Source organism: Mastigoproctus giganteus, chromosome 5, assembly GCF_048544385.1.
Source record: "Mastigoproctus giganteus isolate SK-2022 chromosome 5, ASM4854438v1, whole genome shotgun sequence".
Taxonomy (NCBI): Eukaryota; Metazoa; Arthropoda; class Arachnida; order Uropygi; family Thelyphonidae; genus Mastigoproctus; species Mastigoproctus giganteus.
In genome coordinates this window covers 223,693,320-223,743,811 of record NC_143579.1, presented here as the reverse complement: position 1 = coordinate 223,743,811, position 50,492 = coordinate 223,693,320, and the positions used below count along the sequence as shown (strand labels likewise).

At 37.6% G+C, this 50,492-nt stretch overlaps 1 protein-coding gene across 1 annotated transcript; it reads left to right on the top strand.

The window, feature by feature from the left end:
- The first annotated feature begins 891 nt into the window (after window positions 1-891).
- Window positions 892-46,164, top strand: LOC150086157 (WSCD family member AAEL009094-like). The gene is made up of 3 exons (XM_090373749.1): window positions 892-1,444; window positions 36,347-36,592; window positions 45,554-46,164. Exons 1-3 carry the CDS (start codon window positions 1,051-1,053, stop codon window positions 46,021-46,023), a joined length of 1,110 nt encoding a protein of 369 aa, XP_090229875.1. The 5' UTR covers window positions 892-1,050; the 3' UTR covers window positions 46,024-46,164.
- Window positions 46,165-50,492: the final 4,328 nt, after the last annotated feature.

Genomic DNA, 50,492 nt, shown 5'->3' with positions numbered 1-50,492 from the left:
TGAATCACCCAGTATAACACGCCTAAAAATGATCCGTGCTTTATCTCTTTCACACCCAGGGGTGGATTTATGCACAGGCGCATGAGGCGATTATTTGGGATCACCCATCAAAGGGGAACCACAAAGAAATGATTCGGAGAGGCTTTGCACAAGTAGCCAAAGTTCGATTACAAGTGAGTTCATTTGAAAGTAACTTAATCGCAAAAGGAACAGAACAGTTCCACTACCCTACATTAATTTAAAAGGGATAAAGCATAGCCATATGAAATTAGGGATTGTCTCCCACTTCAGTAGTTCAATCTCAGTAACTTAATATTGTTTATAGCTGGAATTGACTATTATGACAGCAAAGCTTTATCGATTTTTACTTAATGGAGAATAACTGAATTTCATCCTCTTCCCAATCTAAGAAATTCATATTTTTGAAATACAACAATTATGCATTTTCGTATCGAAAATATTATCATGAAAGAGAAAGAGAGAGATAAAAAAAAACCTTTAAGAGATAAATCATGTAGCAATCAGAGTTCCAATTTTCCTGGACAGCCGATTTGAGTGATTTCTTTTAAGTACAATCAAGTTCCTCCTTTATTCAAGTAGATTTAAACTTTGTGCGGTATTAAAGGGGGGGGGGGCAGAAAAAGTGCGTGAATTTTTAACTTCTCGCCTGAAACTTTAATTTGTTCTCCAGGTAGTTAATTCTCTACTCGAAAGAAGGGTGGAGCTGTCTCTTTAACCAAACGACCGCATTTTTCTGTTTCTTTCCTCATCACTCGATGGAACACAGGGAGAGCCAGCTAACGATCGTGTGTAGCAAATTGGCAAGTTGCCGAGACCGACATTAGCTCTGGCAGGCATCATGCGGCACTATCGCTGATACCGACTGTTGGCAGAGAGCGAGCTGTGGCCATTGCCATGACAACACCGTCTCCTTCTCGGCTACCGTGTTGTATCCGAAAATGCAGAGGTCAACTTTGGACATGGGTCGCTACGTGCACAGTGATCCAGATTTAACTTCATGAGCTGCGAACTGCTTCCATCCGCAGTGGGATGGCTGCCCAACGCCGTCAGCCGCGAACGCTAACCCGTAACTTCCGCCGATTCTTATATTGTGTGATCGGGACTGTTCTATTCTCCTATGGCATTCTCTTCACGATCATAGTTTCGCGCTACTTCGATGATACAGACGGAAACAGCAAGAAGAAGGAAGTATCATCGGGTTTTCAACCATCCCAGCAAACGTTTCTGGACTTTGTGGAAGGCGATCGACGTGCCGCAGTGGCCCGCCTTGTAGCCATGGGCGCTGTGCCGATATATCCGCGCAGAACTATACGTGTTTGCACAAGGCCAAGGTACCGCGTTCCTCCCGGACCCGTAGTTGCTCTGGCTTCGTTCCCAGGTTCAGGAAACACTTGGCTGAGGTTCCTCATACAACAAGTAACAGGTATGTGTGTCTGTCTGCCTACCTAATGTAGATCGCTCTCTTAAGCCATCTTTTCACCTTCTGTTATTTGTATTTAGGTTTCTTAATATCGATATGCAATTCTATAATTTGTTGTAACAGTGCATTACTATCTTTATTACATAATTGATTTACCTTTGTTCGTGGTTATACGTCGTCAGTAATCCCTAGTGATCCAAAAAGAAAATCACGTAATCGTGTATTGATTTCTTACTGGCACATAACCTCCAGTACTTATTCGCAGAGAGGAGAGAGAGAAAGAGGCAGAGAGAGAGAGGAATATGTATGTGGGTGTCAAGGGGAATTCTAGAAGAAACCTGAAAGAGCTATTCTGATGTTGGCAGATGTTGCAACTCTCCTACACACACACACACTAGTTTTCTAAGGTAAGTTCGAAACCTGTACATTCTAATCCATACTGCAAGCAGCAGATCTCTTGGGTGAACTTAACAATCCTGGTAAGCACTAACTTCGTAATAGAAAACAAAGAAGCGCATCGTGTTCAAGAAATTTCCCTCCTTATTTTGCACTTTAGAGCTCGAAAAAAAAAAAAGGATTTCGTTTTTAAAAGAGTAATTTGAAGAGAAATCTCCTTCAAGGATTTATAAGGTGCACTGTAATCATGCGGTCGCAATTTTACAGATTTTGTAAGCGTTTCAAGAGATTTTTCATTCTCTTCTTAAAGTACACGTTGTTATAGAAATGGTTATGGAAAGAACAGAAAAGACGACGTTATTCTTTCTATGAATGGAACATATTTATATATTTATTGTATTAGGCGGTCCCTGCCAAAGTTTTGCAATACAGCTGTCTAATATACAGATAATTTACATAACTCTAAAATACTCCCTTCCATTTTTTGCTTACAAGGTGGGAAAGAGCCTCTAAGATGATACAAAAACATACATATTAAAGCGATACAAAAACAGATACATTAATGAGACATAAAAATAAATACTTATAGAAAACAGTCCAAAATCCAGATTAAAGTTTCTATGAATGGGACAGTAGATGTATTGCTAAATTACCTTAAAGCAGCTTTTCCCAAACTTGAATTTCATATACTCCTAACTTAAATGGTATCTTCTACGCACCCCCTCCCGTTTATGGATATTATACATATGACGTTTTATACAAGTAAAAATAATTTCATAAAATTTAATTTATAATGGACATAATGGCTGAGATTTGATATCTCCGATCATAGCTTCATACCGACGTGAAACTATAAATTCTGAACCTACCCCCCTAGACTGCCGAATGGTTTCCACGTGATCTATAACAACCAGGCCAAAGCAGCTGTCGGGCTCCCCTGACTCATTGTACCCAGCCACGGTGGAAGACTTGACAGTATGGTAGATTCGCCTCTGGTTTAATATCACTGTCTCACAAAGGTACTAGTGCACATTCGACACCTATCGTGAATCTGTGAGGCTCCACGCGAGCTTGTATTAGGGCGAATGATGTAAATCTTTTAATAGGCAAAGGAAACAAAAAATGTTTACTTTACATCTGTAATAATACAAAACAAACAAGTTAGTTAATGTATGCAGTGCCTTACATTTTTTAAATTTCTTTTTTTTTCTCTAAATTATTCTTTTTCTGTGATTAACAGAAGTGACAAGTAAATATAGTTATTTCCCCATAAATTAATTACTAAGATTATAACTTTATAGAACACTTAATAAAATTGTAGTTTTACATTCTCCCTTCAGTTTAATTTCAACTGTATTATTTATTACCCTCCTCCCATATACTTTTTAAGTCTTTTTTCTCTCTACATATACATATAGCTGAATGCTGATGGGATTCTTCCACTTGCTCAGATTAAGAACCTGAGGGGGCATAGATTCAAACTGAGGAAAGACAGTTGTAGAATAGATGTGCGGAAATTTACTTTTAGCCAGCGGGTAGTTGATTGGTGGAACAGACTTCCATCTTCTTTTATTGTGGAAGTTGATAACCTAAATAAATTTAAGGCTGGGTTGGACAGGCATTTGAAACGAATGGAGGGATGAAATGGGAGGGTTTCTTTTTTTTTTTGGCTGATGCTGCATAAACTTGGTTTCTTGAATCGTATGCCTATGCTAATCTCTTCACAAGCGACAACTGATGAGTCTTACATAACAATAAACGCCAAGTGTGCACGGACTGTCTAAAGATAACATTACTGCATTAAAACTACATTTAATCTGAATGTTTTTGTTTTTTTTTCCATGCAGATTGTATGGGATTGTACCGGATTTCGATTTGTCCGATTTTAATACAACTGGGAGTGGCTCGACAAATCTTTTTAAAAGAACTAAATATAAAATTTAATGAAAATCCATCCACTGGTAGTAGAGTCGTTACGTGCGGACGGACGGACATGGCGAAGACAACGGGCGCTTATGCATATATATATATATATATATATATATATGCGAATGCCCCTAAAAAATATAAGTAATAATTTATTATTATTATTATTATTATTATTAGTCTGTTTTATTCTACAGTTTGCCTCATAAAGGGGATCTCCCAACAGTTTTGGAAACGCTATCTTAAAACATATATAAATAATAACGTTTTGTCTGTTATTACTATAACTAATATAATAACATCCAGCAGATACTAGAGTGAAGGCTACAGATATGCAGAATACCCAGGATGGTTCTATTAAATTAGAAGGAAGGAAGGACTGTAATTTTAATTTCCTGAGAGCTGTCTATCTGTAACTGAGGTCCTTTATAAAGCAGTGGTCGCGCCCTCAAGTGGTGATGTGAGAAGTTAAAATTGGAAGCAAAAAAGAAAAAAAAAAAAGGGAACATAATAAAAACCTGTGCTAGTACAGACTTATTTACATCTTAATTTTAAGGAACCGAATGTTAAAAATAATCGGCAATCTACATTACCTTAACCATGCAAAATTAATACTACACACCATTATTATGAATTCATTTAGGTACGCAGACAAGAGCTGACATTTCATAATAAACAGGAAATTGTGAATACGTCTTGGAGTAGAGAGGGCTGGAAAAGAACAGAGAGAGTAAATCGGAGTCGCTGTAAAAGTAATTTGAATTTTAACCAGTGGCGGATGCAGCAGGGGTATCACTGCCCCTCTCCCCTCCGTAGCCTGAGTAAATGGGAACAAATGCTCTGTTTCGCTTATTTATTTATTTATTTATTATTCTTTAATAAATATGCAAGGAACTTGCCTTACACGATGAAATTATAGGTAATACATGTTCTACAGATTTCCTCCTGGACAGGTTGCACTTGTTTGTTTGTTTTGTTTTTTGGAGCATTATCAACTAAGGCCATATTGCTCCGGGGATATGCGGTGGTTATTCCCTGACCTTTCCGCATCCTCCGTATTTGGTGGTCACGGGCTCGAACCCCGGTCTAATCAAGAAGCGTGTGCTACGCACTGCTGCTCCTGCCCACCTGGCTACGGAGGCGCCCCCTGGACAGGTTGCAAGTCAGCGGGTAATTTCATTACAATATCAAATATCTAGCAGTTAAACAACTCCATTTTATACGCTAATATTGCTATTAACAGACAGCGTGTTCATAGGTCAGGATGACATAAAATGAGTGCTATAGGCTTCATTAACAAAAGATAAATACAGTCGAACTTGGTTATTTCCGAGCACGGAAATAACGAGATCACGGCTGCAACGAGCAAAAATCCATAATGATTATAATTTACGCGTATTCCAATGCAATCGCGAACTGTTATAACGAGCGTATAACACGGATATACCGTTTTGGTAACTATGCAGGGGCTCACATCTAGTGAGTATGGGCTTGGCACACCCAGGATCCTGAGCTGGATATTATCATTCTTCTCTTTCTTGGTGGTTCCCTTCTACTTCTGAATCTTGTTTTCTCTCTCAGGGAGCAGCAAAAGCCTCAGGCTTCCTTGCACCATATGGATAATAATAATAATAATAATAATAATAATAATAACCGACAAGCTGTACTGGGACCGCGCCATAATAACGGATAGGACAATCCCGCACATCAGACCGGACATAACCCTTGTGGACAAGAAGGAAAAGGCTACCTATCTGATTTACATAGCAGTACTCAACACTGGCAACCTGAAGAAAACCCATGGGGAAAAAAATCAGGGAGTACACCAACCTAAAACAAGAGATCAAAGAGATGTGGCATATACAACAAGTTACGACCATCCCGATCATCGTGTCAACCACAGGTATGGTGCCAAAGACCCTACATAACAGCCTAGCAGCTATAGGTCTCCCAGCGAATATCTACAAGGAACTCCAGAAAGTCGCAATCCTGTAGGATAGTCAGAGAGTTCATGGACCAACAGTAACACCAGACACAACAACCAGCCCACCCTGTGTACTTAATAGCAATACCCGTCACGAGGTGGAACCCCCAATCAGGGAGAAAAAAAATAATAATAATAAACATTCTTAATTGCTCTAGTAGTCGAAAAAACCCAATCTTGGTATAGACAAAACTGAAAGGGGCGACTTAGCTTTTATGACCACCCGCATTGGATTAGATAATACATAGGGATAATATATAATATTTCTGCAAACTGCGTGTGTTCTATGGTATATTTACTATTTACTGGATGAAAATCCGAATTTCCCGGAGAAAAAACGATGCTACCCACGCCTGAGGAGCCGGTTTATGATCTTACCTTGTCCTTTAGTGCATTAGCGTATTTGCATTAGCGTTCTTGTAATTTCTATGGTTGCATTATGCTTACAGATTGTCTTGTATTCACTGAACGATAAATTTATTTCGGGACCTGAAGAATTTTGGAGATAATTGTTTGTATGCAGCTCACTTTACTGTCATTTTAAAGTAAAATCAGTTAGAAACGAACACTTCCTTCGGAAACATGTCTACTAACAAAAGAAAGTGTCTGGATTTGCGAAAAATTCGAAATTATTAGTGAGTTAGAACACGGTGCAAAAAACGTTTAAGTGTGTAAAACGTTTTCTTTGTTATCTTCAACGGTATCGACATTGTGGAAGAATAAACATGTTTACATATCGACACTGGAAAAGAACATAATCGAAAAAAAAAAAAAAATTTAGAAAGTGAGAGGTTACAAACGTCGAAGTTCAACAAAGACGATAAAGACGATGATTGTGATGATGATATGATGACAACTGAAAGTGAATCAAAATCAGTGCCGACAATGTCCCAAGCTCAAGGTGCAATGGATTTAGTCAATTTTTTTGAAGGAACTGAGGCAAATAATGAGACTTTTAACAAGTTGAGTGAAGAGACAGAGAGGGAGAACAACAGAAACCAATTCAGAACAGTGCCCATAAGTAGCTATAAGAAAGAGAGTGGAGAGACTTTGTAAAAGATAGGTCGATTGGTTTGTTGATTGTTGTAGGGTTTAGGTGCATCAGCAACTTAGGACATATTGCGCCGTATATAATATTTCTGCAGACTGCGTGTATTCTATGGTAGATTTACTATTTGCTGGATGAAAATCCGAATTTCCCGGATTAAAAACGATGCTACCCACGCTTGAGACCGACTAACTCAGCCAAGCAATGAAAAAGACCCATAGAAATTCCTCTCGTTATTGACGGGATTCGAACTTAGGTCTTTTCCACCCGGTGTGGAGAGGACAGCGATTATACCGACTGTGCTACCCATAAGAGATAAAAAAAAAGGGGTCATTAATTACTCTAACTGTCCTCTTTTGAATGGAGTCTAAGGTTATGGAGGCACTGCCCACATAACATCTCTAAGGACTGAGTTTTAGAAGGACTGAAATTAAGTTATCTTTGACTGACTGGAAAATTACACGGAGATCACCATTTAGTGCATATATTCGAGAAATAAATTGAAGCTGTTTGTGCAGGGCAAGGTTTCGTAAACTGGAAGGGTGGAATGGAATGTGATATCATTAGCAGAACTATGAATAGGATTTCCAGTCGATGGAAAATCTACAAATTTACAATTAATATGCAAGAGGAAAAGAGTGGGGAAAAAGAATTGAACCTTCGGGAACACCAGCATTAGTAAACATCAGCATAACGCTCCCATCCCTATGTTCAAATCTGTAATCATTGGAGCCATGCTGAATCATTGCCAAGTTGTATTCTGTTTTTCTGTATTTGTATTCAGCTCTGTATTTTTATGCTGTATTTGTATTTCTTTTTGCATTTGTACGCTGTATTTTGTAGCCTGTATTTGTATCTGTATTTTGTAGCCTGTATTTGTATCTGTATTTTGTAGCCTGTATTTGTATCTGTATTTTGTAACCTGTTTTTTATTTGTATGCCGTATTTTATTCTGTGTTTCCCAAGCCGCTACATGTGAACCTCTGGCGCTCGTCGCCGTGATGGGATATTGTGCTGTAACTCTGTACTTTACAATAAATATTTATTTATTTATTTATTTATTTATTTATATAGCGAAGATCAACAAAGGAACTTTTGAGTAATATTGTGGTGGAAGGATTTTCTATAACTTCTATCCGTACACAACAGTTCGTAGTCTATCCGAGATCCATTCAGAATATCCAATGTATTCGAAGAAAGCATTCTTCGCAGGCTGCAGAGGCTGGTGAGTTTGTATCGAAGGGTTCGTGGTTGACCATCGTCCCTGCTTTGAGTAGGACACAATACCAGAGATGTCTAGTTTGTCCATTTTATTCGACAATAATTTTGCAAGTGTTATTTTATTTCTCTTTCTAGAATTAGTCCAGTGGCTTCCAATATAATGCTTTATTAAGCCATCTTATATCCATATACAGAAAATTGCTAGGGGATAAGAAATCTCGTGATGTACTGCATGACTAGTTCTGTGTTATACAGTCGTTCCAGAATAAACATAAGCTCCATGTGGAAACTCACTTTATTGATAATGGCTCCATCAAGGAGATTGTTTAATCTGTTCTGTTCTTTCTTATTTATTTTACGATATTCAATTACTGTCAATCACACATATCTACATAGTTATATCACCCCACCCTAGAAAAATAGTCTGGATCCGATTCTGATTTTAACTAACAATGTCATTATTAGTATTAGTATCGGCAAAATTATGCTCGGAAACACGTTTCTGTAGAAAAAAAAATAATAATAAATAAATAAAAATAAGTAATATTAAATAAATCAAATATAAATTAAATAACCAACATCGCCTTCCCTCCTTTCATTTTACCCATTTCTTTCAAGTATTTATCCAGTCTCCCTTAAATTTAGATAAACTACCAACCTCCACAAGAGTGAGTAGGAGTTTATTTAAAGAGTAAATGACTCTTTGAGTAAAGGAAAATTTCGAGACATTCAGTCTGCAATTAATCCTTTCAATTTAAATTTACGTTCCCTTGTGTATGCCCCGTGACTAAGCGTAAAAATTTCTTCGGCATTTAGTTTACCCAAACCTTTCTTTGTCTTAACCACCTCGATCAGGTCATCTACAGATGTCTCGTTTTCGAACAATTTAGCTTACAATACCCAAGTCTCTTTTTAAGAATACTCTTTTGTGCTTAACTTCAACCAATCTTGTCGCTCTTCTCTGTGCCGTTTCCAACAGGTCCACATCTTTCCTCAAATGAGATCCCCAATCCTGTATGCAATATTCACGATGAGCCTAACAGCCTAGCTTTATACAGAGTACTTTAAAATTTAGCTGTAGATTATGCTCCTACATTTGTTCTGTGAATGTAGGAGCATAATCTACAGCTAAAAATGAGGAAAAGGCTTCTATATGCATAGGCCTCAAAAGTATTTATATCTAAGATATTAAACATTAATTATAAATTACAAAACGACAAAACATTTTAATACTCAATTTTATGTCATAAAATATGACTATGTAAAACGGGCTTTCAACAGCACGAAACATACGTATCACCACCAACATAAACAGTGTTTTACTTCGAGACATGAATCACATCAATTACTTAAATATGAGTGGGTAGCACAGTTGGTATAATCACCGTCCTCCCCACATCCGGGAAAAAAACGTGAGTTCGAATCCGTGCAATTTACAGACATAATCTATACGGCGCAATATAATCTAAGTCGCTGATGCGCCTAAAAATCCTACAATAACCAGCCTGGCATATGTTGTGAAAAAAATGTATCTTTACTTGCATGATGAATGTGTCTGCATAATCCGTCAAATTCACCTGCCGTGTTAGGGGCGTTGTCATACCTTTGTTCTCTACAAAGAAAAATGTCGCGAATTTGTGAGTTCAGATACTTTAAAGCATTTTTAGACAAAAGTTTGTCAGTATGACTCTGAGTCAGTTTGGAAGAAAGGTTTTGAAGGCAAAAACGTTTCCTTCAAAACTGAATAACCACTGATAACTGGTCACTGCCGGCAGAGGTTGTAGTCGAGTCCGAGATAAAGGCATAACTTTTAGTAAACAATGTTTCGTGGAGTTGAACTGAGCAAGAAAAACAAGAATGGGACAATTACAGACAATCATATGATTGTGATTTGTACGAGCATTATAAAAAAAAATATGTAAGAAAGCCACTAATGGAATGAGGAAGGCGAAAGCTGATGACGAGAAAGCACAAGCAAAGACAGCCAAGAACGTGAATAGGGAGCTCTTTTCATAGGTGAATACGAAAAAGAAGAAAGTAAATCCATTATATCCCTTAATTGGTTGCAGTGGAAGGTCCATAAAAAGCCTAGCAGAAATTGCAACTGAGTTAAACAGATGCTTCTCAGCGACATTTATAGTCGAAAGCAAGTTCGAATCTATGGGAAGCATTAAGGAACCAAATGCGATATAATGATCTCAGAGAAGCGTTTGTTAGAAAAGCTACTGAGGTTAAAGAAAGGCCAGGAAAGGATGAGTATATGTTCAGTTATAATTAAAAAGGCTGAACGTGAATGCATCAAACCGATGGGAATATTAACAAGAGCGAGAAAAGACTCCAGGAAGACTTCCTTGGACTGGAAAAGAACTAATGTCTCTCAAATCCACAAAGGCGATGCTAAAGAGGAGTTTGACTTCTGTGGCAGGAAAAATGATGGTGGTGTCTGTGCTTAAAGACACCATTCAGGACCATTTCAATAAGAATGGTATCTTGAACAGGTACCATTCCCTGTTTAATTACCATTATAGCCAATTAAACTAGGTAAGGACATTACGTGAACTATTAAGATTTAAATAAGACACTTTTCAACGTGAAGTATTTTAATTAAGTGACTGGTATGCAAGGACAGCTGGTACAATTACACTACAAACAATCCAAAAAAATAAATAAAATTGGCTATTTCGGATTTCAATATCATAATCCCACTCTAGGTCTTGGGGTTCAGTAAAATTTCTCTAACTTCTCTCTGTACATAATTTTAGCTTTAGCCTCCTCCCCTTTAACTGCTTTGGCCCCACCCTCTTTCCGCCCCTGGATGAAGGTAAAAAAATTTGACATTATGCATTATACAGTATATCTAGACTTTAATAGAACTTTTTATTAAAGATTTCTGGAAGTTGGAGTTACTGATAAGCTCTTACGCTGAATCGCAGGCTGGCTAAAAGATAGGCGATAGAAGGTTGTCATAAATAGTCAGTCCTAGAGGTGGACCAGCGTAACAAGTGGATCTCTCAATGCTGAGTCTCCTCCTATTTCTAATTTTCTTAAATGATATTTACGAGGGCAGCTAAGGGAAGCTGTCAAAGTTTGCTGCTGAAAGGGGAGAAGGGTGATTAACAATTCGAGCCAAGCATTGACCTACCTTTCAAAATGCTTTGGATCGGGTCGACCAAACCACCCATTTTAACCCCTTACTCCTTTCCCCCTGTGGTGGCAGACCTGGTGATGTGACAGTTTCGTAGGACTACCATTTTGATTCCTGGTCGTTATTTGTACTTTGTAAACATTTCTTACAGTGCTTTCTAATGATACTATGAGTTCAGTAAACCGCCTATCAGCTTTTCTGCCTTGAATGGCACCTGCTTCCATGCACATGTGTGGAGTATTCTAACTTGGCTACTCTGAGCATATGCAGCAAAGTTTCCGCTGCCTTTTTGTTACAATCTTCTCTATATAGAACGTATATAGAACCACAAGGAAAATCAACCCCAAAATTATATAATAGAACAAACAGACCAGAAGAAAGGAGGAAGCATGGGCAGTGGTTTATAAGGACAACGAAATAAATATTCTTTATAGAGTGTTATAATCCAAAATACTAAAAAGCGTTTCGGTTATTTATTATTATTAAACATGAAAAAAAAAAAAAAACAGGATAGCTCCAATGAAAATGATGCTCAGTTTATCTATAGCAATTCCTTTCTAATGCTTTTTGACGACATATTGATCCACGTAGGAATTACGTTCGGGTCATTTCTACTTGATTTTGTCAGGGCCTTATCTGTCAGATCTATGTCATCAAAGATTCTTTACTGTTAAGATCGTTGAGCTGGCAGTAAAACTTTTTATTACTTTTATGGAAATTTCTTTGTCTCCTGAATCCCCACCCCATCCACCCCTCTCTCTCTCTCTCTGAAATCCAGTTTCATTTGGCTTTCTCAGTTAGATACCTTCGTGACTCCACTTGATATTCCATTTTCCTTTAGGGTAACATTATTTCCTTTTGATGCATTCATTTATACTTACGAAAGCCAACGGTCAACGTGCGTGGTTAACGAGAATTACTGCACAAGCAGATCTGTCATCAATCACGATTACGACAGCACGTCAAAGCAGCGCAGCTAATTCGCAATACTCTTAACCCTCACTTGAAATAAGCGAAGAACACGCTAGGTTGAAAGTGAAAGTCATTTCCACTGCTACTAGCAAGCTCCTAATGGCTACCGTTTTTAATTAATTACATTGACGGTGACGTGTTCGCTTTGCACTTCGCTTCTCAATCAGCTGGAACATCGCAAATTGGTTGGGTTGGCCACTACACTTTAGTTTATCGTGTCTGCATACCGTAAATTCTAAGATTGGTTTGTCTGTTTTGCAGAATGAAAAAAAGGGAGAAAAATCCTTACGTTTTCTTTCGAACACGGTTAACTTTGAATATACTCGAAAAGACCATAAGTTCCTCGCGTCATCGAACCTTTTCAAGCGGGTTGCGAGTGACAAAATTCACTCAGTCACGGATGTCCATCATCACAGACGGAAACATTAATAAAGATGTCATGGCTTTCAGATGGTGCGAAGTAACAGATGGGTTATGTGCCAAGTAATGTGCAGGAATAACATAATGGAATAGCAGAGTAAAGTAAATTTCATTTTGAAAAGATGATAAAATACCTTTGGTTTTAATTCGATAACTGTCAAGGACCACATTGGTCATAAGTAAGAAAGGTTACGAAACTATCTAAAGATTGAAGTATTGTACCTGTAAATGAATATTTAATGATGATGTTCGGAAAAGCAAAAGTAAGGATGATCATTACTGCACTAAAACAAATGCAATACCCATCACGCCGTATGCTTGGGGGAGATAAAAGACAAGCAGAAAAAGCAATAGTACATCAATTGAGCTAATTTACAAGAAAATACAATTGATAGCAATGTAAACAATCATTGATCTACAGAGAGTACGTGTAATATGAAAGATGACATACAGGTTGAAGAAAAAGTCGGGTACATATTCTAACACTCGTTCACCCTCAAAACATGCTTTCTATGAAATAAAAGTTTTGAAGTTATTTATAAAAGTTTTTATAAAAGTTATTTCCCTAAAAGCGAAAGATAAATTAATAGAAGAGATGAATTTGAAAGTTTCTCCAGATGTGAGAAAATAATGAAAACTGGCCCAGTGAAATAAATATTGTGGTGTGATAACGAACTTTTCGAGATCAGTAAATATGTTAAGTGATACAGTTTTGGCCGGAATTTTCCTCGAGAGAACTGTTGGATATATTTTTTTTTTTTTTTTTTTTTTTTCGTGCGATAGTGCTCCTGCACATTATTCTCTCGAAAATTAGAAAATTTCAAAATGAAAATTAACAAGTAGATCGGGTGTCATGGATATAAGTGTCCACCAAGGTCACAGATTTAATTCCGCAGATTTTTTTATTATTTTTTTTTCTGTGGGACTATTTAAAATACCACGTCTATTCCACATAAATAAAAGACCCCTAAACAGTAATAAGTGAAGAATTTGCTAAAACTGATCTCTTCTATGTTAGAAAATGTGCCAAAACAAAGACTACTTTTATTAACTGAATTCAGCTAAAGGTACTTTTTGAAGTTCACCATACTTTTCTATATGGCCTTATTTTGGGGTTACTCTAGGAGTTCATTCTAGGTCCACACATTTCCACAGGACCTAGAATAAAGGTGTATTCTGACTTTTGGCTCACTCTACATTGCCTATGAGGGCTATATTAGAGCCGATGCATGTCTTTGTAATATCCATATGCACAAGCTGATCATTTAATTCGTGGTATGGCAGCGTCACCGTACAACCACTCAAGTTTCGGCGAAGTTCCGGTAGATGGCAGGGAGAGTACGCCCAAGAATACGCTGACGGAGTTGAAAGTTTTACATGTTAATTAGTAGTTGCAAAGTGGCCTTAAGTTTCGTGATGTAAGTGTGCACTGTTTTGTGAGCTGCATAATAAAAATTGGAAGACGGCGACATTTCATTATTCACTATTGTATTCGACCTATGAGTGCTACAGAGACTGTGAAGAATTATTAAAGATTTAAGGATACAAGTGTTTAGAGAAAACTGCAATTTTCAAGTAGTACAGGCGCATTAAAAAAAAGTCGAGAATCTGTGGCCACAATGGCCACTCTCGAAGACTAATTAAGAAATGGGTCTAGGAATGTTTCTACGAATGGGTTCATCGATGACACTTCGAATGAGATTATTTCGAAAAAGAGAAAACACCTCAGACCTCGACGAAGATTAAAATTAAGGTAGGTCTATTCCACAAATTAAATGATCACTCTGTGTACATATCGAGAGGTTGGAAGGTATGATTCGTTTCTGCTTCTACAACATAACACTTCGAAATCTATTTAATTCTCATTTGTTCATTTCTCATTTCTGAGTTCATTAAAAACTTGGACTCTCTCCGAAAATTCTGCTTTCATGACTGAGAGTTCTGGGTGATGTTTCAAAAATGGGCTAAACAAATCTCCTTCCATCAGAGAATTGTTATTAACTTTATTAATAAGATCATTGCCAAATGCATAACGATATGTACATTTGTAAATGCTTTTAGAGGTCAATCCAAAATTTCTTTTCGATAAATATATTAAAGTTCCGCAAATTCTTTTCTTTCTTTTGTTTAATGCTGTTTTGCCTCCAGGGTTGCTTTATAACTTCGTTATCTGTTATAGCAGTTCTTCTCTGAAGAGTAGTGCAAGGAACTGTGAAAGTTTCAGCAGCCTGATGTAATTCACTCACAAGTCCTTAAACTTTATCAACTGTTTCACACATATCAACCTAAACTAAGCCTTATTGAAAAGTTTTTTAACATTATTTCGTGCGATCTTTAATCATGTTGGCCAGATCGAAATTAGAATTTTAACTTGAAAATGAAGTACAATACACATAATACTGACTGATTCCAATCACTGGAAAATTATAATTCCAATCATTCGTATTCCAACAGTCTCAACAAATTCGTTTTACCCATAAGATATACACCGAGTAGCCACTTTAATTGGTACAATTGCCCTTTTCATGAAAAGGTGAGCTCCTTCACATGTGATGCTCCTTCCCTGCATCACGTGTTCATACCATGAGATATAAAGGTGGACATTCAGTGTGAGAATGGATAAGACGAAAGATTTAAGTGACTTTGAAAGTGGCATGGTAGTCGGCAGCAGATGTGCCGACAACCATATACAAATTTGTATCTCTGAAACTGCAATCCTGCTGTGGTTTTCAGCTATGTTTATGTCTCGGATATATCGAGATTGGTCCAATAACCATATAACATCCAGCCAACAGCGATCTGTGATCGGAAACAGCTCGATGGTGGGAAGGCCAACGGAGGAAGACAAGACTTGTGCAGGGTAACAGAAAAGTTGGGTGACAGGCAAATAACAATGAAATACAAAAGTAGTAATCAAAGAGGCATTTCGGAACCAGAACTTATCGTACTTTGGCACTGATGTAGTACTGCAGCTTTATCTGGAAATTGTTTATGACCAAGCACATCATCCCTTCATAGTTGCAATGAAGCCATCTGTGAATGAGTTCTTCCAACGTGTCACAAGGCCAGAATTGTACAGAACTGGTTCTAGAAACATGGGCGTGATTTCAACATACTGTGGAAAGTCCCCCCCCCCCAGTCACAGATCTGAATCCATTAGAGCGCCTGTGAGATGAGGTGAACAAGCTCTTTGGAGTAGAAATCTGCAACCATTCAATTTGCAATAAGTGTAAGAAGCAGTTGAGTCATTACAGACCTGCATTCCTATGGCACGCTTTCGACACTTCGTTGAGTCCATGCCATGATGAATCCAGGCTATTCTACTCGCTAAATAAACGGACAAGCAACTTTAATAGAATTAAACGTAATTCTCTAATTGTCTAATAGATAATGAAAGTATTAATCTACTTATAAGCATAAGACTCTAAGACAACACCGTCGCACGAATAGAAAAATAAAATTACAATATTTTGGCTATTTTTATTACACATTTTGAATCAAATGGCCTGCGATTTGATTCGCTTTAGTCTTCCCTATCCAAGGAATCTGTCTGCAAGTCTTCATTTTACTAATTGTAGCATAGGGTCTGACTTGAAAAGTACGACGGACGACTCTCCATTGACGGACCTCCCAAAAATTAGGCGTATTTATCGTACCAACTGCCATTTTAGCTGTGGTGGTCAGCAGCAAGAGACTGATTCCTGCAACTTTTAAAGATCAGTGCTCTAATATTTGGGATGTGTAGATCTTTGGCATTTTGTAGACGAACTCATTTCAAAGGTTTGGTTTTGCAGAGGCCCAGATATTTGATTTAGAAGTCAGGATGAACAAAAAAAAAAAAAAAAAAAACCCTGTCATATTAGGGCGACCCAAGAACCAACTCTTCTGCCCGTGTGTAATATGTTCATAAATTGCGTGTATCCTCTGGTCGAGCTTCCTCTTTTGCTAGACAAAAAAAAACTGAATTTCCGGGGGAAGGGAGAGGGAGGAAACCCTGATATTCATGCCCGAGACTGCCAGGGATTGAAAAGAGCCCATAAAATCTATAAGTCAAGGTTCATCATCATCATCATCATCATCAGTAATTCAGTCTTCTGACTGGTCAGTTCCTCTGATGAGCTGTCGCCATCTTTGTCTCTCCTTTGCCGTTTGTTTTAGTTCCTCAAAATTTAGAAGTCCTGCTTCATCCAGTAACGTCCTGATGAAGGTCTTTTTTTGGTCTACCCCTAGGACGTTTCCCTCCACAATCCCCTCCATTGCATCTAGAAGCAATCCACCATGTCGAATCACGTGGCCCACCCGTTTTAGTCTAGTTGATCTTATTCCACCTAAAATTTTTCCTTTGTTCTTGGACACTTCTTAATACTTCCACATTTGACACATTTTCAGTTAATTTAATTTTTTACATTCTGCGCTAGCACCACATCTGGAAGGCCTCAAGTCTCTTTTTGTCTCTCTCTGTTAGAATCCATGTCTCTGCTGCACATAGTGCCAATGACCAGATAAATGTCTTTATTATCTTCTTCCTAATTTCTTGTGACATCTTCTGTGTAATCAAGGACAGTTTATTCTTGAAATATTGTTTTGCCATTGCAATTCTGGATTGAATCTCAGTTTTACATGAAATGTCCTGTGCAAATAACTGCCTCAGATATCTAAAGTGCTCTACCTGTTCTATTCTTACTCTATCGATCTCAATTCGGAAGGGTATTAAACTTTAACCAAACATCATTGCCTTAGTTTTCATAACGTTTATCTTCATTCCATACTTCAGCGCTTTCTTATTTAGTCTTTTGATCATTTTTTGCAGCGTAGCAGGGCAACCTACTAGTATGTCCTGATCGTCTGCAAACTTAATAGCCTGTACGTACTTTTCACCTATTTTAATCCCCCACTTCGTATTTCCAAGTGCTTCCTTTATTATCACTTCGGCAAAAGCATTGAACAAACCAGGTGAAAGTAAGCATCCCTGTCATACTCCCTTTTTAGCTTTAGCTTTTTCTGTTAGATCTCCTCACTCTTATCACCGCATTTTTTCTTCTATACAAGTCATAGATCAGTCCAATAATCTTCTTCTTGCATCCGATATTCTCAAGAAATGGGAACTGTTCTCTCCAGATTACTCTATCAAACGCCTTCTCGTAATCCATAAAACACACATAGAGGTTTCTTCCCATGTTATATATTTTCTCACCCAACACTCTCAATGTTCCAATAGCATCTCTCGTCGATCTGCCTCTGCAAAAACCACACTGTGAATTATCTAGAAATTGTTCAATATGACTCTCCATACGAACTTTGATAACTTCCAGCAGAACCTTGGATGCAAGGGTAATAAGACTTAGTTCTGTAGTCTTGGCATACTGTTGGTGATATCTTCTTGGGTATGGGGATAATGATTGATGTGCAGAAATCCTCCGGCCAATGCTCATTCCTGTATATCATCTTTATCAGTTCAAATAAGACTTTCTTCAGATTTTCTCCACTGCATTTTAAAAGCTCTACAGATATGTTGTGAATTCCTGGTGCTTTGTTATTGCTAAAGGACTTTAAGGCTGTGTTGAAATCCTCCTTGGATATCTGCCTTCCAGACGCATTTTAGCCGCAGTAGCTCTTGCGCCAAGAATTTCTAAATCAGTCAATCAATCAACCTTAGATATTTCCTCCTCCGTGTTTTCTTGTTCTTCAAGTGCCATATTCCTCCATGTGTACGTGCCTGAATCGTCATAAAGTTCTTCAACATATCTCCTCCATCCTTCCTTTTGTTCTTCGAAGTTCAGTACTATCATTCCCTTTTCATCCCGCATTGCTCTCATTTGGATTCCGCTACTTTTTCTTGTTAATTCTCTGATTTTTCTATTGCGCCAAGTCCACCCGACCTTGTTGTTCTTGCGTTTCAAGCTCTTGATACTTCTCTGTCCACCACTATTCTTTAGCCTTCCTACATTCCCTATCAATTTCATTCTTCAATCCACGATAGTTCCTTTGATCATCATCATTTTTTGGTCTTTCAGTCTCCTCCTCCTCTCATCCATTTTCTGCAATAAAATATCTGTGACCAACGTCTTCCTCCTAATTTTTTCACTCTTACCCAGAGCCACTGATGCAGCTTTACAAGTCATCTCCTTGATTAAAGACCAATTTTGTTCTAGATCGTTCGTAGTCTCCTCAGCAGCGATAAGATTAGTCAGATCTTGAAACACATTTTTTGCACTCTCCTGCCTAAATTTCTCAACGTTCCACCTCATGAATGATTTCCTTTTATTCAGGCGCTTTAATTTTAGTTCCACATTCATCTTCACGAGTGAGTGATCTGAATCTCCGTCCGCTCCCCGATAGGACATCGCTTTCTTCACTTGGTTACGGTATCTCTGTTTAACTAAGATGTAATCAATTGGGTACCTTCGTGAGTCGCCAGGATTCTTCCATGTATATCTTCTGCATGGTGCAATAAAATTTGCACCACTCTGGTAGCAACATATTTGCTACCATTAGACTCTCTTCTGTACAAAATTCTAGTAAGCGTTGACCTCTTGTGTTTCTCACACCCAGACAAATATTCCCCAGTCTTTTCTTCTCTTCTCTCTCCAACAACTGCATTCCAATCCTCCAAAATATCACGTTGTCTCTTGACCTGGTTTTCCGTATTAATTCCTCCAACTGTTCATATGTCTCCTCAACTAATTCGTCAGCACTATTTCAGATTGACATATAAACTTGTATAATACGTAATAGTAATAGAGGCAAGCGATGCAAGAAAGCAAGCGTATGAGCTTATGTAGCATCAGCCAAAAAAAAAAAAAAAAAAATTTACACAACCATTCTCTCTAAACGTTTGTCCAGTTCTTTCTTGAATTTATTTAAGTTATCAGCTTCCACAACGACAGATGGAAGTTTGTTCCAGCAATTAACCACCCGCTAGCTAAATGCTAAATTTCCACACATCTATTCTACAACTGGTGGCATAAATTCAAATTCCTCAATTTGAATTTATGCCACCGGTAATCTGAGCAAGTGGAAGAATCCCATCAGAATTCAGCGTGCTCAACCCATTCAAGGCCTTATACACCTCAATCAGATTACTTCGCAGGTGCCTAGTCTCCAGCCGCTGCAATTTGCAGAACTTAAGCCTCTTGGTAGGAGGATCCCTTCATTCCCCCTTACAATCTTGTTGCCCTTCTCTGTACACGCTGAAGCAAATCTACATCCTTCCTAAAATGAGGCCTCCAGACCTGTAGGCAGTACTCAAGGCGTGGCCTGACCATTGCTTGATACAAAGGGATAATCACCTCCTTTTCCCTGCTAGCAAAATTCCTATATATCATTGACAAAACCCCATGACCTGCTCTTGCAGCAAAATTACTCCCAGGTCTTTCTCATTTTCTACCACCCTAAGTCTAGTACCACACAGTTGGTACGTTCCTCTGGGGTTACTTCTACCCATATGCAGTACTTTGCATTTGTCAATGTTAAACTTCAGTTGCCACTTCTCAGCCCTTCTGCCCAAATTTTCTAGATACTGTTGCAGTAGCACACTGTCATTAACAACCCTGCCAACCTTTGCATCATCTGGAAACTTCGACACTAAGCCTGATATACCTTCATCAATATCATTGATAAATATACAAAACAACAGTGGGCCCAACACCGAACCCTGTGGGACTCCACTAATAATCCACGAAGAGCAGCGTCCATTGATTACTACCCTCTGTCTTCTCCCACTCAACCACCCTTCTTTTATCCAGTGTAGCAACTTACTCTTAATACCATTCTGCTCCAATTTGTACATTAGTCTTCCATGCGCAACAGTGTCGAAAGCTTTCCTGAAATCCAAGTATATGATATTAAAATTATTTTTTGCATTCAGTTCCATTGTAACCACATCATAGTATCCAATCAAATTTGTCAGACAAGACTTTAACAGACCCATGCTGTGTCTGAATTATTGCTGCAATCTTGTCTAGCTGATCCTGCAATGCATCTTTAACCAGTGACTCCATTATTTTACCCGGAACAGAAGTTAAAGTAACTGGTCTGTAATTACTTGTGTCACCCTCCGATCCCCCTTTGTGAATTGGGGATACATTTGCACATCTCCAGTCCGTGGGGACTTCCACTGAGTTCAAGGAAGCTCTCATAATTATGGCTAAGGGTTTGTTTACTTCCTTTGCTGCCTCCTTTAATATAACTAGATAGATCCCATCCACCCCAGGTCCTTTCTTATGTTTATCTTAAACAATTTCTTCTCCACTTTGCTCTCAGATATTACAAAATCATCTAGCTCACTGCCAAAGTTTAATTCACCTCTGGCATTCCCCTCCCTGAATAACTCCTCATGTGTGAATGTAGATGCAAAATATTCATTTAGTTTGTTAGCTACCTGAGCAGAATCATCAACAGTTGAACCATCGATATCAAATGTACCAAGATGATTCATCCTCCTTCCTTCTAGAGTTTACATAAGTAAAAAACTCCTTGCTGTTTTTCTTTGCATCCTTCGCCAAAGTTTTCTCGTAATCTGCCTTTGCCTGCCTAACCCCCTTTGTGACTTGGTTACAGATCAGCTTATATCTATAATAAGCTCCCGTGCCACCTGTTAATTTATATGTATCCCATGCATTTTCTTCTCTGCCACATGTCTCATTAGTTCAGCTGACATCCATTTAAGCCTACACCTTGAACAATATTTCTTAATAGGTATGAAAAGTGTAGTGGTTTCCACGATTAATTTCTTAAATGCTTCCCACTTAGAATTTGCTGTTGGTAACATCATCAGTTAATCCCACTGTACAGAATTTAAAAACTGTCTGAGACCACTGTAGTCACCTTTATGGAAGCAAAACCCTTTCCTTTACCCCTGATGGTAATTATATCTTTAAGTAAATCCCACATCGGTACACTGTGATCACTGCCACCTAGTGATTCCTTTATCTGCAAATTCTTAATACACGAATGATCACTGCTGATAACCAGATCAAGAGTATTACCTCTCTGTTTGCCTCTCGAACATGCTGCTACAGAAAACAATCATCCAATAAATCCACAGAAGTCTTGCTAATGTGCGAGTGACCAATCAACAAGTTCCAGTCAATATATGAGAAAGTTAAAATCTCCCATTATAAGACATTCTGATTTACTAGCCCACTCGATTTCTCTGTACAATTGTTCATTGTACTCATTAGAGTCATTACTTGCTTTCTTGCATCACATGCCACTACTACTACTACTACTATTGGGCCTATAACACACTCCTATTCTTATTTTTGCTTTCCCTGTGCTTATGTCACACCAAACTGACTCAACATTGCACTGTTCATCTATGTCAACTGGATGCACTTCCTTTGATTTTATGTTTTTCTTAACAGCATAACCCCTCCTCCCTTCCTATCCGTTCTGTACACATTGTACTCCCCATATTCCAATTCTGCATTCCTAATAATTAATTACCATGTCGACGGGATTTGCCACAAATCTGACTATGATAAGTGTATGTCCCAACGATTCCACATCTACTAGTGCTCTCACGAATCTTCTTGTCATAATTATTGTCACCCCCCTGTCCGCCACTACTTCCAGAGTGCACAAGTTTATAATCTCAACTTACAAATTCGCCCACTTCACTCCATCTTGTCTCCGCCACTCCAAGAATATGAATACTATTCCTGTGCATTTCTCTTTTGACACTCTCCAACTTTCCACATTTCAACATTGTTTGTAAGTTCCATGTTCCGATTCCACAACAGGGATTTCGCAAGTTGACGACCTGTAAAGCCCTGACACTCCCCCTGCCGGGCCCGACATCACCGTCAGCATTCTGTTGTGCTACGATGATTTCGTAGCTGCCAGATCTTTCAGACATCTCTAGCTCGCTCATCATAGGATTACTTGGGATATGCTTTATTTACAGGGTAGTTTCCAGTTGCTTTCCCTGTCCCGTTTATATATATATATATAAACGAAATATATATACATATGTATTATTCAATTAGTTTTGCACTATTTTTTTTTTTTTTAATCTTCAGTGAGGTGGCGCTATTATCCCTCTTCCTCTCTCAATCTCTAGCTAATAATGTCCAATATATTAATGATTTTTGAATTTTCTTAAACATATTTTCATGGTGGTTCGTACAGGCTGTACCAGTGAATAAATTTTAAATTATAGCCAGAAAAACTGTTAAGTATTTATGCTATGCTATAAAATTGGTAAACAATCAGCTGACCGTAAGAACTAAGAACATTACAACTATCAAATAAACACATATCTGTAAGTAGTTAAATACTACCTGATATGGTGCAAAATACTCAACCCTAACTACAATGCAACTGATGATCTTAACAAGATCATCACTAAGAAAATCAAATAACTCTTCTTAATATCACATTTTCAACATAAAATCCAGCAGCACATAGTAACTGAACTGCGTTAAGCATATACAGTGGCCAGTAGCGCCACTGTCTATGCTTAAGTCAAGATTTAAAAAAAATTGTCATTTTAGGCCCAATTGAGAACAATCTCATCTACCCACGTGTATTAAGTCTAAATTGCGTGTGTTCTCTAGTCTATTTTCCTGTTTTGCTGGACGAAAAACCCGAGTGTCCGGGAGAAACCTGCTGTCCACGTACCCGCTAAGTCAGCCATAGAGTGAAAAAAGCCTATAAAAGTTTCTCGCGTCGTTTTCGGGATTCGAACCCGAGCCTTTTTCACCCTGTGTGGGAAGGACGGTGATTCTGACCACTGTACTACCCGCGCAAACTTAAGCCAAGTTAGAGTGAATCTTTTGGTGTAAGTATTTCAGGATTGTTTAAGGTTAACGTAAGTATATGAGTCCTCTATATATACAGTATTGCGTTATAAGTGAGTGACTATTTCTGGTTGTGTATTCTAATAGGTCGTAAATACCAGTAATATAGTTAATCGAACAATTGAAACTAGTCGATGAATTATATTACTGCCTACATATGTCTATGGATCTTACCAATATGTTTTTGAATAATCGCTTAACATAAACTTTATCCATCGGTGGAAGTTAATTTATATTACCAATAAAGAGAACAACGGAGGACAACAACCGAATTCAGAATCTGAAATAACTTTGTGTTAATATTATTTCATTAAATTGTAAATATTTACTTTTTGAAAAGTATTAGAATAAGCTTATGAGTATTTTATGCACTCTGCTGTAAGAATGAAAGTAAAAACATTGTGGATGAAAACAAAAGATGCGAAGAACTGGTATGACAGAATCACTGTCTGAACACTGCATTAATATAGGTCGACTGGCTCTCGGCATATTAAAGTTCAAAGATATCTGCGGAATTATAAGGCTGTTAGAAGCACAAATCTATCAGAGATTAAAGAAGATTAAAGAAATTCGAAGCAATTTAGGATACCATTAAAGGGAGGACCTTTAAGAGTAATAACGGTAATTTCGTTCGGTAAAATTACCAACGCGATACTAGATATTAAAGAGTGAGAGAAAACGAGAAAAGGGATAGAACAACGCGATAAGAGAAAATTAAAGTAATAAAAGAAACATGTGAATAACTCTTGCCAAAATCGAAAGCACGAGTAGGATGGACTCTTAAAAAAAAAACGAACTCGCAAAAGAAGGTATAAAATTATCTTCAGAAAGGCATTTAAAGCGATTATCAGTTTTTTTTTTTCTTTTCTTTTTACCTCTGTGCTTCGAATATGATTTGGATAACTACTGGGAACGATTTCAAGTGAAAGTGCAGGTCTAATTTAATAATATGAAGTCAAAGTGAATCATTATTACAACATCCTATTAAATTAATCACTTTGCACTGTCATGACACAAGAACGGTTTGACTAGAGAGACATTTTTTTTTGTAAATATTGTAACCGCATTCCTTTAGCCAAAGTTTCAACTCATATTTCCCTTTGGTTCTTAAAGCGTCGTTACACTAACGGGCTCTTTAAAAAAATATATTATTAAAATTTTATACACTCAGTGGACAGATATTATGGGATACCTACCTAGTACCGGCTAGGCCCACCTTCCGCCCGGATAAGGGCAGTCACACGGCGAGGCACCGAGTCCACTAGTTCACGACAGCATTCCACAGGTATTTCGATCCACGCTTGCTGCACCGCTATCCATAATTCCCTCACATTCCTCGGTGGAGGATCCAAAGCTCTAACGTACCTTTCCACAGCATCCCAAAGATGCTCCACATGGTTCATGTCCAGTGAACTGGGAGGCCATTCCATGGTGATAAAAATTTGAGCATACTCTTTAAACCGTGTTCTAGTTCCCACGGCTCTGTGGAGAGGCGCATTGTCCTACTGGAAGAGTCCATTGACCTGTGGGTGAACGATGACCATGAAAGGATGCAGATGATTTGCAAGGATGGACAAGTAACCTGGACCGTTCAGAGATGCGTCTAGACGTACCAGAGGTCCCAACGTGTGCCAGTTGAACACGCCCCAGACCATTACCGACCGTCCACCTGTCTGAACAGTTCCTTGTTGACATGACAGGTGCATAGCTTTGCGGTTTCCGCCAGATACACACCCTCCCGTCCGCTAGAAATAACTCGAAACGGGACTCATCGAACCCGTCTCCAATCATCAAAGGTCCAGTGCCGATGTTCTTTCGCCCAGTTGAGGCGTAGAGTCCTGTGTTGTGGTGTTAGCAATGGGACTCTGGTGGGTCGGCGACTCCCATAGCCTATTGCGGCTAATGATCGCCTGATTGTCTTGGTGGAGACGTTTCTGGCACCTCCCTCGTTGAAGTCGACGGTGATTTGTTCCACTGTCGCTCTCCGGTTGGCTGAAACAATGCGTCGACGGCCACGTTCATCTACCACCTTTCTCCGCCCACAGCGTTGTCCACGATGAGATGTTATTCCGGAAATGGCGTATTCCCGATACACTCTTGGCACTGTCGAACGGGGATAGTGCAATTTGTGTACCACCTCCGCGATAGAGTGACTCATGCATCGGGCACCTACTATCATCCCTCTGTCAAAGTTGGTTACCCATGACGTTTATCCATACTGACATCGAATTACCGTCTACGTGAATGCAGTGATGTAGTGTACCTATATACCTGCAAATCGGTGGGTTCGTCCACTAGCGAGAGGGATGACAGCGTCGCGTCCTGGTTCCTGGGCAGCCAGGAACCAGGAACGACACTGAAAGGACAAAATTCATAGGAATACCTGGTTCCTGGTTGCCCAGGAACCAGGTATTCCTATGAATTTTGTCCTTTCAGTGTCGTTGTAATATTTCATTAGTTGCTAAATTCGGATTATAGTTGATAGCCATCCCTGCTTCCAAGAAGGATAGAAAGATTATGTAAGCTGTATGTTTTTTCCCCTCTTTTTTTCTTAAGAAAGAATAACTGTGCAATAACACCAATTTTAGATATTAATAAGTTACTTAACGTACGCAGTGCATTACATTTCAGGAGCGTTCGATTTTTTCCTTAAATTTATTGAAGGAAATAAATATTTTTTTATTTGTTTTCTTTTTCTGGGATTAATAGAAGTGAAAAATAAATATAGTTATCTACTTATCAATTATTTATAACTGTATAATAATTATTTCTCTTCAAGTCTATTTTCTCTCTCTGTATATCTCCACAATGACACCACGTTCACGAGACTTAACATAACAACGCACGCTAAGCGTGAACGGACTACCTAAGGCTAATAGTACTGCATTAAAACTACTTTTAATCCACACATTTGTTTTGTACATACAAATTATATGAAAAAAAAACAGAAAGAAATAATAATTGTCGGATTTCTATTTGTCTAATTTTAATGACATTTGAAATGGCTCTACAAATATTTTTAAAAAGCTGTATGTTTTAAAATATACAGCTTTATATAAAATTTCCAAATATAAAATTTCATGAAAATCTGATCATATATACATATATATATATATATATATATATATATATATATATATATATATATATATATATATGTATATATATATATATATATATATATATATATATATATATATATATATATATGTATATATATATATATATATATATGTATATATATATATATATATATATATATATATATATATATATGATCAGATTTTGAAGCAAGTATCATGTCGGACATACAGATTGAATGGCGATATGTGATTCGTTATTGTGTCAGACGGGGCTTAAATACATCGGAAACAGTTAAAGAGATAAATGAAGTTTATGGTAATGAGTGGCTTGGTAGGATGGCCATATTCCGGTGTGACCCAACTTTCCGGTGTGAAGTGGTTTCTCCATCAAGACAATGCCAACCCCCTCCCTCACGACTAATATTGTGCAAGCAGTGATCACTGCCATATCCCCCTTCTTCACCGGACTTAACCCGGTGTGATTTCTTCTTGTTTCCACGTCTGAAGAACGTTCTGAAAAGCAAGCTTTTTGCGTCCACAACGATGCTCGCAGAGCCACAACGGAAGCACTTCACAGTGTTTCGAAAAATGGCTTGCAAGACGCATTTATTTCGAGAAGTGGAAATCCACAGAAGATTCAGATGATCACCATTACGAAAAGATCTTGCACCAGTCCAAGAATTAAATTATCACCCCCCGTACATATTAGCATTAGCATTAGCATTAATAAAGGCACATGATGCAAGAAAGCAAGCTTATACAGCATCAGCCAAAAAAAAAAAACTTCCCATTTCACCCATCCATTCACTCCAAAAGTTCTGCCTTGAATATATGCGAATGCGCCTAAAAAATGATAATAATATATACTTGGCCTCAACGCTGAATAAATTGTTGCAGAGATGTCATAAAGATGTCTTTACTCTGGCCGTGATCCATAGTTACCTGTATGAAAGTTGGTATCATTTAGAAGCTTCTCCTGATACAAATGGCATTCTTATTTCAAAAAGTCGTGTATCGTCTACGACTAGTATCAGCTCAAGTGCGAAAAGTGCACTGAATACAGCCCTGCGCTTAATGAAAGCATCTAGTCCAAATTTAATTTTTAGCCTCGAATGTAAAACAAAAGAGAGAGAGAGAAAGAGACTGGTCTGTGAAGCATTTTCCAGATGTAATTTTCGTTACAATATGTTGGTCTCTCAAGAGTAAGATCAATGGACTCATTAAGTGTTGAATCTGAGAAGAATAAAATTTTTAATTGTGTTTATAATGAAATTTATGATATATTATTTCCGGTTCCCTCGTTGCACTCGAGAATAAATTACATATAAATGAAATATGTATATAATATATTATATTATATTATATTTCAATTATATGATTACAGCTTCGCGAGCCAATATGAAATAGAGGAATCAACGGTGCGGACATTTAAAAAAATGAAGAGTATTTTTGAAAATTTAATTATCTGAACATGCTAATATCCCACTGAATTTCAATTTAATTTCTAAATGGTTGGAGTAATGACCATTAAAAAACATTGCTTGTTTGCCTTAGCTTTGAAATTTTCTGGCGTCCGTCCCTAATACAGATAACTTGAAGGCCTCTTGAAAACAAGAATAAGAATGACTTGCACTGATAGAATATTTCTTAAATTTTTCATAACGGTACAAAAAAAGAATTGGCAAGGGTAGCACTTTCTTAAATAAGATGAAAAGAACTAGACGGTGATCACTTTTCTTGTGACGCTCAGGTGCTTTGTTGGAGAAAGTGAACAAAGGGAAATGCTTTTCTCCTGTCAGTTCTCATCAGCAGAAAGGGAAACGGATGTCATTAAAATCAATACTCCTTCCGTTGGACAACAAGAGAGCCTTTTCTTTAATCCTAAGATGCTGAATGGTTTTAAAACTATAATAAAGATAATGCACACACTTTTCATCAGTATGACTTTAACATAAAGAATTCAGTGCATTTAAAGACACCTTTGCATCACACCTGACAATCATTTGTTCGAGACAGCATCAGCTTGACAACTTTGAAATAAAATTCAGGGAGAAAGAGATTACGTTTTTCGACCTGCTGGTATCCATAAATATGATTGTCAACGTTTTTAATTCTGTGCATAACACTAAAGACCCTGTGTCGCCTTTGGATACTAACTTACCTAACGTTGATACATTTATTATCGATTACTTTGGAAACAATCCTTAGTAAATGAACAACTGTCTTTTAAATTCTGAAACTAAAAACTTCGAGTCGAGCATTTGTACCGTTTCTAAACACCTTTTTCCGATGGTCCCCAAAATCTCTACTGCAAGAAGCATCCTGGAGTTATTATTGTTAAATTCCTTTATTTATTCCAATGAAATGTCCCTATACAGCCTGGTTGGGTAGGAGGATGCACAAAATGAAAACAAATTACAAATTAAGCTAAGGGAAATGCGATTACATAAATTTTGGAAACCACTGGCCTAGGCGACGCGCTGAAAAAGAAGGCCCTTAGAAATTGTTCAGACCAAATGACTCTAATGGCTGGTTTTTCATGGAACGATATACTTGTATACCAACCACATCATATAAGGCCTTTTAGGAGAAGACCAAAAGTGAGGTAGAAATAGGATAAATTGAACTGAAGCAGATAACAATACAGAACGACTTTAGTTTTGTTTCTGAAAGTTGATGGTTCTGTATCTGTTATTCCCACAAGGTACTACCACATCAATTTGCAACCTATTGCCAAAGGAGATTATCTTGTTGGTGACATCCTTTTCCAACATGATGCGTTTTTCAGCTTCGTGGGTAAAAGGATGTAATGGCACAGTACTTGATTTCTCATTTCTCTTCAGCGGTATCCTATGATTATGTTAATATGTTGTAGGCAATTCGTTTAGTGACAAGGTGGCCAGGATGTGGATATTTCTTGAAGTAGTGCATTGACGACACATTGTGGTTTGTGTACATGGAAGGTCTAGACGGGATATGCAGGAAACAGCCATGACAGCAATGAATAGTTTATCTTTGTGGGCCAAAAAGAACAAACTTAAAATACCTACTAAGAAAACAGTCATAATGCTGTTCAAAGGCAAATTAGATATAGAGAGACCTCCAGTAGTTTTTCTAGATGGTAAACGTATACCAATGGTTGCTCATACAAAACATTTGGGTATAGTAACTGACAATAACTTGTCATTTAAGCTACATCTAGAACATTTAAGTCAAAAAATTAAAAATGTTTCGTCAGCTATTATCCGGATAGTAGAACTGATTGGGGCTTGCGGAGAAGGGTCTTGGTGTTATATTACAAGGCTGTCTTTCTGCCAAGTGTGCCATATGGTTCTAATGTTTGGTATGTTAGAGTTGTAAATGTGAAATTTAAGCAGAAACTTCTTTCAATTCAGAGACAAATGATCCTTTCTTGTTTAAAATTTGTAGAACAGTGTCCACCAACGCTATGCAGGTTCTGTCTGGCTTTCTGCCTCTTGACTTGTATGTGGCTTATAGAGCCTTTATTTATAATCGAAGGAAGGGTTTGTCGTTAGAATTCATAGGATTAAAAGGGATATAACAATAGAATACGGAAAGGCAAAAAAATTAATTATGAATCAACTGCTGGGGGTATGGCAGCAAAGATGGGAGAAGAGTGATACTGGATGTGTCACCAAACTCTTCATACCAAGGGTATCTTTTGCTTTAGATAAAAGATTAACGTATGGTTTTTTCCCTGAAATGAAAACATCTTACTTTCTGACTGGTCATGGATATTTTAATTTTAAACTGTTTTATTTTGGACTGGCTGTGGATCCAAGATGTTTTTACTCGTGTGAAGAGTCTTGGTCGCATGTCTTGTATCACTGCCTTATATATGAACAATTCAGAATGAAACTTAATCAAGTAGTATCAGAATTAAGTAGTGGTAACGAGATCTACTGAGTAATGAGCAGAAAAAGATTTAATGCATTGCAGGAGTTTGCTAGATCGGTTTTTCATAAGCGCAGGCAGATGTCTATGTTAATAATGTCTGCTTAGAGCGTCTCCTGTGCAAACATATATATATATATATTTTTTTTTTTTTGCTGGTATCCCCCTTTAAATTTTTTTTGTTATTTATTTGTATTTTTTTATTTTAATTATTTATATTTTTTATTTTATTTCATTTTATTTATTCTTATTTTATTTAATTTTATTTATTTATTATTATTATATATTTTTATTATTACTATTTATTTATTATTATTATATATTTTTATTATTACTATTTATTTATTATTATTATATATTTTTATTATTACTATTTATTTATTATTATTATATATTTTTATTATTACTATTTATTTATTTATTTTATTTATTATTTTTTTTTAAATTGGGGGTACGGGATTCTTAACCTGGCCCCACGTAAGGAATATTTATCCTAAGGGCCAGGAGACTTTGTTGTCTTTAAAGGCAATTTTTTTTTTTTTTTTTTTTTTTTTTGCTCCCAGGTTGGGCTGCCTGGGAGCCGGAAGAAAGTTGGCACCCACTGGTATTGCACTACCTCCGGTGGGTGCGGAGATGGTGCTAGCAGCACTGACAGTGAGTACACTCAAGCCCAGCTCCACGAGACTAGGGACGGGCATCGGGTAGCAGGCCCCCTTGACGGAGCCTGCTCCCTGGTGGCAAAGGGGCCTTTTATTTTTCTTTTTTACACCACAAACACACTGATACACACACTTGACACCACAGGCCCATTCGTAGAAGTTCTGCTTGGATGCGAAGTACACAGGTGTGAGATGAACGTTTGTTCGGGTGCCACCTTAGACATGAACTGATACATACATACATACGTTGACGACACAGTTTTGCATTTAGGTTAGTATATAAGACTGGTTTCGAAATTGTGAATTGGTTCCTCAAAATCTTAACTATTAAAATACTCAATACTCCAGGCCGAGAAAGCTGTTTAGGTGGATGGTGGGGCTGAAGATCCAATTACTGAGGCGTACGACACTACTGGAGTAATGCATCTATGAATTTATTCATAGTTATGTTTAATTCATTTAATCTATCACAATCTTGTCGTTCCAAGTGTTCATTTAATTTATGATAATCTTTGCCGTTCCAAGTGTTCTGGGAAGGTCAAATTCTCGTCCCATATTAGGCCAAGCATATGTATGGGAAATTATCTTTACCAATCAATGGCCTCCCTTTTACTCTCCTTTGGTGCTGACTCTTCACTATTGACCTCAAGTTCAATGGAATGCTAGCACTCGACAAGCTGTTTTGTCTGCTACTTTGTCTTCCCCATGTTCCATGATTGCTGGGATTTTAAGGTGGTCTCCTGAGCTTGATAAAAGGCTTGTGATCGTCGGCGTACGAGATGAATTTGGGCTCTCATGACAGGAAAGGTTCCAATACAACTACAAACAAAATGTCTGACAAGTTCTACCTTGAGATAATTCCTTGCAAATTACGAATTAGTTAATACTAATTAACAGGTTGCCTGTAATATTACCCTAGCGGCTAACAAGTGGTGATGATCGTTGGCCTTCCATGCAGTATAGAAGAGGATCGTATTTGATTTCAATTCTGTATAAATGGAAAGAATTTTTCTGGGCATGTTTCATACCAAGGCCGAGTTAGTTTGTCTTGGAGTTTTCGTCCTACGAAACAGTCAACCCGACCATAACATTCATGATGTACAGACATTACATATCGATGCGTCATGACCTCAGCACAAATTTAAACAACCAATTTGTTGTGTTAAAATGCCTCTTCAAAATAAGGAGTATAGCTGATATGGATATTCTGTTAAGAGTTGCTTTACTGCTACTACTCTGAGCGCTTTTTGGATGCATAAAGGATACCTCCAAGATTAGTGACTGCAAAGCTCTGAAGTATGTAGGTGTGAACCAGTGGTAGTGTAACGTCCCTATATCTAGGGAGCTTTCTGGACTGGAAGCCCTCATGGGTAGCACAGTTGATAGACTTGCCATCCTCCCCACCCAGGGTCGAAAAGACATGAGTTCGAACCCAGTCGATAACGAGAGGAATTTTTATGGTTTTTTTTTCACAACGTGACTGAGTTAGTCGGTCTCAGGCGAAGGTAGCATGGTTTTTTTCTCCCGCAAACTCGGGTTTTACGTCAAGCAAACAGAAAATCGACCACAGAACACACGCAATTTACAGACAATATATACAGAGCAATATGGCCTTAGTGACTTATGCTCCTAAAACCCTCCTAAAACCCTACAACAAAAACAACTTGCTCGAATAGCTTCCTAAATATCAAAGAAAATAAAATATCTTTAAAAATGAAATGCAATATAATTTTAAAATGAAATGTAACAAAGTTGGTTCCACCTGAAAGTAATACATTTTCCCAAAGGTCTCATGATCAGTTTTGTGGGGGGGAAAGTTTGATTTTCCACCATACTGTTCAAGCAATGCCCAGCAAATTCTGGCAACCTTTTCGGAAATTCTTTTGAACATATATCAAGTTTTGTGTTTGCCGAAAGTCTCCTTTTGAACATATATCAATTCCGTTTCATTCCTTTGTTAACATTTTATTTACTGAACTAAAACTACTTTCAACTATATAAGATGTTGGAAAACAAAGAAGTACTTTGGCCATTTCAGACCACATTGTTGGATAAAGAAGGTTAGTTGTTTTTGATCCCCACAATTCAGCCATTCCAACTTTTTCGAATTTATATTCGCATTCTTCGTTACATTTTAACTCAATGAGTTCTCGAATGTCTTCACTAACAGGCGTCGCATCCAGTTGGATCTAACATCCATGGCTTCGCTTCAAAAGAAAATAAATCTGAAAATCTATTTTTCATTTCACCTTTTAAAGAACACAAATGATCCGAATAATTCTTAAGATCATTCTTGGTGAGAGGTTCATTGATTTCAGCTAACTCTTGCGTACCATGAAATTGTTTGCTCATTAAATTGCTTTCAAATATTTCCAGTTTTTCAGTGAAGGCTTTTAATACGCGTTTGCAGACTATCGCCGTAATTAATTTCCCTTGAAGTTGAAGTGATACTTCATTAAGTTTTCGAAAAATCCAAGTCATATAGTATACGTTGGTTTTGTGTTTGCCGATTTCTTTTGAAAATCGGCAAACACAAACCTTTCTTATCGGTATTTGTAAACCTTTCTTATCGGAAAGGTTTACAAATCTTGTTAGACATTTTCCTTTAGAAAGCCATCTGACTTCTGTATGTGAAAGAAGCCTCACATACTGTTCTTCATTATCAACGCAAATTTTTCTGAAAAGGTAATCATGTTTGCTACGTGATTTTATTTTATTGGTGGTTTTAATAACTATATTGAGAGATTGATAAAGAACTGGACTAATATTTTTTGCAACCAGATGTCGGTGCACAATGCGGTGTATTGCAAGAACTTCGGGACATACTTCCTTTAGGAGGGCTATAAAACTTTTACGTCTTCCAAGTTGCGTGGAGGTAGCACCATCGGTGGCACACGATACCAAATTTTCCAATGGTACTTGTTTTTCATCAAACCACGTTTTTACAGCGGCAAAAATGGATACTCCGGTAAAGTCAGTTTCTATAGATTTTACAAACAACATCTCGCAATTTAAATCATCGTTGAAATAATGAACGTGTGTCATTAGAATGGCCTTACTGTCAGTAACTGTGGATTCATTAACCCGAATAGAAAATTTTCTCGTTTTAGTCTATCAATTAGCTGTTATTCAATGTTAAATGACATCTCATCGATTCATCTTCGAATTGAATCGTTGCTCAATGTCAATGCTTTTAAAATACTGGAAGGATTTTGATGCATCACCGTTGAAATTAGTCTCTAATGCGGGTCGTATAACAGTCTCGGCAACTGTACGAGCACTACCAGTTTTTGCAATAATTTCCGCAATTTTATAAGACGCAATTATTCCATCGTCATTTGTTTGTGCGTTCTTCTTAAATAAGGAAGTAACGACGTTGTATTCCTCAAAATTTTGTTTTAAATTTTTAAAATATTCTTTATTATTATTATCATCAGTTTATTTCTCTTAGGAGAACACCCGGTTACAGCCACTGGCTAGAGGGTGATCATACATATACAACTATGTTACAAAATATACATCTATGTTACAATTATAAAATACATGAAATACATAATATCTGATTTATAAGTACACTTTATCTGGAATATAGAATATTTGAGTTATTAATTACTCGCAAAGGCTTTTACTACTGTAAACTGGTAAGAACATAATACCGTGACAATTGAAGCATACCTTCTGCTTAAACACCCACACAAATGGGAGTTTCACCATATTTACAAAAACACAAATATTTACAGCCAAACAACGTCCAGCATATGAAACAACAGGAATGAACGCGATACAGCAAAATAAAAATTTGAAAGTTCAATTTTCCAGCAGTCGTCTTCTTCTGTGGGGATTAGAGTTGCGTAGGTAGGACAATCCTGACACCTATTTCTTGATGAGGTCGGGTTTCCAAAATCCAGTGGCTTGTGCCTGGCCGAACAAGGTGCTGAAACTGTACCCTTACATCTGTATTTGCAAGTAAGAGTTTCTGAGAACTTCCCTTCTGTAGGATTTGCAATTGCAGAGCTTTTCAGGATTGATGTTGAGGTTGTTAAATAGCTGGATGGTGTTTGCTGGAAAGAATCTTCCGAGGCTATCCAACTGCGTAAATGCCGCTTTCAGTTGTGGTTCCTTATCTGCAACTCGTCTTGGTTTTTCGCCGGGTATTATTATCCACTCTCGGGCTTTCGGTGCATCCAGTCGTCCCGTTAAAAGCTGAGCCAGTATTCGAGTCCTAGAAAGGCTTTGATACTGCTTTGGGGAGCTGAAGACCAGATTCGGTACGTTTACCAACTTTATTAGGTTGTTTCCTGGTTAAGTGATCTAAAAGTCTTGATGGTTTCATAGACTCATTTGAAAAAGAATTGTTACACATAAGACAAATGGCTGTCTCGAGTCGAATGGACTTTCAATAAAACCATAAGCTAGATATTCATCCAGAAACTGTCGACACTTGACACGATCAATGATGGGCCGAATAACTACAAAGAATTAAATAATAAAATATAAACTACAGTATTTTTATTTAACTCTCATAGCCCGTGTCACTCACAAAAGCACTGTGGAACAAAAATAAACAACTTCCACAAGGAAACAATAAATCAATACTAATTGTCGCGTAGAAAGTAGAAATAATAGACTAAAACATTTCCTCATCCCATCCACGCCTCATATATTGACCAATGAAACAAAAGAATAAATAAATAAACCACGCCCACCACACTGCCGCCAAGGTCACAGCTACCGGAAAGGCACAAACGCCAAGGATTGAGGGGACATTGCCTCTGAAAGCACTTAGGCATTTAATGCCTATGAAAAGCAAAGGTGTTTGAATTAAATCACACCCACTATCTTCCTTTTAACAAAATTTCTCGCTCCTAATACAATATTATTTTCCTCACTCCTAATATAATATACCTATATGTTAAAAATCAATTGTCTCAGGGGAAAAGAAAATCCAATGAGAGAAATTAAATATTAAGGAATAAGATGTCGTCGGGTAGGACTGAACTTTGGAAGGCCACAAACCATTGTAATACCCATAATTTTTTCGCCACATAAAACCAATTTTCGCCCCTGTTGAGAACCCCCGATATAGACCATCAGATTTACCCTTTCCCCATCTCTTTTGCCTCTACAGGGTGAGTCTGGCGGTACGATAGTGTGAAATGTATGATCTGCTTCTGTTTAAATCTGTACAAAATAAATGTTTCGACTATATGAAGCAAAATAATGTCTTCATCATTTGAATAGGAAAACAATTCTTTGTGCGGAATTATTCATACTTATATTGATCTTATATAGTTAGCCAGATGGCTTGTAATAATCGTGTTATATTTTACCTAGGTTATTTGACAGGGAGTGTGTATAAAGACAGCGCCCTCTTCCGCAATGGATTCCCTGGAGAAAGCGTGGTAAATGGATCTGTGGTTCTAGTCAAGACTCATGAATGGGGAAGAACAGCCCGTCTTTCTTTTCAAAAAGCTGTACTCCTGATCCGTGAACCATATGGGGCTTTGCTAGCGGAATTTAACAGGCGATCAGGAGGACATCTAGGACATGCTTCCGCAGACAAGTTTTATAAGGGTACTGGTAAGTTGATTTTTACTTTTACTTGCAACATCATATTCTTATAAGAAAAACTAATTTGTCTTGTCACATAGAAGTTCTTTATTTTGCAGAGTATAATGCAAATACTACCGTATATAGTAAACTCCCGTTATAGGCTTATAGCACTTTTGAGTTGACCAGCCAGAGAGCACTATATAGGGAAGGTCAGAGGCGGGACTCCTACCCAGAACTGATCATGGAACCAGAAAAAAAAGGGCACTAAAAGCAGAATAGCGCTATAAGTAGGAGCGTTATAATGAGAGTTTACTCTTTTAGCTTGCCATTTATAGTACAGACAAATTAAATGTTGTAATTGTTGTAGTAGGGTTTTAGGGGAATCAGCGACTAAGCCCATATTGCTCCGTGTATATTGTCTGTAAAAATTGCGTGTGTTCTGAGGTCGATTTTCTATTTTGCTGGACGAAACATCCGAGTTTCTGGGAGAAAAAAACCATGCTACCCTCGCCTGAGACCAACTAACTCAGCCAAGTTGTGAAAACGGCCCATGAAAAGTCCTCTCGTCATTGACGGGATTCGAACTCAGGTCTTCTCTACCCGATGTGAGGAGGACGGCGATCCTAACAACTGTGCTGTCCACGGGGGTCAAATTAAATGTTGTGAAGCCACCTCTGATAAATCCGTCAATATTAACACTTTCATATACAGTAATTATCTAAAATACAACGCCATGTATATATATCTACTTAAGATTATAAAGCCATAAACAGAATTGACAGGTAGTTAGTTAAATGTGACAGAAATATCACAGTTTGTGTTTTTTCGGGTTTTGTTGATTGGGAAAGCTAAACTGCCATAAGATCAGAGTAACAACCATTACAACAGCTTAGCTTGCAAAATAATGGAGTCCTATGTGAAGATCAAAATTGTGTATTGTCACTGGGGCATTTAACTCACAAGGGTTGAAATTGAAGTTCGGAATTCATGTTCTCCCCCCCCCCCACCAGAAACCTGGCTTTTTCAATCTGTAAACAGGAAAAATTACTACAGAATACATAAAATATGCAACGCTGTATTAACCGTGGTAGTTTTAGCTACCTCGGAATTTATTCTGAAGAACCTGACTCTGCTCTTCAAAGCAGTATAATCGAAATATCTCTCAAAGTGCATAAAGGCCTATCCAGCAATTTCAAACCTGCCTAACTAGCTGTTACCAAGCAACGGCATGGTTTTCCATATGGAGGAGAAGGAGAAGGAATCAATCTCACTCTATATCGAAAACACGCCATGGAAGCAATTTATGGCAAAAAAACTTGTCTGCTGAAATTGCCCGCTCATTTCTCACTACCATATTTAACCCTAAAACTACAACACTGGCAATTCGTAATCAGATGTTCAGTGGAATTTTACCACAGGAATCATCGAGTGATGATTCGATGTTTTCAATGATGTAGCCGAGTAGTTATGAGCGAGAGTACGTAGTACGCGTTCTTTGATTAGACCAGGGTTCAAGCCCGTGACTACTAAATACAATAAATATTTGTATTGACGATTTATTGTAAATTCTCTTGACTTAGTTGTCGTGCCGGAGTATAAACAGAAATTTTATTTACTTATTATAAACTCTACTGACTTGGTTGTCGTGCCGGAGTATAAAAACAGAATTTTTTTTTTTTTTTTCTTATAAGATAAGTTAAGATAAGAGGTTAAGCTGTTTATAGTGGATAAGTGGTAAAGGCAAATCCTGGGCAAAATGGCCCTGGGCTCGCTCCTGTTCAGTGGTTACATTAACAAACTTCCTCTTACTGTTGGACATCAGCACAAATTGCGTTCTTCGCTGATGGTGTCAAGCGCTTTCTGTTCACTGACGGTTGCCCAATGCCTATCGAAAGCACTATGTCATCGTATTCTGAAGACCTGCAGCACTCAGCAGAACTGCTATCATGAAAAAGTTTGATAATACAACCGATCTCCTTGCCAACTGCTAGTGTGTAATAAACGCCCAGGTAACGAAGGTTATTAGGTGCCGGCATAGAAGTGTCTGCAACAGCATATATTTTCGATAAGTTTTCCTGTTTGTAAGAAGAAAAATCCAAAAAAAAAACCTGAGATCGACTAACTAACTCAGCCACGTTGCAGAAAATTATAAACATTCCCCCGGTCAATACCGGAATTTGAATCGAGGAAACCACATAGTGCGTTAAGACGGCGATCATGACCACGAGGGCTCCTCGTCATCTCACCCAGTTGTAGGCTCAATGTGTGTGTGTGTTTCTCACATCATCAGATAGGCTTACAATTACACTGGATTCATAAAGAGAAACAGTTTTGGAATTTTAAATAATAAAAATGTCTATGGTCCAATTCAATGACCATAGCTACCAATTTTATTACCAGTGTTTTAAATAATAAAATTTATAGAAGCTCCATAACTAGATTATGGATATTCTGGCTTTAGAAGGATTTACGCAGATCAACTCAAATCCGTCTAAAGAAACTGCACAAATACATTATTCAGAAATTCTCTTTTATTTGTATATTGCCCTTGTTGCTTTCCTTTTCTCTCTGTACCACTACTCTAGCCTCTCGAGATCAGAAGAGTGCACTCCAAACCTGAAGCTATTATTCAAAATAATAAATATTCAACATGACATACTTGTATTAAAAATACAGCGGTGCTATATCTTTATTAAATCAATGTTATGGCTTCAGATATTTGAAGGTACCGTATACACTGAAAGACAGAATGCATGAGATACCTGGTTCCTGGGCAAGCGACGGTGTCACCCCTCTCGCTAGTGGACGAACCCACCGCTTGGCAGGTAGGTACACTGCATTCATGTAGACCAGGGGTCGGCAACCCTTGTTTTGAGAGAAAAGCCATTTTTGATCTAATTTAAAAGAAAAAAAGAAAAGAAGAAAAAAGAGTACCCGAAGAGCAGCACCTCAGCTCAAACTTGGGGGAGGGGAGGAAATTTTTTAAGGAATGGAGTGGGAAGGTGTTTTATTAAAATTATATATATTTTGAAATATTATTTATTAATATTGAAAAAACGTAACAAACATCCAATTAGGTACGAATTAATGTGACTTTTTCTGCTGAACTTCTTGAGCGAGTCTCTCAATTGGAGAACGGTGGTGGATGAACGTGGCCGTCGAAGTCTGTCTCGCATTGTTTCAACCAACCGGAGAGCGACAGTGGCACAAATCACCGCCGACTCCAACAAGGGAGGTGCCAGAAACGTCTCCACCAAGACCATCAGACGTTATGAGAGCCACAGACTCACCAGAGTCCCATTGCTAACACCACGACACAGGAAACTGGACATTTATATATATCAACACAAATTAGTTGATAACTCTTCTGAACGTTTCGTGGACCCGTCTGGGAAACGCTGGTCTATACAGTTGAGAGACCTTCAGCTGTCCTAGCAGCTTGTCTGCACTGATCAGAAAACTTCATTTATATTGTACAAAACCTCAGAGCTTTTTCGTAATCCACCACTTGAGTGTAATACCACCAAACTGATATGTTATTATGGGATTACTGATACCATATTATGGTATCAGTAATCCCATACCTTGCATTTATGAATGTTAAACTTCAATTGCAACTTCTCAGCCCACTGCCTAATTTTTCTAGGTATTGTTGCATTAGTATGCCTTGATTCCTGGCAGTAATCATCCTGCCAATTTTTGTATCATATCCTTAATTACCGTTAATACCCCATTTACCATTAATAGTAGTTATATCCTTAAGTAAATCCTACATCAACATGCTGTAATCAGTGATTGGTATTTGCTCTATCTGGTGATTCTTAATGCATAAAGAGTTGTTGCTGTAATCATAGCAAGAGCATTGCTTTTTCTTGTTGTGTCTCTAACATGCTGGTACAGAAAACAGTCAAGCTTTGCTACTATGTGAAGGACCAACCCACAAATTCTAGTCAATATCTGTAAAGTTAAAATCCCCATTAAATGAAGACATTCTGGCACAGTCTATTTAAATAAAAATAAATTTTCTGTTTATATTCCGGGACGACCACATAAGGTCAGATGAGTTCACAAGATAGAGAGAATACAGAATATTTTACCATATTTAGCAGTCACGCAGCTTGAACAACGGTCACTAGAAACGCGTGCACATTTGTACCCTCGAGCCGGACCACTCGGCTACGGAGGCTGTTGAATTTGTCTATAGAGTTGTTTATGGTCTCATCATAGTCATTTAGCCTGCCCTCATTTTTGTTTTCCCAGTGCTTATAGCACGCCGAACTGATTCAGCTGTCCACCCACGCTAAGGGTGTCTAATATCACTCTCTGTCAAACGGGTTCCCTCCTGAGATTCTATTTGCTTCTTAACAGGGCATAACCTCGCATTCTCTTATGTCTGTCCTTTTTGTACACAATTTTCTCACATTATTCAAATTGCGCATCCCCTGTGTCAGAATGACACTGTTTCCAATATCCCTACATGTCCTCATTTGACATTTTAACCAATACTTCAAATTTATTAAATCGACCGCGCGCGCGCACACACACACACACACACGCACACACACACACACGCACACACACACACGCACACGCGCGCACGCGCGCGGGTTTGTAGTCAATTTTCATGTTTTATGGGCTAAAAAATAAATAAATTTTCTGTTTATACTCCGGGACGACCACACGGACAGAGGAGTTCACAAGGTAGAGAGAACACAAGAAACAGCACAGTATTCAGCAGTCAGGAGCTTGAACCCGGGTCACTCAAGACACGTGTACTTATGCACACACGAGCCTGACCACTCGGCTACGATCGGAAATAATTCACAGATCAACGCTACTCCATACTATTAATGTCATCACTTTAAAAAAATATTTTACTGCCGATTTATTACTTTTACGCAAGGCTGTCTTTTGGCGACACCGATTGGCTGACTTCCAAAAACTAGCTGTAACTTTACCCTTGAGGAGTCTGCACCTCTGAGTTAAACGAGGGTTAGGAAATACTTGCAACTGACGTTCATGACACAAATATCAAGGTCAAGTGATGCACCACTCCTGTTATAACTCCCACTACCCCAATTTCTTTCATAGAAAAAAAAAATCAGGTTAGACTAAGAGAACGTATGTAATTTTATTCTATTAGTAGAAAAAAGACCATGTTTAACACCATTCTCTTGTTATCTCGATCGATACGGCCACTGATATAGGAGAGCTTAAGAGGAAGTCGATAGCGTGAACAAATAACAGCGCCACGTCCAATCAGTTATTTTGTAGTCCTGGAAGATCGATAAAATTTTCCTTGGTAATAATAATTCCTGTAAATGCAAATCAACCTTTTGCTGTCATTGGTTAATCAGCTTGGTGTTCACGCACACTACAGTTAGACGTTTATTGGTAACGAAAATACGCCTTTCTAACAACCAAAATTTATTAGTCTTCATTCTTGACATAGATTCTCTCAAAATAGAGTATTTCGGTAGCTACAGAACTGCAAGGGTTCAAGTCGTTTTGAATCGTCGGAAAAGTAGCTCGATTAATGTGGATTAATCGACCATGGAGACTGACTTCAAGCTAGATTAAAAGATTTCTGGCGCAAAGTATTGTCAAAAATGTTGCAAAGTTTTCACAGTAACCTGTCTGATGTATCGAAGGTTCAAGTTAGTGAAATTACGCTATGTTATCAAAAGTATTGGAACATATATGTACACACTATCAAAGCATTGGGACCCCTCTTGATAGTGTATACATATATGTTCCAATACTTTTGGTAACATAGCGTAATTTTGAATAAAATCTTACTCGACCATAAACATGTTCAGACACGTTCATATTTAATAATGGCTTAGTCACGAACAAACCGTTATGGATATGTTTGTATAAATGTAACCCTACAACCACTATTTTGCACGGGGAGGTATACAGTGTTATCACCCATGTGTTTTTGTAAGAATTGCGTATGGCTGCCAAAAAGAGAAAAACTATCTTTCATTTTGGGTTTGACGAACAGGAATCGTCGATCCCTGAAGAAAGTGGTCAAAGTGAATTGAACGACGGCCTTGGAAAATGTTACGTTAGAACTGCAATATTCATGTTTTGTGAATATCTCACTGGTGAAAACCCATTAACCGCTCTAAATCCGTTAACTACAGCTATGGTTGAAGAGGCCTTACGAATTGCTGCAGTCTTCGACTGGATTCGAACCCAGACAGAATCCTTCTGACAAGTAGTTTTACTGTACTGTCACGGATCAGATGTTTCTTTTAAATTTAAAAAAGCAAGTCTTTCGAACTGGTCTGTTACTCTTCTGTTTGGCGTATTTGTGTATTCCACATTACTTGCACTTATTCTTTCTATTGTTCTTCCTTGTGTACTTTAATACGATTCTTTTCCAAAACCCCGTACAGCGAGAGTCAGCTTCACCAGCTTTTATTCTGACTTGAACATTTAAAAAAAACCGCTGCGTTAAAATTCTTTATTGATTTCTTTGACTATTTCTGTTTGTTTGTTTATTTCATCCTGCATACATACAACCTGTCTTTTTTTTTAAATAGTCAATTCTTTGTATATGTATTTTATATTTTTTGTTCCTCTGTCTGCTTTCCTTTGTTACTAAAACAATTGGCTCCATTAATTTTCTTCCATATTTCACGCAGATGCCTTCTCTTGGTTTTTCTTCATATTTTTGTTAAACATATGTTTCAAACTGCCATTTTCTCTTTGCACTTTAAAAAACCATGCGATCCTCTCCAGAAGTCACGTTGTGAAAAAAGGATAAGAGTTCCTCCTGTTGAGAATAGATTAAATCTCTCTCTCTCTCTCTCTCTCTCTCTCTCTCTCTCTCTCTCTCTCTCTCTCTCTCTCTCTCTCTGAAACAGATCTGAGGTTCAATTCGCGTCACAAATCAGAATTCTCTGCATAGCGTTTACCACTCGACAGTGTATTTAGGGTCTCAAGCATAGATACAGGGTTTGATCTATAGGAAACTCCGATTTTTCATCCTGCATACATACAAATCGATCTAGAACAAATAATCTTCAGGTATTGTATACTGATCCCCTGAGCTTAATTACCTGGTCGTTTAATTTAAATACCACAGCTGATATAAAAATATTTTCAGGTGAATTTCCATATTTGTGAACTCCCCTTATATCTATTTTTCCAACTTGCTGGTACACTCTCCTGAAAATCTGTCTTTGTGTGCTGAGTTGAAAATCTGTCTTTATGTGCTAAGGCCAATGAGTTTCTGAATTTAAGTTCAGAAACTCATTGGGCTTAGTTGTTTTGTGACTTATTTGGGAAGTCCCAAAGCAACTAAGGCCAATGAAGCAGCAGTATATCGTGTCTGTAAATAGCATAGATTCCACGATCGGTATGCTCGTTTGAGGAATGAAAAACTGGAAGGGAAAAACTCACGACGGTCCAACGATAAGAAAGAAATCCATAGAAATTCTGATATAGATGTAAATCGAACACAGCCATCTTTCATACAACATTATGAGGATGAAAAACGATCGTAGCCACTGTGCTGGCCTTTATGGACGGTTTTTCCGTCATACGTGCAATCCTAGGGTATGTTAGGATAATCCAGTACTTTTAGAAATCTTGTATGGAAGTAGATAAATATATTTAATTGTAAATTCTTTTGCTATACTTCAAAATTCTAGTCAGTCAGACGTTAAAGTACACATTTAAAAAATTGAAAAATACTATATTTAGAAAACTCTTCTGTTGTAGAAAAAGCAAAGTTTTATATGCATCATGGCTGAAATAACTACTGAACATAACATTCAAACATTCATATGTGACGATCACTTGAAGCGAATGGACTACGAATTCTGAATTGCTTTCTCTATCAACCCCAAACATGTCAGCTACCAAATAATTAAACGTTTTGGGCAGATAGAAAGTGTTGTTACTCTCCCCAGTGCAAGACCACGTTCAACTCCAACACCAGATAACACTACACATATTAAGCAAGCTCTGAATCGAATCCCAAAAATCCAGAAGAAAGATTTCAAGTGTGCTAAAAATACCCCAAACTTCAGTAAGAAGAATTTTAAGAGATTCAGGATATAAAGTTTACATTCCAAAATTGCGTCACGCACTTAAAAGAGGATAATCCAGATAAGAGACTGAATTTGTAGAAAAGTTTCTCCACTTGTGCGAAAACAATGAAAAATTTATTAAATGGAACCTTCTAGTCTGATCATACAATTGTCAAGATCAACAGTCATGTTAATCGACATAACTGTGTTTATTGGCCTACTGAAACTGCAAATGTCCAAACTGAAAAATTTTGTTTATTAGCCTAAAATTGAAGGAAAATTATTCTTTTTTCCTGCACCATTATTCTCTCGAAGTAAGGAACTCCGAAATGTAAAATTACGAAAGAAGTGCATCGCGGATCATATCCCAAGCGAATGGCTGCTCAAATCACAGATTAAACTCCGCAGATTTTTTCTTCAGTCGAGTTATTTAAAATACTATATCTATTAAGAAAAAATAGGAAACTGGTAAACAGTGATAATTGAAGCTGAAGAATTTAACATAACACACAATCTATCATGTGTTATGTTAAAGTTTTCAAAAATGTGCCAAGCAGACTTCTTTCATATACTGAGGCTAAAGGAAACCATTTTAAAGTCTAACATAACTCTCCATACGGCCATAAAATTTTGGATTTGTTAAATAATAAAAATTTAGTTTTAATATGTTTTAAAGTTTAATTTCTTACGAGCTTAATTTCTTATTATAATGGTTTTCCTTTTGAAGAGAACTTAAAAATTTGCCTTGACTTTTGGTTCACCTTGTATTTTAATTTTGCCAAGAATCTGAAATGAGCCATATAAACTATAGGTCCAGTTAATTATTAATAAATGTACGATTAATTTCATTTTCATTTTAACGTTGTCATGCAGAGAATTTCGCTTCTTCTCATAATTCGTGAAATATGATTTTAATTTATTCCTGATTTAATTTTCATTACAGCATGGGCGGATTATGTTGCTGTCCAGAGTCGAGCTTGGACTAACATGATCCTGGACTGGCTACAATTCGAAGGACCTCTTTATGTTGTCCGATACGAGGATGTGATAACAGACCTACCAGGTGAGTTGTCGAAACTCATTAAGTTTCTCAACGTCACCGTTTTGTGGCCAACTTTCCAGTGTGTTCTTCGTCATAAAGATGGAATATTTCATCGACCAAAGAAGCCGCTTAAGTTTGATCCTTTCGATCCTGATATGCACAGAAGTATAGAACGTTATAAAGGTTTTGTGGCCAAAGCAATAAATCTGCGTCAACAAGGATTATATCTACATCTGCAAAATCTGACGTTACACTTTCTTAATTACAAAGAACACCCAACTGTGCAATTGACTTCTCTCTTTACAGGAAACATAATGTCAACAACGAAAATTAGGAACTTATTATCCAGTTTTTTTAGAATGTTTGGATAACTTTACTTTATAATCTTTCATCACACAGTCACCATTCGATAAGTCCCTGCTGAATACTATAAAAGTTCGTATTTCCATTCATCTAACATCACTATAGTTGGTAAGGTAATAATAGATTTTGTTTTCAATCATGAACTTTTATTTTACAGGCAAATAAATACTCTTTCTAACAGTTAGTTGGCAGGAATAACCCGCAAATACTGACTGTATTTAAGCGTGCTAGTATCAGAAATCTCAAATAGTTAGATTTAAATTCAAAAATACGAAGGCTGTTTAAAAATATGTTACCATAAATTAAAACAAAATAAATGACTATCTTTTACCTAACCATGGAACTGCTCAGCCATTTGGCGTGAGATAACATCTCAAAGACTTACACAGTGAGCTCTCAGTTTACGAATATTTTATTTGAGAACTTTTCCACCTTATGACAAAAAAAATTTCTAACATCGGGCATTCAATCTACGAACTTGTATCTCGATCATACGAATTTTCCATAACTTCATAAAGTATCACCTGATAAAAGCAAAATTGAGAAGAATGTATGCAGTTAAACAAGGGCACACTATGTAAAGTGTATTTTTGATAAAATGTAATGGTAATAATCAAGTCAATCAGACCTGATTAAAAGTGCAAATTACCAATATTATCTCCTGTTAAACAAAAGTAATTTCCGTTTAGCAAGTTCAATTAATTCATTGCTCTCAAGAAACTGTTTTTCGGGTTTTTCGAAGTCATTATACACTGAGTGATCACTGAATTATGACCACCTACCTAATACTTCCTAGGTCCTACTTTTGCCCTCAGTACAGCAGCAGCTATCCGACGTGGCATTGATTCAACAAAATGTCGGAAGCGTTCGGGAGTATGGCCAACCAAGCTGTTTGTAATGCGGTCAGCAATGCAAGTATGGAGGTGATTAGCGTATACAGACGCCTGATATGCCTCTCCATAGTGTCCCACAAGTGCTCTATAGGATTGATATCGGTGGATTTCAGAGGCCAATCGATATTCTGGATGTCAGAGCTGTGTTCCTCAAACCATTCCTGCACAACAAGTGCCCGATGGTTCGGTGCATTGTCATCTTGGAATACATCATCACCATTCGGGAAAAAGTGTAACACAGCGGGGTGTTCACAGTCAGCAAGCAGTTGACGATAGCGGAGGCCACTGATACGTTGTTCCACATGCACCAGGGGTCAAAGTTCCTGCCAGTGAAACATGCCCCACACCATACAACCGCCTCCACCAGGGCTGCACTTTTGATACCATGCATGATGGATCAAGAGCCTCATGATGTTGACGCCAAATCCGTACACGACCATCCATGGTGTGGAGTAAATAATGTGACTCATCCGACCAACACACCTTCCAGTCTTCTAACGTCCAACTTGCATGCTATTTGCACCAGGCGAGTCTTTTACGCCGATGTTAAGAGAGGACGACGTAGGGGTCGTCTGCTGGTAGAGCCCATACATGTGAGCATGCAACACATAGTCATGCCAGATATTGTTCTGGGTTGGCCCATGTTGTACTGGGTAGGCAACTCTTCAACAGTGCTGTGCCTGTTCGAATCATCGGACCCAAAGCTCACCTCTAACATCAACCTTTCACTGACCTTTGAGCTGTTGAGTCGTCATTTGACCATTTTGATGCCAGTCCTGGTACACTCTTTAACTACGGCGGCTCTCGAACGCCCCAACAGTTCAGCTGTTTGGGAAATCGAGGCACAAGCTCGTCGAGCTCCCACAATCTGTCCTTTATCAATGTCCGATAAATCTTTCCTTTTACCCTCACACTCTGAATTTTACTACTTACTGAACCACTGACACCTTATCTATGCTACGTAGGTCGACTAACTCCGCACTCTCGTACCTTACGTGCTCAACATTCAGTTTTCATAGGGGTAGTCATAATTCAGTGATCACTCAGTGTATGTTTCCATTGAGTAAATCGTTCGTGAGTAAATACTCAAGAACGATTTCGTATATCGCTTCTGATTTACGAAATACTTTCCAGGACCGCATAGTGTTCGTAAACCAGAGATTAGTGTAGTCATTTTTGACTACTGTACATTATTATGACTAGAGTGCCCGTGATGAACAGTACACTGCTCTTAAATTTTGTTACCGTTAAAAAGAGAGGGAGAGAAGAAAAGAAAAATAAACAAAATACCACATGGAAGTCTCTTAACTTCTTCAACGCCACATAAAGCAAAGGTGCTGCCGTCTGCCGGAAAAGTTATGATCATAACATTCTTTGCCATTACTGGAATGGTGTAGCAGTATTTGTGTCATCCCACACAGCTGTTACTGGCCAGTATTACATTTCTGTGCTTAAGACCCTGAGAGGTCATATCCGCCGGAAAAGTCCTAATCTTCATTCCGATAATCAGATGCATCATCATGACAATGTGCACCCTCAATTACTCTAGTGGCTATTTCGAAAGAAATCAAAATTTGGATTTTATTAAGTTAAATAAATAACATAATCATTCTTTTGCGAACAGTCTTAGTGTCTGAGTTTTACCTAACACAGTTCTATTATTTAAATCTAGAATACCTGTGCTGAATATTTCGCCAAAACTGTTCTAGAGAAGTAAAGATTAATATCAAAGTACAAAAACCTCTACCTCGGCTCTGTTCGCTGCTAGCTAACATGTCAGTGGGACAGACTGGGGTAATAAAATATATTTAAAAAAATTACAGTACTAAAAATGCAATTTGATAATTTTTTACATGCACGACTATATCGTACTTTTAAAAAATTACTATTATGAACAGACAAAATTATAATTATTCTAGTGTACCCGTGGAGAATATTTCGCAAAATTGTAACGAAACTGTTGTTCAATAATTTTGTAAAGGAACTATTAAAAATTAACGAAAATTTTGAAAATCGGGAGGAAAAATCTTTGCAAGTTCTTTTTTTATTCTGTCTCTCTCAATTTTACTGCTAAATAAAACCTACTGCAAAAGGAAAGCTCGTTTAGTCTTTCAGTTATTCAAGTACCTATGACGAATATTTCGAAAAACTGTTAAAAAAAGACGGAAATTTTGAAAATTTTACTGCAAATTTATTTTTTTATTCTTTTTTTTTTTTTTTTTTTTTTTTTAATTTTACTGCTAAATAAAACCTGTTGAAAAAGGAATCAGGTCAAATGCTTGTTTAGAATGTTCCGGAAAGAGGGACATGGCAAATTATTATATAGCTTATTTCAAATTGTTTATACTGTTTCTTATAATTGTTATAATAATTATTTTGAAATGCAGCAATTCATAAATCTTTATCAGATATTTTTCACAATAATACGGTAGGTTTATACAATATAGTCTGTATTAGATAAATTTACAGATTGAAAGATGTCAAAAATCAAATTAGAGAAATTGCTAATACGTTAATTATGTAATTGTAGCTGCAGATGTTATCTACGCTCAATGAATATACACTGGTGGACAAAAGTTAAGGTATAAATGATAAAAGTATAGTAATTTGCAAAATAATTCACAGAGGTCAATTAAATTTGGCATGAAAGAACAGTATTAGTCCAGTTAAAAGGCATCTGCGGAGATTAGGGATGCCGGTTAAAGATCGTTGCTCATATAGGTGCCTACACTATAAAAATAATCTTTCATCCAACCGGCACGACTCTTATAATAGGCGCCCATACTATACATATAACGAATGCCTAACTGCCTGCCTTTCAAAATAGACAGTTTAAAAAAATTTAGAGTATTTTAACTATACTTTTTAATATACATTATTTTTCAAATGTGCCGGTTTCGTGGGCTTTTCGGACAAAAATGGATGCTATATAGCTGAACTTTTATTGTACATTGTTTCATGATTCAACACTAATGCACAACAGTAACAGTGAAATATGTAAACTACCTCATATGCACTTGAAAATTAGCATCCAGCAGAAGAGTTTGTAAAGCTTAATAGGGTGTACGACTGCCACTGATTGCCGGGCAACACTAACAACCAGCTCTCTTGCTGTTAATGACTGCCCAAGAGTCCTGTTCGTACTGAAGATTCAAGGCGAGAGCTTCGTAACTTAGGTTATGGGGAATTCTTGACGATTCCAGTTCTCTTCCAATAGGATTCAGAGCATCCAACAGGATTTAGCAGGACTCAGAGGGATTCAGGTGTGGAGACTTCGATGACAACTTCATTCTGGTAGTGGCAAACGATGCAAGAAAGCAAGCTTATACAGCATCAGTCAAAAAAAAAAAAGTTTTACTTATCCTTCCCCCACCAATAGTTTGTCTAGTTCTTCATTGAATTCGTTCAAACTATACACTTCCTCAACAATGGATGGAAGTTTGTTCCAGCAATCAACCATCGGTTGGCCAAAGGCAAACTTCCACACATCTATTCTGCAACCATCCTTCTTCAATTTGAATTTACGTCCTCTCATGTGCATAGTCGGAGCAAGAGGAAGAATCCCATCAGCATTGAGTTTGCTC

Coding starts and splice junctions, on each gene's coding strand:
- LOC150086157 (XM_090373749.1), top strand. CDS start 1,051: ATGGCTGCCCAACGCCGTCAGCCGCGAACGCTAACCCGTAACTTCCGC. Junction 1,445..36,346: donor CCTCATACAACAAGTAACAG/GTATGTGTGTCT, acceptor TATTTTACCTAG/GTTATTTGACAGGGAGTGTG. Junction 36,593..45,553: donor CAAGTTTTATAAGGGTACTG/GTAAGTTGATTT, acceptor TTTTCATTACAG/CATGGGCGGATTATGTTGCT.